Source organism: Helianthus annuus, chromosome 8 (genome assembly GCF_002127325.2).
Source record: "Helianthus annuus cultivar XRQ/B chromosome 8, HanXRQr2.0-SUNRISE, whole genome shotgun sequence".
NCBI lineage: Eukaryota > Viridiplantae > Streptophyta > Magnoliopsida > Asterales > Asteraceae > Helianthus > Helianthus annuus.
The window spans coordinates 66,945,266-67,017,354 of NC_035440.2; the positions used below are offsets into that span (position 1 = coordinate 66,945,266).

The 72,089-nt window shown below is 36.3% G+C and overlaps 2 protein-coding genes and 1 long non-coding RNA gene across 5 annotated transcripts; 2 read left to right on the forward strand and 1 right to left on the reverse strand.

Moving 5' to 3' along the window:
• Positions 1–16,095: 16,095 nt before the first annotated feature.
• LOC110941879 lies at positions 16,096–18,062 on the forward strand. Of its 3 annotated transcripts, none has more exons than XR_002594480.2 (3): positions 16,096–16,746; positions 17,396–17,524; positions 17,787–18,062. It is a non-coding gene; the product is annotated as an uncharacterized LOC110941879 (long non-coding RNA). The 3 variants fall into 3 exon arrangements; XR_002594479.2 differs by having other exon boundaries at positions 16,103–16,746; positions 17,321–17,524; XR_002594482.2 differs by having other exon boundaries at positions 16,103–16,746; positions 17,428–17,524.
• Positions 18,063–36,656: 18,594 nt separating this feature from the next.
• Positions 36,657–44,480, forward strand: LOC110941880 (monoacylglycerol lipase). The gene is made up of 7 exons (XM_022183571.2): positions 36,657–37,483; positions 38,872–38,910; positions 38,981–39,051; positions 43,206–43,270; positions 43,482–43,571; positions 43,675–43,767; positions 43,883–44,480. The coding sequence occupies exons 1-7, from the start codon at positions 36,867–36,869 to the stop codon at positions 44,282–44,284; spliced, it is 1,377 nt and encodes a 458-aa protein (XP_022039263.1). The 5' UTR covers positions 36,657–36,866; the 3' UTR covers positions 44,285–44,480.
• Positions 44,481–52,178: 7,698 nt separating this feature from the next.
• LOC110939391 (glycine-rich domain-containing protein 2) lies at positions 52,179–55,561 on the reverse strand. Its single transcript, XM_022181034.2, has 7 exons — positions 55,350–55,561; positions 54,510–54,630; positions 54,075–54,329; positions 53,604–54,005; positions 52,848–53,139; positions 52,521–52,751; positions 52,179–52,216 (listed from the first exon to the last, which is right to left on the reverse strand). The coding sequence occupies exons 1-7, from the start codon at positions 55,505–55,507 to the stop codon at positions 52,194–52,196; spliced, it is 1,482 nt and encodes a 493-aa protein (XP_022036726.2). The 5' UTR covers positions 55,508–55,561; the 3' UTR covers positions 52,179–52,193.
• Positions 55,562–72,089: the final 16,528 nt, after the last annotated feature.

The following is a 72,089-nucleotide window of genomic DNA, read 5'->3' on the forward strand; positions in this document are numbered from 1 at the left end:
CTATTTGATCATTAAAATAACTTGGTAATTAATGTAAGAACATGTTTCAACATGTTCAACTCGACAATTTTCAGTTTAGGCTCGGTTTGGAACCGAAAGTCGCAAAGTTTGACTTTCAGTTCTGACCCGTTTAAGCCAAGATTAGGATTGCCTTAGAGCTTCTTTTGAACCTATTTGCATGTTAGTATAACTCTCTGAGATTATACTACTTGGTTCATTAGATATCCTATTCAAATGCATGTTTCCGTTAATCGCTTATATGTTGACCATTATGCCCACTTGACCTTAAAATGTGATTTTTGAAAATGTAAAAGAGTAGACACCTTACCTACTGATTTATAAACTTGCACCCAAAATTTGAGGTCAGTTTGAGGTCTAGATTAGGAGTTATGCTCAATAGCGTAATTAAGAGCTTCTTTACTAAATAAATGGCGTAAATTACGTATAGCCTATCAAAACCCAAATTTTTATACCAAACTTTTTACCCACTGTTATAAAATAATATTTTGGGATTTTTGGTGATTTTTATTTATTTTTAGGCTGAGCATAACTTAGTGTTCTAAGATTAATTTGGTTTATGCCGGTTTTGCCCTTTTTTTAGTCATAAAATGAGGAGTTAAATGCTTGGTTGGTCTCTGTGGTTTACAAAAATTGCAGACTTGGTCCCAGTGGTTTACTAATTACACGCGTGGTCCCAGTGGTTTTCAAAAATGTACTCGGTTGGTCCCCAGCCCTAACATCAGTTAAATTTCTCAGTTAACTATGTATGAAATGACTACATTACCCTTGAACAATTAAAAACCTAAAAATAAGAATTAGAAAAATTAAAAAAAACAGTATATAAACCCATCATCATCTTCATCACCAGGTCATCTCCATCATCTTCATCACCAAGTCATCTTCATCACTATTATCATCTTCATCACAAACCCACACCCCATCTCTGTCTCTCGTTCTTTTCCGGCGACGGTGATCAGAAGCGAAGATAAAGGAGAGAGACGACAAGAGAGAGAAGAGATCGGAGAAGATGGTGGAACGGAGGTAGCGCCGTCGCTCACGACAGCGGCGGTGGAGGCACAGGCGGTGGAAAACAGGCGGTGGTTTAACCCAGATCTAGGGTTTGGATGCACAAATCGTTGGTGGTTTAACCCAGATCAGGTGCGTTTTATCAATCACTCCAATTCCCAAATCAGGTGTGTTTTACATCGATTATTGTGCCGCAAGCGAGTTTTTGGGGCATTTGTCGGGGATTATTGTTGGGTATTCGATCTCGTGGGGGTTGATTCATGGGATGAATGATTATTGGGCGGTTTGTATGGTGGGGTGGATTGTGGTTGTGTTTGTTGTTAGTTTGAAGCAGTTGGTTTGTATGGTGGGGTGGATTGTGGTTGTGTTTGTTTGTTGTTGTATGGTGGGTGGATTGTGGTTGTGTATGGAGGTGGTGGTGGTGGGTTGATGAAGATGATGATGGTGATGAATGATTGTTGGGTTTTGATGATGGTTGTTGATGATGGTGGTGGCAACGATAGATGCGTTGATGGCGGAGAAAGATGATGATGGTGGTGGTTTAGATGGTGACTGTGGTGGTTCAGAGATGGTAGCTGTTGGTGGCTGCAGGCTGGTTTGGTCAGAGATGGTTCAGATGGTGACTATGGTGGTTTAGAGGTTGAAGAAGATGATTGGGCTTTCAGGGGTAATATCGTCATTTCACACATAGTTAACTGAGAAATTTAACTGATGTTAGGGCTGGGGACCAACCGAGTGCATTTTTGAAAACCACTGGGACCACGCGTGTAATTAGTAAACCACTGGGACCAAGTCTGCAATTTTTGTAAACCACAGGGACCAACCAAGCATTTAACTCTAAAATGAGTTTTACAAATCCTTTTGACCTCAAACCAATTCCTACTTATTTGTTATGATAAATAAATTATTTTGAGCCTTCTGGAATATTAAAAATATTAGCTTTTTACAGAAAACCCGGAAATGGCTCCAAATCGCCTTTTTAGGCATTTTTAACGCATAAGTGTGCTCTAGAACCTTATTAAGATTAAGGGATTGAACCTACTGATGTAATCAGTGAATTTTTATATTTTAAACAGTAGGAAAATGTTTTGAACTCAGAATTCCAGAATTGACCTTTTAGGCACATGTGAAATTACCAAAATGCCCCTACGGTGCATAGTAAGGTTAAAGATAATAAATTTCACATAGACTTGCTACCCTACTGTTATAACTTAGTAAATTAAGTATATTTACTAATTTAATTAGACCTGTAACTCAGGTTATTGTTTTAACCCTTTTACACCTTATAAAATGACCAAAACGCCCTTAAGAGGCATAGTTTTGGTTTAAAATCATTTGGGGCATAATGAAAGGTATCATTCTGATATCACAACATATTTTAAGCATGTTGACTTCAGAAACTTGTATTTGACTCTTATGGTTACTCGTTACGCACTATACGCGTTCGGATCGGCTTATGTGACTAGTTTGGCCATTTTAGCCGAAACGGGTTAAACCATATCTTTTTGGTCTCAAAATCCAGAATGTGATTATATTACCCATATTAAACAAGTATGCAAGCTTGTTGGGTCAAAACCACATTCTAAAACGGTCTTCGCCTTATTGTGCGTTTAAAACCGTAATCTTCCTTTTTAACTAACCGGTCTAAGCTTAAGACCCGTTAGAATTCTAATAGGTTATTAAAACCTTAATTTCCAGATCTAGGAGCCCAGTAAAAGCTACGTGCACTCGCTGTTTTTTTTATTTATACTTTGCTCAGGTAAATACGTTTAACTTATTTTCCCTATACGGGCTTGGGGTACGGTATATAAAATACCGCTTGGTCGGGGAATTGACCTTAACCAGTTGATGGCTAAGTGTTGTCAAATTAACCCGTTTAAAAATGTTGTTTTGTTTGTTTAACGCCTTTGGGGGTTTAATGACCATGTCCCGGATATCCTTGGCATCATTCAAAGAATGGCCACGACCTTAGCACACGGGTGTAGGCGTACACCCGTTGTGTATTTTATTAAATATATAATCACCGGCCGAGAGAAGTCTTGCGGTGGAATTATATTAAGTGGTGTGTCTATGGAACTTTAACCCGGCATGACCCGGGCCACTGAACGCATAACGAACATGTAATTCTTTTACAAGATTATTAAGCAAATAATTATCCCAAGTTATAAAAAGTTTTATGCCTTGGGCATTTAAATCAATTTTTAAACATTTTCAAAATGAGTCAGTTAAATTGTATTTACCAGTGTAAACTGACGTATTTCCCAAAAAGGCTAAGTGCAGGTATTACGCGTAATAGGCTGGTCACTCCTTAAGCATCCATAGAAGTCTCGCAAGCTTAGGATGCATGAAGTCTGTTGAAATGAAGTTTCTTTTTTTGTTTAGATCTGCCTGTGGATCTATTTCGACATTTTGTGATACTCGAATATTACAATAATTTAAGTTGAAATAAATATATCTTTTGCTTCCGCTGTGCATTATAATTTGTGTTGTTTGACTATGATGATATCAACTACGTCACGATAATCCCCCACCGGGCCCACCGGTGACACGTGGAAATTAGGGGTGTGACAAGGACCAAAAAGGTTTGTTCAATGGTGACCTCTTCTTCGACAAAGTGGTCGATTTCGTTTTCCGTATCGGGTGGTTCATCTTCATATTCAATTAGGGGGTCATCATTGCCGATTGGATATTTCATTGATTATTCAAGATCGACATACCTTCTAAAGGCCCCTAATCGAACGGGTAGATTGTTTTGCTTCCGTTTAATCAAAGCTTCGTGGGTTTTCACAAAAGGTCGTCCCAACATAAGTGGAGCGTCATCAAGGATGACGAAGTCGGTTGGGACTACCGTTTGATTTTTTTGGACTAACACATCTTCAACTACTCCCATTGATTTTATTATTTTCCGATTAGAAAGAAAAATGAGTATTTGAAGTGGAGAAAAATCACCAATACTTAATTTTTCGAAAATGTAGTTTGACATTATATTAACACAAAGATCTTTATCAATTGTAATATTACTAATAAAGGAATTTTGAAAGAAACATGGAACCGGTGTAATGTTAATTTCAAGTGGATCATCTTTTATTAGTGTAGTTTGATCATTTTTTAACTTAATGCTTACCATTTCGTCAATTTTAGTGTTAGTGTTTAACTCTTTTAAAAACTTAGCATGAGTAGGTACTAAACAATGGTTTTCGAAAGAAGGTGTTAAAAGATTAATTTCTTGAAATATAGACTCTTTTTGAAAATTAGCGTTGTCGGTCTTACCTTTTTCGTGGTTTAGTTCATGCGTCGGTTTTTCACTTTCTTGTTCTTCCATTTTTACCTCTTCTATTATTACATCTTTAGTACAAATTACCTCTTCCTTCGCGCGGGATTCCTCTTCTCTTGCGCGGGATTCTTTGATACAACGTTCGATAGTTTTGAGGTGTTCTATTATTCTTTCGGCTACGGGGAGGATAGTTGGTGGTTCGTCAAAGTGAGCGGAATAAGTATCCCAACAGCTTGAGTTCGGAAGTTCGATCCTTGGTTCCTCATAATACTCATATGAGGTAGATGGTTCATACCATTGTTCCTCATTGTAAGTATATGATGGAGAAGGGTCATACCTTGGTTCTTCATAATACTCATATGAGGTGGGTTGTTCATGCCATTGTTCCTCGTAGTAAGTATGTGAAGGAGATGACTCATACCTTGGTTCTTCAAGATATGAGTATGAAGGCTCATACCTTGGTTCTTCAAGATATGAATATGAGGGAGAAGGTTCATACCTTGGCTCTTCATAGTATGTGTATGAAGTGGTTGGCTCGTACCTAGGTTCCTCATAGTATGTGTACGAAGGGGATGGTTCGAAGAGGTCACAATATTGTACCGAGTGAGGATTACCGCAAATGGTACAATACTCTTCTTCATAATCATCCTCTTCATAGTGGTAGTAGTAACCTCCAGAGTATTGATCCATAAGAATCACTCAGCAGACCACAAAAGAGTCTCGTGACCAGAAAAAAAAACCAGAAACAGAGGCCCCGTGTTCAGTGAGCACGGCCCGTGGTCAGAATCTGTATCTGGGCGTTTTAAAAAAATGCAACTGGTTTTGTGCAGCACGGGGGCGAGTTCAGTGAGCACGACCCCGTGTTCAGACTCTGTATCTGGGTATTTTTGTTATTTTTATGCAGCACGGGGGCGTGTTCAGTGAACACGGCCCTGTGTTCAGACTACTGTAATGCAAAAAGTAAGAAAAATGTAAAAATGTGCACGCAGTTTTAAAAAGGTTTTTGAAAAAATTATTAGGCCGTCGATTTTAAGCTTTCTTAAAATCCTTGTGTCCCCGGCAACGGCGCCAAAAACTTGGTGTGTGCAAGGTGTAATATGTTTTTATTGATATTTTAAGCTCATTTTACACATTAGTCAAGTGATGTGCTAAAAGTGGTCAATTAAATATTAACTAAATTAACCCTAAATTAGACACCTAAATTTTAAATTTATAAAACTAAGACTCTCTAATCTTGACCACACAACCGGCAAGTGTACCGGTCAATGCAGTATAGCCTAAGTAAGTCCGAGTATCGAACCCACGAGACTCTCTGATTACGCTAATTAGACTCTGTCTAGACCTGACACGGACTCTAACTGTTTATTTGATTGGGGGGTTTCTAAAAATCCTAAATTTGCAATTAAAATTAAACTAAATTAACTAGACTAACTAGACGCGACTTTGGATGAAGACTTAATTCAGTGATGATGAAGGTTACCTAGGCTAGACTCATGTTTAACTAGGAATGGATTTCTATTCGAAATTAAAGTGGTATGGAACCGGGATCTTTTAATGCTAAACCCTAAGAGATCCCTACTAAGACCTCCCGACCCTTCTCAGGAAGAAACTTGTGAGACTCTACAAGGCTGTTACGACTACCGGTTGTTAGATTTTCTTACAGTCCTCTAACTTCTTGAAAAGTGCCCTAATATGACAATCTACCTTACAGCGTGAAAATCTAAGGCAACTATGGATTTTAACTTGGTTTAATAGACACGAGTATGATTAGGGAACTAAGACCGATTTCTTACAAAACCTAATCCTAGCTATATACCAAACCGAGACCTATTAATAACCTCGAGCCTTACAGCGACAAGATTAGTAGAACACTTGATTTTATAAGATTACCGAATATTACTTCTAAGGTTAGTTAAGTAATTTCACCTTAAAGAGTTAAAGATTTATTATGTGATATAGACCCTCACCTAAATCTAGAACCCTAGCATGACTCTTTTTTAGGTGTTTTCAGTCCATTACGTTTTACATAGAACACTTTCTTTTGTTTTTTAGGCAATTGTGTTTTAGAATGAGTCATTTTTAAGTGTTTTCTGGCCATTGCGTTTTAGAAAAACACATTCTTGAAGTGTTTTTGGTGCATTGCGTTTTAGGTAAAACACTTTTTATGTCTTTTCAGTCCATTGCGTTTTAGAAAACATACATTTGAAGTGTTTTCTGGCCATTGCGTTTTAGAAATAAGGCATTTGTTTGTGTTTTTGGTGCATTGCGTTTTAGGTAAAACACATTTTTATGTGTTTTTAGTCCATTGCGTTTTAGAAAGTACATTTTCTTTTGATTTTTAGGTGTAACACCCTTAAATTTATACTAGAATAAATTACTAATTTATACCAAAAGATGATAAATTAACATAAGTTTCAGAAGTATTATACGCCTTAGTCAACTAATGACTAAGGTAGAACATACAAAGTCGTTTGAGAATTAGTTTACAACCCAAGAACAACTATTTAATAAGTTCAAAACATAGCGGAAGCTTCAACAAATCGTGTTCGGTTCTTGTACATCGCTTGACCACCATCCGTACTATCCATCTAATCACCTAGAATCAAAAACCGTTAAAAATATTAGTTTTGACATTATTGAACAACACGTAACCATGAGATCCAACATTAGATAAAAAAATAAAAGATTTGTTTTCTGGTTCCACCGTAACTTACGGTGTCACCGTAAGTTACGGTGAGTTCTGGAAATTTTTGGGGCCACCGTAAATCAGTAGTGAACCACCGTAAATCTCTGACCTCTACCGTAATTTACGGTACCACCGTAAATTACGGTAGCACCTGGAAATTTATGTTTTCGCTTGGTTTGGTTATTACACCAAAAACCCAAACTCTCGGATTTTAGTTTTCCAGGATACCAATACGCTAAATCTCGAAATTCTAATATGTTATATAATATCCAATATCAACAAATCAATCTATCACAATCCGGAGCATTAACCATGCCTTACTTGTTTATCCGACCCGTTTGGCTCATCTACGGAATTTCTTCCTTTTGACGACTACCAACGAGTTCTAACCAAGTTTTGACCAATTATTCAATATAGCGATATCATCGCCTAAATTCATAGCAACCTTTATTCCAAAATTCAACTATGCATATTATGATGATTCAAATTACTTAATGTAACGAGTCGAGTTACATACCTTACCGCACGCCCTTCAACCGCGAATCACCACCAGCTTGTCCACTCGACGTTCCGGTATCTTGTCCTATAGAGTTCAATTCAAGACATGTTTAGAACTCTCTTTAGACCTCACTTCGCATATTATACCGAAACATCATAATTATGCGTTAAAGCTTTACATTTCTATTTTTAAGCCTTCTTTGAGGCATTTCTACAAACACTATGAGGGCAGAATTTCTACATCATTTGCAATTAAGTTCATAGTTTGCTAGCTAATTAACTTAACCACAATAAAGCCCTCATATAGCATTATAATCATCATCCCTTCCTGAAATCACTTTTCTATAATCAATTTACACTGGATAGTCATCTAAACCCTAGTGTTCGCCATCATCATGGAAAACCCACAACCCACCTTCAAGGTGTTCATGGAATTTTCCTGAATTTGGTCATGAATTCGCATGAAATTAGCTAGGTTTCACTTCTAAACACCTTATCAATTTTAATCAAACCAGATAACACACATGCAACATCAATCTTCAAATTTTCCAAAATCATGAGAAATTCAGGTTAAGAGATTTCATTAGATTTTACATACCTTACAATCCTCTTGTGATGAGGATCATGATTCTAAGCTCAATTTTTGATTTTGGCTTGGATAAATCCTTTAATTTGCAAGATTAGTGAAGTTTTAGGGTTTGGAAATTTCCCCTGGTCGCCCTCTCCCTCTGTTCGATCGATCCCCCCCTCAAATGGGTGAACTTTGTGTTTTAATCACTAATTTAGTACTAAACTTTCAGTTTTGGCTAGTTTAGTCCCTCAATTTACCATTTAGTTTTAAGTTTAAGTATAATGACTTTAGAGTAAGTTATTTCAAGACTATCAACTAACTGGGTTATAATTTCCTAGTTAGTCAATTCTTGTTAAATTAACATCACATATTAAACACGAGGTTTTATGTTTTTGGGGTGTTACAAGTCCACCCCCCTTAAATAGGGTTTCGTCCCCGAAACCGTAGTACGTACCGAATAACGTAGGGTGAAGACGTCGCATTTCCTCTTCGGACTCCCAAGTAGTGTCCGAACCTTTCCTATGCTCCCATTTGACTTTGTCAATTTGTTTATTTCGTAAAAGTTTGACCTTCCGGTCTAAAATTTCCACCGGTCTTACTGCATAATTCAAACTATTATCCACTTCGATGTCATCGTAATGGATATAGGTCGTTTCGTTTGCTAGGCACTTTCTTAATTGTGACACGTGGAACGTGCCATGGATCCCAGTTAGTTCCTCCGGTAGCTCAAGGCGATAAGCTACCTTGCCAACTCTTTCAATAATTTTAAACGGCCCGATAAACCTCGGACTTAGCTTCCCCCTTTTTCTGAATCTAATAACACCTTTCCATGGGGAGACTTTTAGCATGACCATGTCACCAACTTGGAATTCAATCGGCCTTTTCCTTTTATCGGCATACGCCTTTTGCCTGTCTTGAGCCGCTTTCAAGTGTGCCCGAACTTTATCGATCTTTTCATTCGTGGCTCGTACTATATCTTGGTGGGCTAGTTCACGTGGACCCACTTCACCCCAACATACCGGGGTTCGACACTTCCTACCGTAAAGCATTTCGTATGGTGCCATCTTGATGCTAGATTGGTAACTATTGTTATACGAAAACTCGACTAACGGTAAGTGAACATCCCAACTACCTCCAAAGTCGATTATACACGCCCGTAGCATGTCCCCCAATGTTTGTATCGTTCTTTCACTTTTTCCATCCGTTTGAGGATGGTACGCAGTGCTAATGAACAATTTGGTCCCCATTTGCTCTTGGAAATCTCTCCAGAAATTCGAAGTAAACCGGGTATCCCTGTCAGACACGATAGACACCGGCACCCCATGACGTGCTATTATTTCATTCGTGTAAACCTCCGACATCTTTTCTGACGTATAAGTCTCACGTATAGGAATGAAGTGAGCACTTTTCGTCAATCTATCTACCACTACCCATATGGCATCGAAACCACGACTCGTTCTAGGCAACTTGGTTAGTAGGTCCATTGTGATATGTTCCCATTTCCAAACCGGAATTTCTAACGGTTGGAGTTTGTCGTATGGTTTCTGATGCTCCGCCTTGACTTGTAAACATGTCAAGCATTTTTCCACGTACTTCGCCACATCTCTCTTCATTCCGGGCCACCAATAGTTTTGTTTCAAATCATTGTACATCTTGGTCGCACCCGGATGAATTGAATAACGGGATTTATGAGCTTCATTAAGTAAAAGTGTCTTCACTCCACAGGTATGTGGGACCCATATCCTTCCGGATCGAGTCTTTAATCCGTGATTCCCATCCGTCAAATCTTTCAACTGACCAATTATTCTTTCTTTCTTCCAATTCTCTTCTTTTACTGCTTCTAATTGCGCCCCTCGAATACGTTCAAGTATACCCGAGGTTACTACGAGTTGCATCGATCTTACTCGTATCGGGACATAATCCGTTTTTCTGCTCAAAGCATCTGCCACCGCATTAGCCTTCCCTGGGTGATAACGTATTTCGCAATCGTAGTCTTTCACCGTTTCCAGCCATCTCCTTTGTCGCATATTTAACTCCTTCTGATCGAAGAAGTATTTCAAACTCTTGTGGTCGGTGAATATGGTGCACTTTACTCCATACAAGTAGTGCCTCCATATTTTTAATGAAAACACTACCGCCGCCAACTCGAGATCGTGTGTAGGATATTTCTTCTCGTGTATCTTCAATTGCCTCGAGGCATAGGCTATTACCTTGCCCCGTTGCATCAACACGCAACCGAGTCCCGATAGTGAAGCATCCGAATAGACCTCCATGTCTTCGACTCCGTCCGGCAATGTCAGTACCGGAGCTTGAGTTAGCTTTTCTTTTAGCGTTTGAAACGCTTTTTCTTGATCAATTCCCCAAATAAACTTTACTTTCTTCTGGGTTAGCTTGGTTAGCGGTGACGCAATTTTGGAGAAATCTTGAATGAATCTCCTATAGTACCCCGCAAGCCCCAAAAAGCTTCTAATTTCTGAAGGGTTCTTCGGGGGATTCCATTTTGACACTGCCTCTATCTTTGACGGATCCACCAATACTCCGTCGGCATTTATGACATGGCCTAAAAATTGAACCTCTCGTAACCAAAAGGCACATTTAGAGAATTTTGCATATAACTTCTCTCGCCTAAGTGTCTCTAACACTTCTTGTAAGTGTTGTGCGTGTTCAGCTTCACTTTTCGAATATACCAATATATCATCGATAAACACGATGACCGACTTATCCAGCATTGGCTTGCAAACCCGGTTCATGAGGTCCATGAAAGCCGCGGGTGCGTTTGTTAGCCCGAATGACATCACGAGGAATTCGTAATGTCCATATCTCGTGCGGAAAGCCGTTTTCGGCACATCTTCTTCTTTGACCTTTAGTTGGTGATACCCCGATCTAAGGTCAATTTTGGAAAACCAATTCACACCTTGTAGTTGGTCGAATAAATCATCTATCCTCGGGAGCGGGTATCGGTTCTTTACCGTGAGTTTGTTTAACTCCCGGTAATCGATACACATGCGCATGCTCCCGTCTTTCTTTCTCACGAACAATACCGGTGCGCCCCAAGGAGACACACTCGGCCTTATGAATCCCTTGTCAAGCAGGTCTTGGATTTGGGACATCAACTCTTGTAATTCCGACGGTGCAAGTCGGTACGGGGCTTTTGCTACGGGTTTCGCGCCCGGAATCAATTCGATCCCGAACTCTATTTCCCGTCCAGGCGGTATCCCCGGTAAATCTTCCGGAAAAACATCTTCATAATCTCGTACTACCGGTACATCTCCAATCTTTCGTGATTCTTTTTCGGGCTCATTAGCGTATATCATGAATGCCTTGCATCCTTGCTTCATTAGCTTGTAAGCTTTCAACATTGAGCATACTATGGGATTGCCTCCTTTTTCGCCATAAATGGTGATGTGTTTCCCGCTCGGAGATGTCAGTTTTATCTCTTTACGGAAGCACACGACCTTTGCATGGTGCCGAGATAGCCAATCCATCCCAACGACTACTTGAAATTCTCCCATCGACATCGGGATTAGATTTATCAAATATTCTTCATCGTCAATGCTCAGTTTGCAATTTTCACATACATCACAAATAATAAAGCTTTTATTATTACCTATCTCTACTTCTAAGGGCACGGGTAATTTAGTTAAAACAAATGAAGGATGTTGAATAAATCCATATGAAACAAAGGATTTATTCGCACCCGTATCAAATAACACACGTGCAGGAATCGAGTTTACAGTAAATATACCTGAGACCACGTCAGGTTCAATCTTTGCTTCTGCGGCGGTTAGTTGAAAAGATCTTGCCTTTGCTTTAGGGGCTTCACCTTTCGGTTCCTGCCCATCCTTCTTTCCAACGATTTCCGAGCATTCAGACTTCTTATGACCCGTTCGATAACAATTGTAACAAACCGTCACTTTCTCCGGGCATGATATAGCTATATGTCCCGTTTTCTTGCATATGGGACACGGCTTATCCTTGTAACGACATTCGCCTTTATGACCCTTCCCGCAGATCCTGCAACTTGGCGACCCGCCTTTTGTATCGGATTTCTTCGCGCTTTCGTTTGTTCTTGCCTTCTTAGTAGGGCTTGGATTCACATCTTGCGCTCTCCGTTCACCCCTTTCAATACTCTTTTTCAACTCGATCTCCCTTTCCCGTGCAGCATTTATAATCTCAGTAAGGGTCTCGTATTTGGAAGGGGTGATAAATTCCCTATATTCGGCGCTTAACATGTTATGATAGTAGTATATCTTTTGTTCTTCGTTCGTCACTAGATCGTCACAGAACTTCATCTTATCCATGAACGTTGCCGTAATCTTGTCTATGGTCTCGTTTTTGTGCCTAAGTTGCATGAATTCTTCCTTGATTTTATTCACAACCGCTTTGGGGCTATGATGTTTAAGAAATGGCGTCTTGAATTCTTCCCAAGTCATGACCTTAGCAGCTTCAATACCAACCTCTCTCTTTTTGTTATCCCACCAATCTTTTGCTTGATTTCTTAGTTGACCCGTACCATAGGCTACATAGTCTTCTACATCACAATGGGTCCTCTCGAATACCCCCTCAATAACGCTTAGCCACCTTTGGCACACTATTGGGTTAACCTCTCCATTATATATTGGTGGTTTACAAGCCATGAATTCCTTGTATGAACAAGGCTTTCGTCCTCCATGCTTTTCCTTTGTTATATTTGAGCATCTTCTAGTTTCTTGATTCTATCTTCTACCATTGATAAAACTGTGTTTTGAATTCTATCAATGAAGCATGTCAAACTGTTTTCGATCGCCTTTCCAACCTCTTCGGCAATCACTTCTCTCATTTGTTCGGTGACTCTTGGCACCGCATCATCGTTACCTTTATCAGCCATCTCTATTTCTGAAATGTTTACACAAGTTGTTAAAACATTCCATTTATAACATATGCTTTACTTGTTTGATTCAATCAAGTTCATAACTTGATTTAATCGCTCTTGCTTTGATTCAATCAAGTTCACAACTTGATTTGATCGTTCTTGCTTTTGATTCAATCAAGTTCACAACTTGATTTGATCGTTCTTGCTTTTGATTCAATCAAGTTCACAACTTGATTTGATCGTTCTTGCTGTTGATTCAATCAAGTTCACGACTTGATTTGATCGTTCTTGCTTTTGATTCAGTCAAGTTCACAACTTGATTTGATCGTTCTTGCTGTTGATTCAATCAAGTTCACGACTTGATTTGATCGTTCTTGCTTTTGATTCAATCAAGTTCACAACTTGATTTGATCGTTCTTGCTTTTGACATTTCTTGTATTTAAATGAGCTTACTTGCTCTTTTCATGCATATTTGTTTATTTCTCATTCTTTACATAATATAAAATTTATTAACAGAAGTTAGTTCTTACCGGACGGTCGATCAAGCTTGAACCGAACACTTTGTAGACAACCTTAGGCTCTAATTACCAACTTGTAACACCCTTAAATTTATACTAGAATAAATTACTAATTTATACCAAAAGATGATAAATTAACATAAGTTTCAGAAGTATTATACGCCTTAGTCAACTAATGACTAAGGTAGAACATACAAAGTCGTTTGAGAATTAGTTTACAACCCAAGAACAACTATTTAATAAGTTCAAAACATAGCGGAAGCTTCAACAAATCGTGTTCGGTTCTTGTACATCGCTTGACCACCATCCGTACTATCCATCTAATCACCTAGAATCAAAAACCGTTAAAAATATTAGTTTTGACATTATTGAACAACACGTAACCATGAGATCCAACATTAGATAAAAAAAAATAAAAGATTTGTTTTCTGGTTCCACCGTAACTTACGGTGTCACCGTAAGTTACGGTGAGTTCTGGAAATTTTTGGGGCCATCGTAAATCAGTAGTGAACCACCGTAAATCTCTGACCTCTACCGTAATTTACGGTACCACCGTAAATTACGGTAGCACCTGGAAATTTATGTTTTCGCTTGGTTTGGTTATTACACCAAAAACCCAAACTCTCGGATTTTAGTTTTCCAGGATACCAATACGCTAAATCTCGAAATTCTAATATGTTATATAATATCCAATATCAACAAATCAATCTATCACAATCCGGAGCATTAACCATGCCTTACTTGTTTATCCGACCCGTTTGGCTCATCTACGGAATTTCTTCCTTTTGACGACTACCAACGAGTTCTAACCAAGTTTTGACCAATTATTCAATATAGCGATATCATCGCCTAAATTCATAGCAACCTTTATTCCAAAATTCAACTATGCATATTATGATGATTCAAATTACTTAATGTAACGAGTCGAGTTACATACCTTACCGCACGCCCTTCAACCGCGAATCACCACCAGCTTGTCCACTCGACGTTCCGGTATCTTGTCCTATAGAGTTCAATTCAAGACATGTTTAGAACTCTCTTTAGACCTCACTTCGCATATTATACCGAAACATCATAATTATGCGTTAAAGCTTTACATTTCTATTTTTAAGCCTTCTTTGAGGCATTTCTACAAACACTATGAGGGCAGAATTTCTACATCATTTGCAATTAAGTTCATAGTTTGCTAGCTAATTAACTTAACCACAATAAAGCCCTCATATAGCATTATAATCATCATCCCTTCCTGAAATCACTTTTCTATAATCAATTTACACTGGATAGTCATCTAAACCCTAGTGTTCGCCATCATCATGGAAAACCCACAACCCACCTTCAAGGTGTTCATGGAATTTTCCTGAATTTGGTCATGAATTCGCATGAAATTAGCTAGGTTTCACTTCTAAACACCTTATCAATTTTAATCAAACCAGATAACACACATGCAACATCAATCTTCAAATTTTCCAAAATCATGAGAAATTCAGGTTAAGAGATTTCATTAGATTTTACATACCTTACAATCCTCTTGTGATGAGGATCATGATTCTAAGCTCAATTTTTGATTTTGGCTTGGATAAATCCTTCAATTTGCAAGATTAGTGAAGTTTTAGGGTTTGGAAATTTCCCCTGGTCGCCCTCTCCCTCTGTTCGATCGATCCCCCCCTCAAATGGGTGAACTTTGTATTTTAATCACTAATTTAGTACTAAACTTTCAGTTTTGGCTAGTTTAGTCCCTCAATTTACCATTTAGTTTTAAGTTTAAGTATAATGACTTTAGAGTAAGTTATTTCAAGACTATTAACTAACTGGGTTATAATTTCCTAGTTAGTCAATTCTTATTAAATTAACATCACATATTAAACACGAGGTTTTATGTTTTTGGGGTGTTACATTAGGCTATTGCGTTTTAGAAATAAGACATTTCTTTGTGTTTTCTGGCCATTGCGTTTTACAAATAAGACATTTCTTTGTGTTTTTGGTGCATTGCGTTTTAGAAAAATGTCATTTTTTAGGTTTTTTTTTTTCATTGCGTTTTACGTAACTGGGGGTTTTTCTATTGCGTTTTACGCAACTGGGTTTTTAAATTTTTTTTTGAAAATGTAGCAATAGTATACTCGTTTTAAAGATAAAAAACGCTCGTTTTTTTGGTGCAATTTTTTATAAAAAAAATAATGTCGTATGAAAGAGTTATTAACGTTTAAAAAATGGGGGGAATTGGAGTAGAGAGAAACCATTGGCTTGGATTGACTAGAATGCCCCTAAACAAACTCACGCGCCTCTTTTCTTCCCTTCAATTTCCATCATTTAATTTTAGCCCTTGATTAATTAAATGGATGGTCAAGATCACTTCCTAGCCTTCCTAGCCAAATAAACTTCCTATTGTATCTCCACCCTTATTTTTATATCAATAACTTAAAACATTGACTTCTTGACTGGAATGTCATTAACTCTTAAAAATACCTCTTAACTTTTGAGTTTCTTTGGATTAAATAGGTTGGTTTTTAGACAAATTTACCCTTAAAAAATAGTTAATAGACGCATTGTGTGTTATACATTAAGCATTTCTATATGTACCTTTTAAATTTCAATAAGTCGTTAAGGAAATGCTTTATAATATAGTATAGATATTTATATAATCTTAAAATTGAAGGTTGGTGCAGAATCCTCTGCCCTAGACTGGCCCTTAAACTTTCTACATTTACAATTCCCACCCTCAAAGCTTATGAAGTAAAGCTTTCCACGTGTTCCTATTGCTTTTGTTTTCTTTGAAAGGGAAAAGAGAGACGGGAACTCCGGTGTCCCCTCCGACAACCCGCGACGGCCTAATCCAGCGCGTACACAACCCGCAACTACATAAGGGAGATTGGTGAACCTAACGGTGGTGTTCGTACGGTCAGACGAGTGACGTCGGTGGTTTTAATGGAGTAATTAGTAGCGGAGGCTAGGGTTTCTTATTCTGTATATTGACATGAGGGTTGATTAACTACTGTTACGCCATAATATTGCAGAAATGGTGGTGGTTTGCTCACACCTGGTGTATGAAGATGATCTATGGCAGGAAATTCGATCCATTTTATAAACAATTATGTGCCTAAAACCCAAGATTGAAGATCCCTGCTCTGTGGTTTTTTGTGTGTGGCCGGAAAGTTGAAGGTGGCCGGATTTCTTCTTACAAGCTGGCATGAAGACGGGGTGGTACCACCAGCCTCATCAGTTGTACCGCAGCAGTTTAGGAAGAGAGAGGAACACGTTGCAGAAAATTGAACGTGGCAAAAAACTAAATTATGAAGACCCCATACTTATCCTTTCCTTGCCAAGGTACGTTTCACTCTATGTGGTGTTTTGTTTAAATATGTCAATCTAATGGTGAAAATTAAATAGAACATATGTAGCTCTGTGAATATAAATTGTGATAATCTGTTCTGATTGACTGATTTATCAAACTTGAGTCATATGTATGTTGGTGATGACTGTGATGATAAAAGTATTTTTTTATATTGTACAGAAATATGTTTTAAATATTAACTATTTGAATTATATTGGACAAGTTGATGCAAAAGTATTTTTATGTCTTTTGAGATGGTGAGTTTTGTTGAAATGTATATTAAATTGACTTCGGTTTGGTGTCACATAACAAACTCAAATTATTGCAGGAAATAATATATATTCTTTTTGTACTATATGCAACATTCATTTAATCTGTATAAACGAAGACTTTGATTTTAATAGGGAATAGTTAATTAGTGAATTAATTATAGGTGGGAAATCCAAATCCATACTATGATTCTATAAAGACTGAAAGTTTTATATGATTAGATCAAACATTGCTATGATGTAAGCGTAATAAAATTAGTTATATAATCTCATTATCTATATATAACATTTGACGTAGCACCTTAGCTACAGTAAGTAACGCTGTCACCGTTAAGAGACGTCGATGTCATTTACAACAAACCGATTGCAACAGTTGATAATGATGGTTGTCGTGGCGTTCATCAGTTCATCACATCTCGAGGAAAAAAGGAGTTCTAGCTAGAGAAAATGAAAGGTGTTTGGGGTGCCTAAAGTATGATCCTTACAAGCAAAAAAATTTCAGGTAAAGCCAACTATTTTTATTTCAAGCATTTGTGTATATGCTTAGCTTTTATTATAATTTATATGATTTATATACCAAAAATGTGTTCTTTTTCACTACGTGTTTGGTTATAAGTAATATGCATTCCAATAACTAAGCTACATGTTACCCGTTCTTCATATCATAGCAGGAGCAAATTGCTATTTTGGCATCACTATATAATGTTTTTGGGTTGTTTGGTTGATTAGTTATGATCTGAAGTCTTTGCATTTGTGATTTGCAGTTGAACGGGTTGCTTGATGTTGGTATTAGGTTCCATTTATTTATCATTATTTTTCGGTTCGTTTTTTGGATTTTCCTTCTTTGTGCGCATTTAATATGATCGATTTACTACTTTCTGTATGTGTATGTACATACGGTTTTGCCGCCGTAACGCGCGGCAAGGTAAATTCCTAGTAGATATATGAATTAGAAAACCTAGTGGGCCTGCCACTCATAGTCTTGAGGGCGTCTCAAGGTGAATTAGATTCTTCCCCTCTAAGATATAATTTTCGTCTGATGTAATGTGTATGTCCAGCCACCTATGTTTGACTACAATTTGACTACAATCCAATTGTTCCTCCCACTGAACTTTTTGGCAAATCATTAAAAATCATAAGGTGGGCTGGCCATGTGTTGCAAAGATTGTAATTGGGCCTGGGTTTCATACGTTTAAAGATGGCCCAACAGTAAAGAATAAGCAGTCAATCTTGATTACTTTCGGTCAACAGTCAACACCAACATGTCTACGAATCTCAAAACCAAAATAATCAGATGCTTTCTTTTTATCTTATCATGAAATGAATTAATTCCAACTTCCAACCACTTGGCATTAATAGTCCTCCATCTTTGGTAAACTATTTTTAAATAGCTTTCAACCTTTTACACTTTAGTCCCTTAAGTTTATAAAACAGAGATAAGTGGCCTCGGTCCACTCACAGAAAATAGCAGCGAATTTCCTTCGGACTCTGGCACCCCACTCTGCCCAACTAGCTGGTTATTTCCATATTACTCGTTTTTGCTCCATTTGCACCAGGACCTGACCCAACACAAAATAATGTAATATAATACTAAAACAAAACAAAAACAAATAAAAACTGTACAATAATTATACACTTTACACGGGACAAATATGTATATTTTACCCTACATCATCAAGTTTTAAATTTATAAAACACGATATTCTACTAACACTAAACACACACTTGGGCAAGGGCACCCATCGTGAGCGTAGTATAGCGTTGGTAAGATACCGAGGTCGTCCAAGGATACAAGAGCTTTTGGTACCGGTTTATCCTCAACGTCTAATCAATCTAAAATCTTTGAGAAAAGGTTTTAAACATGAAAAAAAAAACTAAAATTGCAGAAATAAAAATAAAAAAAACTGATAGACAAGATGAATCACTTGGATCCGACTCGCCTTTTAAGTATCCTTTGATGATTTTCGCACTTTTGGACTTTTTAAGATATTATCTTAGTTGTAATAGTAGGCCTCTCTTTTGAATGTGACGTTACCCTCAACCCAGTGGTTTGAGTCAGCAAGGATACAACCCCAAAGGGTCGGAATATTGAAAGATAATTAATTAAGTTATTAATGCGAAAAGTGGTAGGCCCCGCTTTTGAAGGTGACATTACCCTCGGCTAAGTGGTTTGAGTCAGCAGGGATACAATCCCAAGTAGCCGGTTTAATGTATTAATAGTAGTTTACATATGAGGGGGTCAAGCTGGTTCGCACCCCTGCCATCCAATACCAATGGGTATTGAAGAAGGTCCTAGTAAGCTTGACCCAGGTCCTTGCAGGATCTATACACTGAACAAGGCAAGAACCTTACTAAACCATTCTCTTAACCCCCGACCAGGTAGCCAACATATCTCTATATAGACCGTAGAGATATGAATGGTGTAAATCTTTTACTTTATATAGACAGTAAAGTAATGCTAAGACACCATGGACAAATGATAAAGAAAATTCACCTTCAACATAAGAAACTAGTTATTAAAGTCATTAATACAAAACCAAATAAAAAGTGCTGAAAGATTAAAAATCAAAAGTAATACATGAAAGACTTATCTTCACCAAGTGATGTAAGAGACTTGGCCAAACATGGTCTTTGATTGGTAAGAACTCTTACGATCAATCTTGGATCCCGAGACTACTACACACACTCTAGGTGGAACGGATGATGTGGTGGATGTGGGTGTTGTAGTAGAGGTGGTGTCACGACATGCGCAACAAATAGTGCATGTGGGTGTTGTAGTAGAGTTGACTTGATATCAAGGAGTCAACGTTTTGCAATAAACGTGGTTTATAATGCAAAGATCAAGTATAGTGATATGATATTTGAACTTTTGATAAAAATAACAAATTGGAATGAAGCCCTCCAGTGGTCTTCATAAATCAAACGAACCACATGCGCAACAAATAGTGCATGTGTAAAGTGTGGATTTACCAAGAAATGGAATAGATCAATATTTGCTACTATGAAAGAAATCCTCATGGTATGATGACTATTAGAGGAAGTAGAAACACGAAAGTCAACTCTTTATAGGCAGAAGTCAGAATTGCAACGAAAGAAATATAAGAACTTCTTATCTGGAATTTCGTGTGATAATTATTTGTTAAATGACATTATCAGAGAATGTCGAATGAGGTAAAATGAAATAGGGGATTTGCAAAAATATATGACTTCTTTTGTAGTGCTAATATTTATGACTCAGGTTAGACTATGCACCGATGTCTGTGAAATATTGTTCCAACGTACTTCAGCGAGATTTTGATCGTTTGTAAGATCATATGGTAAAGTGCCGCTTCTTTGATTAGGAGTTCTTTTACTGACGGAATTTAGTATTAGTATCATCGTGCCCAAATTTATATTTTTCACAGGTCTTGCCTTGGAAATTGTATGTGATACACTTTGATGTCTTGTGGACGTGAAATTTTAGGTTTTCATGTGTTTTCTTGTGCATTAGCACAACTTTATATGCTTCTTATTTGCGTTCATAATTTATGGCGTTAAGAATTTATGGTAACGCATTGGTAATTCTTATAGTTTTGATGGTGTCCCAACCTAATGGGTTTTCCATTTATCATTATTGTCGCTCGAGTTACGAGGTAGATGATCAAACGAAATAATGTTTGATATCGGAAAAGAGATTCTTGATAAAAATCTAGACACATATGCTTGTGCTTTATTCTAAATTGTCAATCCTTATAGTTTTTGGATTTCCTTATAGATATACATATCTATATAATCACATATTTCAAATGCGGTAATATACATATCCTTTATAAAGTCAATGTATTTATCAGATTCATATTTCCAAGGACCAGTCAGAAATCCGGTCAAGATATTATTTAGGGAAATCTTGTCACTCGTTTGACATATCATATACCCCGTCTTACCCGGTACTCGCCGGAGAGGTAATCTCAGTATATCCGGACAAGCTGGAGAGTCTACTACTCTATACCCAGTTTTGCCGGAGAAAATTTTTCTATTTCCCATAAATAGTATCTTTTCAAGATTTTTAAAAGTGCCTCTTTTATTAGGGCTTTTATCCAGAATCAAGGAAATTTATATTTCCATAACATATCTTTATTCTAAACCAAGTAATATCAATAAGCAAGAATTAATAGCAATTAAGTGCTATTACCTGCTAACCGTCATTCTTATAGCATATCACTATCCATTACATTATACTTATACAAGTAATTTTATCTTGAAGCTTATATTAAGGCAAAATTCTTAAGTTCAAGTCTAAATATCATTCAGAGTGCTATCAGATAATATTAAGTTTCTAATTCTTCGTTTAAACTTAGGTATTATTATAACACCTAATTGCGTAAACAAGTGGCTTAGCTTATACTAAGGCATCTTTTCTTATGTTCAAGTCTAACTGCTATCGGCTGTGCTACCATTTAACAGTAATTTCCTAACTATTTTTATTTAAGCTTAAGTATTATTATCACAACACTTATAGGCTTAAAGCAGTGGCTTAGCTCTGATACCACCTTTACTGTTACGACCCCCGACCCCATCCTGGCCGGAATCGGTGCCGTGAGCAGTCCAGTGGTACCGGTGATTATTTTGAAAAACATTGCAGCGGAAATTTCATCAGGACCGTGAGTTAGGAAAAATATCAGAGTTTAGAAACACCAGATTTTATTTAAATAGATGGAATAAATTCCATGTTTTACAAAGGTAGCTTTTAATAAAAACAATATTTCTTAATTTGATTTAATTAATAAAATAAGCCACTTCTTGATGCCTTCGGTGCCGGATCCAATTCTTACTCCAATATACTGTAATTTCCTGAAACGCGTTTTAAAAAGGTTTTGTCAGCGGGAAATACTGAGTGAGTTCATTCATTTTACTGAAAACGACACATTTGTTATAATCTACAGTATTAAGGGGAATTACAATGTTTCTGATATCAAACCAACTACCCACAGTATTTGTCACTCGACCATCCATTGGCTAGCCCATTTGTCCAATGGTGTCTGTGACTGTGGTCAGATCACCCCTTGGCCACTCGTTTGTCCAAGTGTGACGGGAAATAAGTAATGTATACAAAACCCCACATACCGGCTGTAATTTGGTGATTACATAGACTTAATCCCTGTAATTATAACTTTGGAAAATAACTTGGAGTTTTGTATAACAGTTGACTCACAAACTGTGAGAAAAGAGTTTATAAAAGAGGAATGACTCACTTTATAAGCATGCAAGATTGAGTTAACAAGCTTCTTGATTCTACTTCTTCCGATAATTAAGCATGCACTTTATTATTCTGGATCTTCTGATGATTTAATAGTTTGTTTGATTGTGAGTGTGTAGTTGGGAGTATTTTTGGTAGTTAAACATATAGTTTAACAGAATGGAATACGTATTTGTGTAAAACCCAAATCAAACCTTAACGGTAGTCACGAGATTCGAACCTTAACAAAATTCACAAAATGTAACACTTTGGATTCCGTTTATCGAAATCACAAGGTATAGTACTTTGGATTCCGTTTACCGAAATCACAAAGTATAGTACTTTGGATTCCGTTTACCGAAATTCACAAAGTACAACACTTTGGCATTCGTTCGTTGGTTCCTGAATCAATCGGACAGAACTTTGCTTTGGTGATTATTGGTTATAACACCAACGTATAGAGTAAAGAAGAAGAGAAATGAGCAAAGGAAAATGAATTCCTAAGCTTCCTATTTATAGGTAGGAAATAGGAAATTTCTAGGAAGTTTCCCTTGTATTTCTAGGAAGTTTCCTATAGCTTTTCTAGGAAGTTACTTATGCATTTTCTAGGAAGCTTCCTATTCACTTATATCTATCCTCTTGCACCTTCTTAGCACGTTCCTTTGATATTATCTATTTACATATATATATATATATATATATATATTTCTATTTAGTAGATTTTACTTAGCTTAATTAATCTTGCTTAACGTAATTAATCGTACTTAGCTTAATTAATCTGGATTAACTTAATTAATCTTGATTAACTAATTAATTAATCATACTTAATTTAATTAACAGATTAATTAATCTACTCAGCTAACTTAACTGCTAAGTTTATTTAACTATTAAGTATTCTAGCAGTTTCCTGATTACGAGTTCTAATTTCTAGACACAATGGAACTCGTATTAGTGTATTAACTCAATTCAACTTTAACGATAATCACGAGATAGAACCCTCACAACGATTTACAAGTGCAATACTTAACAATTCAGCGGATTCACAACAAATGACAGAGTATAGCCCGAGTTCGGACAGTACTCAAACATTCAAGTCGAAATCACGATGAATAACAAAGTATAACTCAATTTGAGCAGCACTCAGACAATCGTTGGATAGTTATAATCGATCGGATAAAGTATCGTACCAGTGATTAGAGTTATTACCCTAATAACGGGCAGAGTTTAGGGATTTAGAGGGTAAAATCCCGAGCTATTATTTACAAAATAAAAGCTGACGGAAAGAAAAGAATTGAACAGTGATCGAGTTAATACCCTGATTGCGGCAGCACTTCGTGGTGTGTGTGTTTTGGACTGTGTTTAGTATAACTCGACGTACAAGAGGAATTTGGCCGTCGTTTTAACAACAGAAAGCATGAGCCAAGGTCGGCTATTTATACACGAAATTAGACACGCTTACGGACCGTAAGCCTAACCCTTTACAGTCCGTAAAGGGTTGGAACCGACTATAGGGTTGCCACGCATGGGACTAGCTATGCTGAATCAACAGATTCGACCAATCAGATTTAGGCAACGCGTTTTTAGGATAATCGTCCACTAGGTTTGTAACATACCAATTTTTATCATATAAATTATAAGGTTTGGTTCAATTTATTAACCACTAGTAACTAGTAACTAGTTTATTTTTAATATAAATATTCACCCCAAATAGTTTTAAACATTATTTTATATAGTTGGTTGAAATATTATTAATTAGGCTATATATGGGTAACCTGTTTAATAAAATAAAAGTATATGAAAACTTATGTTAGTAAACTGGTAGTCTACGGGTAAGTTGACTGTTAAAAATATGAAGTTCCTAGACAGGCCTAGAAACCATAAATAATTAAATTATAAAAGTACATTGTATTTTGAACCTACTATATTTTTAATAAAACTTAGACCCAAATGTAGACAAAAATATTCTGGTTCTAATGATATATTTACTATTTTACAAAACGTTATATTTTTAGAAATTATAAGCGCCAAATAAGTGAAACAGTTAAATTAATATATATAATAATAAAATAATAATATTTAAATTTGTAAAATCATGTATGTATACATGATAAATAGAAATAATCATAATAAATCGAAATTTATATGGATATATTATCTATTATGAAGAAAATAATAAAATATTAAAATTAAGACAACCTTTTAAAGAATGCCTACGTACATTTTTGATAAGAATGAAAATTTCCACCAATCATATGTATAGGATAAATGGCTATGTGTAACCTCAAAATGGACTTCAAGAATACGTGTCCTCCGCTTAAGATTCAAGCTAAATTTTACTATAAATATATGAGGACTTCACAACATATCAATTGCTATTTCTTTCTACCCTCTGATTTCGCCAGACATCCCATTACTTTCTTTAAATTAAAAATTTTCTTTTATATTATACTAAATAAAAGTCTTGTTCCGTTTTAAGTGTTTTAACTTCCGATCACCGCTACCCTTTCCGATTGATCTGAGTCCCATAACGCATGTCAAGGCTCTGCCCGACTAAGTTCGTTTGGATTCTATCTCGGAACATCGGGACAAGGTTAATTTAGGGGTACTATATATTTAACACAAGTGCAATATATATTTTTAATAACTCCAAAAGTTATACCCAAAAAATTATACTAGGAGTCCTTCTAGTCGAACCCTAAAGTTACACAGTGGGTCCATTCCTTTTTCTCACCATTTTATTCTCTTTTTGTAAGTTACCCAAAACTATTATTTATTATTTATTATTTCTATTTTGTAACCAAACTTTTATCAAAAGTCATGCCTATTATTTTATTTACCCAATAGGAAACCCTAATTGAGACCTCCCAAATAATTCTACACAATTCCTAAAATTTTCGTAGCAATCAGAATCAGGATCAGGGCCCCTAAAACTCAAGGGGGGTATTCCCTACTTGACGGTTATCCATATAACTCGCTGTAGAAATTAAAATTATTGTTTCCATCGACTCAGCAAGCCTACCCCTAAACGTGTCCACCCTAGGCTAGAAAATAGACCCGTCGCGCCACGCGACGGGTGCACATGTTCCTGTCGCGACACGCGAGGGGGACGATTTTCCAGCTATAAATAGTAGGCTGTGGGACTTGATTTCTGGAGTTGGAACGACAGAAAATTTCGTCTTACACTCCGAGTTATAGCCACCCACAATCACGAATTCTGCTACGAAACAGGGTAATTACTCGATCGCTATTACGATTCATCTTCCGAGATCAATATATCCAAGGAATGTCTAAGTGCCACCCACATTGGGTTATGCTTTATCGTTGTCGATAATTCGATAATGAGCCGAAGCATTGTACTTTGTCGTTGTCGATAATTCGATATACGAGTTGAAGTACTATACTTTGTCGTTTGTCATTTTGATAAATGAGCTGAAGTATTGCACTTGGACATTCATTGTAAAAATTGATCTCGGGGAATTATCGTAACTGTTGTATTGAGCATTAACCCGGTTTTTTGTGAAATTCGTTAAGATTGATTTAGGTTTTTCACCAATACTTATTCCATTATGTTAAAACCACCAGAAATACTCCCAACTACACCCTTACAATCAAATAAACTATTAAATCATCAGAAGATCCAGAATAATAAAGTGCATGCTTAATTATCGGAAGAAATAGAATCAAGAAGTTGTTAATTCAATCCTGCATGCTGATTTGTGAGTCATTCTCTTTTTATCAACTGTTTTACAATACTCCAAATCATTTTTCAAGAGTTATAATTACAGTGATTAAGTTTATGTAATCACCAAATTACAGCCGGTATGTGGGGTATTGTGCACAGTATTGTTATTATTGTTTCCTTCACATTAGGTGGGCGAGCCTAATTGTGACATACGTCACTCATTGGGCCAGCCAATGGTGATATGACCACAGTCACAGAGCTGGTCTGTGACAAATACCTATTCTTGAAATGTTGGTTGATAATAAACATATGTAAAAACTCTTAATACTGTAAATTATAACAAATGTGTCGTTTTCAGTAAAATGAATGAACTCACTCAGTATTTCCCGCTGACAAAACCTTTTTAAAACGCGTTTCAGGTAATTACAGTAGATTGAAGTAAGGATTGGATCCGACACTGAAGGACTTCAAGAAGTGGCTTATTTTATTAATTAAATCAACTTAAGAAATATTGTTTTCATTAAAAGCTACCTTTGTAAAACATGGAATTTATTCCATCTATTTCAATAAAAATCCGGTGTTTCTAAACTCTGATATTTTCCTAACTCACGGTCCTGATGAAATTTCCGCTGCAATGTTTTTAAAATAATCACCGGTACCACTGGACTGCTCACGGCACCGATTCCGGTTAGATGGGGTCGGGGGTCGTGACAAGGTTTATCCCCCCCCCCTTGAGTTTTAGGGGCCCTGATCCTGATTCCGATCATTCCGGAAATTTTAGGGTTTGTGCAGAATCACTTGGGTGTCTTAATTAGGGTTTTCTTAATAGATAATTACTATTCTAATTATGGAGTTTAGTGAGGGTTGTTACAGGTGGAGTGGTGGCAAAGTGGGAGAATAGTGGTTTGCCAAGGGATGTCTTTGAAGTGAGTAAAGCACCCCTATTTATAGCCTGAACAGAAGCCCGGCCACGGTCCCGTGTCCAGCGGACACGCCCCCGTGGCCATCCTTTTCTCTTCCTTCATTAAATGCATTTGTCAACATAGGGCTCCACACGGCCCGTGTTCAGCGGACACGGCCCCGTGGGCAGAAGCGTATCTGTACTACCAAGATTTTGCAAGATTCTGCGTATCCTAGCGTTGACCACGCCCGTGTTGAGCTGGGCACGCCCCCGTGGTGGGCATAGAAGCTTCCACAGCTTTGTTTTTTCTGCAGGTAGCTGACCAACCCCCCCCCCCCCCCCCCCGTGGTCAGTCTTCTGTTTCTTGTTATTGCCTTTGGGGATGCTGCCGAATGGTCGGGCATGTCACGTTTATCCCATTTCTTTGTATTTATGTTGGTTTTGACTGTATATTTGTTCTTTTTGCTCGTTTAAGCTCATTTGGTACTGTAAATTCAAAAGGAAGACAAAAACAAACTTTTTCCAACATTAGTACTAAAAAGTGGTTAGTTTTATGCCTCATTTGATGTAATGTATATGTTACATTTTGCACACATCCTGGCCGACGGCGGCGGAAGCCGCCGGAGCTCCGGTGAGCCTCCCGATATTCTATTTACTCTTTTTTTTACTTTTTTCTTCCTTTCTCCAAGAAATGATGTCTAATTTTGATTTGGGTCTTGTTGCGGCTGATGCGTGGAGCTCTAGTTTTTCAAGTGATTTCGGGTATTATTTTGGTTTGTTTCAAGTTACACAGGGTTCGGGTATGGAGGAACGGTTCAGTTCAGGTTTCGGTTCTGGGTCAACCGCGTCAACACAGCAGGTTGACCGGTCAACGCTGGTCAACGAAAGTCAACTAGTCAGCCGTGGTTCGGGTTCGGTTCGACAAGTCAGATCTTGGTTTGGTTCAACAGGTTCAGTTCGATGATCGGGTTCGCGACTCGGTCAACGAGTCAAAGCAGTCAACAGAATGGTTCGGGTTCGCGACTCGGTCAAACCGAGTCAACTCGGGTCAACGGATGATCAACGGAAGTCGAAGTCAGCGGTCAACACGCGACCGGTAACCTTTAACAACGCAAAATTTCATTGACTAGTTATAGATTTTATAGTTTAGATTACGTGAAACCGAGCTCGACCCGATTAATTTACGTTTATACATTAGCGACTTGTTATAGCGTTTTTAATGAAAATTTTATATAAATTGCTAGAATTATTGTTGAATCTTGAAAAATATATCGACACTCGATTGTCGGGATCGTCTAAAAACAGAGGAAACTCTGCCCGATTTTCGTTAAAAATCCAAATACGACACGTATTTATAGTTTAAAAACGACACTTGACGGGATCCGAGTTTTATTATAAAACAAATATAAAGATATCTTTATTTTGACGACGTTATATGCTAACGAAACCCGATACTCATTTAAAATAAATATAATGTATATATTTATTCCTAATATCAATACTCCCGAACGCTTTTGCAAATAAATATAAGGTATATATTTATTTCGAATATCAATACTCCCAAACGCTTTTGCAAATAAACATAAGGTGTATATTTATTTCGAACATCAATACTTCCGAAAACTTTTACAAATAAATATAATGGATATATGTATTCTGAACATTAACATTTCCGATCGATTTTATAAAATAAATATAAGTGTTATATTTATTTCAACATCGTTACTTCGTGTTACTTTATAAAATAAATATAATCATCTATATTTATTTCGAACGTCAGAATTCGGGATTCACTTTTCAAACATTTAATAGTTGGAAATTATATAATATAAATATGATTATTTATATTTCTTTCCATCGCCTATAATCCGAATTCTTACAAAGTGAATATATTTGTTTATATTCGTTTCAAACATCAAGTTTCATATATATATATATATATAGGATAATGCTTGGTAAAAAACCCCATTTTTTTAGGAAACTTAGCAAACTATATATGTGGCTAGCATGTTGCCACGTTGCACTGATCTCTTTATTTTAACTTTTACATCAAGGTTATATTAGTAAATTTCTTTAACCCCCAAGAATTATGAGGTGACTTTTTCATTAATTGCCCATCAAACCCATCAAATCGTACATTCACTCTCCCCCATATTTCTTTTTCATATTTTCCTTTTATCTCTTCTTCCTCACTCATCAGAGAAACACCAAACTTCATATTTACATCAAAGTAGCAAGCATCTCCATTAATATCAATGGAGACAAATCCACCAACCTCTGAATTAATGTCGCCGGTCCGTAGTTTCCCAAACCGGTTCTTTTGCAGCGACTTCCAAAACGATGAGGTTTTGGTGTTTTTATTTTCATGAAAGAAATCAAAGAATCAAGATGCTGTCAAAATGCTTGAATTAATGTTACCAGAGTTTGGCATCAAGTTTGACAACGACAATGAAGAAAATGTTTCAGGTTTGTACAACGATTATGTCGTTGATGTTGTTATTTTCATGAAAGAAATCAAAGAATCAAGATGCTGTCAAAATATTTTCATTTTGGTTTTAGTTTCCTTTCAATAATAAGTTGGTTTTGATGATTAACTGCCATTTACTTTGATTTTCGTTCTTCACAATTGGTTTTATTTTTTCCAGAATTAAGAATGTTGCCAAAAGATTTTTAATTTTCAATACCATTGATTTTTGTTTCAAAAGAAAGAAGGACGTTTATATGTAATAATATTTCAGTGCTATTGAAAAAGAAGTGTTCTAGGCAACCCAGGTTTAAATCTCTGAAATATTTAATCTTTTTTCCTTGCTTTTCACAATTTTCAAAAAAAAAAGACGAAAAAATATCAAAAATTATTCATAAAACCTGGATGTTAATAGGTTTTTGTGTAATGGTTGTTTTAGAGATGAAACATGTTTTTTTTTTGTGTTAAAATGGTTCTTAAAAGGGGTAAATGTTTATGTAATTTACAGGTTTTTATTTTTGTGTTAAAAAGTTATGCTTGGTTTGCATATGAACTGATTTTTGGTTGTGTTGTGATTTTATTTGAGAAAAAGATTGCAATTTAGCTAAAAAGTTGTGATGTTGTTTGAGAAAAAAGATTTTATGGCTATGAATGTGTTAATAGTTATGTGTGGTTAACGACTTAACGGTTATCTTATCTTTTTGTTATTAGGATGGTGATGGATACAAGGGAAACAAGATCCAATTCTCGGGACCGTTGGTTTTGTCAAACGTGGATCAGATGCTTAAGGATCATGACCATGTTTATGTTACAGCACAACACAACTAACACGTGTTATAGTTTGAACTTCATTACATGCATGTGTTACATGTGACATGAAACCCATGTACAACGTAACACATATTAGTGCTATGTATTTTTGTTTACTAGTAATATGTAATGTGAGACTCTTCTTGTTTTCTCTAGTACACGATGTTAAAACGGTCTAGACTTAACACATTTTCTGTTGGAGGCGCCCGTATTTGTACCTTTACTGTTACAGTTACTATTGAAGTTTATGCATCCATTCTAGAAGTCTCAACACATGTTATAATAGAGGCTTAACCCACGTTATATCATGTTTACTCTGTTGTTATTAAGTTACTATTGGAGTTTATTCATCCACTGTGGAAGTCTTTACACACGTTATAATAGATGCTTAACACACGTTATACATTTCAGTCGCTTAACACATGTTACAGTATGTATATACACATCATGGTGTTTTGGAAACTAATAGCTTATACATGACACCATGTTAGGTTAAACCAAGATTATAACAGAGGGTTAACACATTTTATCCCAGGTATACGGTGTTACGATATTAACTTATATGTTCCATATTAACTTGTACACGTTTTTACTATCAGTATATGCACATCATAGTGTTTTGCAAACCACTTTCATATACATGAATACAAGTCGGGTTACAACAAGATTATAATGGTGGAGGCGCCCGTATTTGTACCTCTACTGTTACAGTTACTATTGAAGTTTATGCATCCATTCTGGAACATGTTATAATAGAGGCTTAACACACGTTATATCATGTTTACTCTGTTGTTGTTAAGTTACTATTGTAGTTTATTCATCTATTATGGAAGTCTTAACACACGTTATAATAGATGCTTAACACACGTTATACATTTTCAGTCACTTTAACACATGTTACAGTATGTATATACATATGGTGTTTTGGAAACCACTAGCTTATACTCATGTATTCAGGTATAACAGAGGCTTAACACATTTTATTCAGGTATACGGTGTTACGATATTAACACATTTTATTCAGGTATACAAGTGGGGTTACAACAAGATTACGATATTAACTAAGCTCCCCATTAAACTCATCACCCCCGTCGACTGTTTTCACCCTTGTCACATGTTAAGCAATTATATGTTCCGAACAGACAAATTGTAACACATGTTAGATCAGTATATACACATCATGGTGTTTTGTAAACCACTAGCTTATACATGAATACAATATTATATATTCCAAAATTACCGGTACATGTGTTACCATAAATGGCTCGTTTCATATTACACGTTACATCATGGTGTTCTATTACAGCATGAACCACCAACACATATTATAAATGAACGAAGACTTCTTTTCCAAATGATGTGACTTATTCAATGTCCTCGCATTAACGTCGCCTTCATCCATCCAGCTTGTCAATTGAATATCTTTTATGGATCTGTTTCTGTAAATCAACACACGTTATATATCATTCTAACAGGTGCTTAACACATGTTATGTGTCTGTCTCTGTAATTCAAGCAACCCAACAAAAAAAAACAATTATTGTTAAGATCAAAAGCCCCAAACAAGCAACCAAACCAACAAGAAAACCCGTTCAAAATCTCATCCTAAAGTTTTAGATTTATTTAAAATACATGAACATTAACCATTACTAGAACACGTATTAACTTCGCCTACATCCATCCAGCTTGTCAATTGAATATATTTATGGGTTTGTTTCTGTAAATCAACACACGTTATATAACATTCTAACAGGGGGCTTAACACATGTTATGGGCCTGGGTCTGTGAATCAAACAACCAAACAAAAAAACACTTACTATTCAGCTCAAAAACCCAAACAAGCAACCCAAACCAACAAAAAAACAGCTACTGTTAAGATTAAAAGCCCCTAACAAGCAACCAAACCAACAAAAAAACCAGTTCAAAATCTCATCCTAAAGTTTTTGATTTGTTTAAAATACAAAATCATATTAACAACCATTACTAAAACACTTTCAGCACACAAAAACATATTAATAATCATTTCAACAAAAAATCAAGTGTGAAATGATATTTCAAGAACACTTACCGGATCTATAACCGTCCGATGAACATGAAGAAGATCTTTAAACCTTCTTCTCACACACACACTTGTGCGTGTGTCATCGTTCTCTCTCTAAAACAACATACTTCAAACTTCTTCTCTCTCACACACTTGTATGTGTGTTCTTGGTGTTATAGATGAACATGATGAAGATTGTTGTTTCTCTCTCTAAAACAAAAAATTCATCTCTCTAAAAACATTCATCCCGTCCTCGTTCTCTCTCTAAAACAACAATCTTCAAACATTTTCTCTTTCACACGATGTAGATCTGAACTTGAAGATCGAAAGTTTTGTTTGGTGTTCATCATGATCTTGATTGAAGAGAGAGGAGAGAGGAAAGAGGAGAGAGATAAGATGTGTGTGTAAGAGAAATAAAGTTGATGTGAGTGAGAGAAAAGTCAGATTTTTAATCCCTTAAATGCCCTTCTCCTTTACCTTTTTTCTAATTTATGGTTTTATTTAAATGTAAAGGACACCAAAAAAAGCTCAACCATTGATCTACTTGGATGAAACAAAATCAATGGGTGAGGTTGGGTTTCCAAGGTTTTTTAAAAAAGATGGGGTTTTTCATATAACCCACCCCTATATATATATATATATATATATATATATATATATATATATATATATATATATATATATATGTAGATCTATTTACTTATTTCCATCCTACGAAAACTACAATGGTGTGTTACCGTATCATATACGACACTTCGAATACGTACCATTATCGATCTACGTATTCCTAACTCACGACGACCAACACAACATCGAAAGTATATATATTTATATTTGAATATATATAAATATATATCTTAATAACTCGAAAACTAAGTCGATCTCGAGACTTAGTTTTATCTCGATTATAAACGGGATCAACTAACAATAGTTTGGTTATTTCAAACCAAAATAATAACACCTTTATAGAATCGTTTAGTTAACGATTCGGTAGAGCTCGGACACGTAGTTTAGCTATGTTTAATTAGAAATTTATAATTATTCCTTGATTAGGAATGCTTTAGTTGCACGCTAGCGAGTTCACATTCTTTGAATGACATAACGCAATCACGTTAAGCTAGCTTTGCACGGGAATGTCAAGGTGAGTTCATAACCCCAACTTTTTACTGTTTTACAATTTTATAAAATGTTTTCAGGGGTGGAAAGACATGCAAGTTTTGCAAAAATAAACAATTTTCGATAAACGAAAACTCATATTTCTAAACCATGTTACGAATGGATTTCAAGGAACTCAAATGGTTTACGAACGATTTATACTAAATATACCAGTTTTACAAAACAAATGCGTATTCTCGAAACGTGCATGATTTTCATGACTAGGGACGGGGTCGTCCTAGTTATAACAACGGGACTGGGTTGGTCTGCGTTTGGAGAACGGGACACCCAGTGATTTCATGTCCCCCTTTTCTCTTAACTGTTTTCGGAATTATAACTCTTGGGGGAAATACAAGCTCGCAGTGGTATGGTTTAGCTAGGGAATGAACTGTTAGATCATGTGGACGAATAGTATCTCTTTTAAGTGCCATTAATCTTGTTTAAGACCGAGGGGCAAAGGTGGTAGATCTATCGGGTGTAGCGAGCTCCACTCTTGGGTCCTTGTGTGGCCCATGTAGTGCTTTTGTTGTTCCAGCCGGATGGACTAGAGGAAATCCGCTAGGTTTGAGTGCTTCCTATGTCACTGCATATATTAATGTCCTCGCGAAACATTAATGATCTGTTCATAGACGCTACATACTAGTTTTTTATACTCGAATTTTCAAATGCTTTTAAGATTCAATTGATGATAACTCACAAATACATGGATTTACGAACTTTGGTAACGTTTTTCAGCTTATGTATAAGTAAGAGAACGGGATGGTCCTACTTACAAAGACTCTCGTGGGCTAGACTCACAGTTTTCATATAACACGCCGAGAAAATGATTATTACTATAATTTCTCAAGAACTTTTAAACCGGTGAACAAAAAGATTTGTTTAAAAATCTTTTCAGAAACAAACTATGAACTCGCTCAACTTTATGTTGATTTCTCGCATGTTTCTTTCTCAGGTTACTTTCTCAAATTATGGCACGGTTGGAATAGGAGAACCATTGGAGATTCGAGTACTTAGTGGGCGTTCGGTTTCTAGACGTCTTAGCTTATTTGCTTCCGTTGTGCAATGAAGATACCAGTCCAGTCACGTCAGCTCTGATATTTCAGGGTGTGACACGTTATACTTGATTCGTGTTTCTGGGCGATTCTTATGAGATAAACTTGTCATTAACTTCGTACGAGTCTCCCCATGTATAGCGCTATAGGAGTAACGCACCGCCCGTGAACGTGAGGTCATGTTAAGTTATTCATTCATTTATACTTGCGGTAATCAGATGGTTGGCTTGTTATTCGCATGCCAGTTTTACGTTAATCTTGATAACTAGGTATGCCATGTGGATTTGTTTCAATCATTTTTTATACTTATGCTATGTATCAAACTTGTATACTCGTCAATACTTTGTATTGAACTAAGCTTTTAAACATGTTGCAGGTTGTTGATATTGATGCTTATGGAATCTAGTAGGATATGCTTAGATACACACTTAGACTATTAATGATGTCATTGTATTTTGATCCTTTAAATTTGTTGTATTTCGTTTATCGAATGTTGTACTTTGAATTTTCTATGTATTGTATTAGACAACTATTATCAATGAAATGAAACTTGTTTATTAAATACTTGTCACAGTTAGTGTTATGAAGTCTCGAGCAATCTCATTCGTCTCCCTCTGATGTTTCTGCCATCGGATGAGGTGTGACAGATTGGTATCAGAGCCATAACTATAGAGAATTAGGAAAATTGCCATGCTTTTGACCTAGTCTATAGTTAAGCACCATACTTGACCATACTTGATTTACGTGCTAAATTCTTGAAACATCTTTTATGTGCTCATATCTATTTTACTATTTCAAAACATACGCTTTTCCTAAGGCAATTTCACATAATTATATTAAACATGAAAACACTCGTATTATGCAAATGAGACGACTTCACCAAAATAGCCGTGAAACCCACAATTTGGTGAATGCCTTTCAATCCGCTTATTTGTTTTTGCACGAAACTTCGCCATCAAGTTAGAAGTGAAATCCTCACCTTGATGGAAAACTTCCCATTTCTAACTCTGGTGGACCCTCATCAACGTATCGGAAATTTCAAGCTTCGACACTGAATATGATTATGTTTCTAAACTACATCATGATCTTTTACTGTTAAAGAATATTTTAATTTTTTTTCTCAAAATATAATGTATTTTAATCGTATGTTCGGATCTGATTTTAGTCAGTTTGAAAATTTTGAAACTTAGTGACCGAAAATTCGTAAAAAAAATGAACCATGAAATCAAACTGATTATGTAGACGATTTTACGGTTATAAACCAAACCGTAAACACCACCCGCTCATCCGTTCGAAAGCTTTGTGTGGATTCTTATTTCAATCACATTCGTAGATTGAAAACTGGAAAAAGAAAATTCAGAAAACATAAAATGAATTTATCAAAGCAAGAATATAGAGAATATGATGAAAAACAAACTCAAATACGGCACTTGTAGTATGAATTATAAATATACATATATCAGGAAAAATCAAAGTAAATAGAATAGAGGAAAAATCAAAAGTAAATAGAATTTGCAGGAAAAATCAAAGTAAATAGAATAGAGGAAAAATCAAAAGTAAATAGAATTTGCGATCTTTAGATTAAGTGATCGAAGACTTGCATTTCTCTTAAGAGATGCATGTTCAACTCTTATCTGGTATAGAGTAAGACACTGGTGGGTAATGATAAGAAAACTAGAGAAACCTAGGTTGGATCCTTGAGCGTATTATACGCGACCCGACTAACTCGAATTTATATCGTCAAGCCAAAAATTCTCGAGGGGGTCAAAGTGGCATTTATAAAGTTAATAAAAAGTTAAGTGGTTAAAAATTGCATTTCCTAAACTTAAGGGTTAAGAAAGGGTAAAAATAACATTTGATAAAGTTTTGAGGTAAGAAGAAAATTATAACAAAGTTGGGGCTGAAAAGAAAACTACGACAAAGTTGGGGTGTCACAAGCAAACTATTTGTAGAATGAAGTAGTAATTTAAGGACCAAATTTGTCATTTTATGAAACTTTAAAGGTAACAAAATAAAGAGACTAAAATTGTAATATTGTAAAAGTATGAGGGGAGGGGAGGTAAAGGTGTGGTTTTCTCCGAAAATATCAGGAAAAATCAAAAGTAAATAGAATAGAAATTAAGAGGTCCGGAGACGGCACAGATGTCAAGGGGAGGTTGATGATCCTATCACATAAAAATTCGTCATGTTGCCGCATAATCACACGTGTCATTATACCCTCCTTCCCACGTGGAGGCTCCCTTCACCATCCATCAATAATGGTAGAACAATCTAGCACATCCAAGGCCCCAATCCTGTGCGGTAATCCCTAGGGGAAGCCCAAATCTCCACTATATACCAACCACCTCCCCTCCGCCATTGAATTCCCATTCATCATATTTTTCAAGGAAGGGGAAGAAAGAAACACAAGAAATACGGCATCTGATTTTCAGTTATTATTATAACAAATCAATCAAAACTAATTTGTATTATTTTGGTCTCCTTATTTTCCCTTGTTTTGTTTTCCAATCTTCCTTCCTTGTTATATGATCTGTCTGGGAATCAAAGAATTCTTCATCGTTAATAATAATAATAATTTTAATAATAATAATAATAATCGGAGGGTGAAATCGTCAAACCCTATATTTCAATCCAAGAAAACCCCATCATCATCGTCATCATCGCGTGTATATTGTTGTTCAAATAAAAGTTTTTTTGCAATTTGGATGGCGAAAAGTGAGGCCGCCGGAGAAATAATGCTAACATCCGGAGCAAGTGGGCGCGTAACAGCGCTCCTCTCCGTGCACGTGTTGAAGAGCTTCTTGATGCTCGTTAACGCATTCTTTCTGTTGCTATTTTTCCCATTTCGGGGACGGAGGCGATGCCATTCTCCGCCGCCGGAGAAGGGTGTGAAGGAGGAGACTGGTGGTGGTGTTAATAATCGACCGATGATGAGAGTGCCGGCGACGATTGTTCCGTGGAAGAGTAGCGTGTCGGCTGCTGCGGTGGTGGTGGACCATGATGTGGCGGCGCGTAGGGCGCTTGCGATTCGGAAAGTGACGGACGGTGGGGAGTATTCCCGGCGGGATTATTCGCTTTTTGTGACGCCTAGAGGGGAGACCATGTTTACCCAATCGTGGACCCCAGTTTCGGTTAAAACTAGGTGAGTTTTGTTATCTAGTACTTGTTTCACTGTTTTGTTGATCATGATGAGTTTGTTTAGTTTAAGGTTGAAATCATATTTATTGTCGTTAAGTTAATTGGTGATATCGGTTAGGCTCAACAACCTATCTAAGGTCTAAAATCATGGCCTATTTTCCTAAATGATTTAGGTGCAATTTGTTTTTTTTAAGGTTGTTTGTTTTTTTAACTGTAAACTTCTAAAATAAACTGGTGGTGGTGTACGGACGCTAGTGGTGGGTGGCGGGTGGCGGACATGGACAGTGGGTGGTTGTGAGACCTTAGAAGATCTTAAAAATGGTTGGGCCAAGAGCTTGTGCATATTAATGAAACGTTTACGGAAAAACAAACGGTCTGCGGATGGCAATGTTTGCGCGACACAGATAGAAGAGCCTGCGTAGAACTTTTGGGATCATTTTGATTATAAAACAGTTGGTAAATGATTGGTTGATGTGATCATTTTCTGTTCTAAAGGTCATTGTTTGTGTGCTGTTCATATGTTTCTATGATATGGATAAGAATGTGCAGCCTCTACTGATTGTTGTGAAATCAATAGATTTAATAACGGTTGCTTTAGTGGGTGATCACTGATCATGATATACTGAGGATTGGGAAAGGTAGTTGAACTGAATTTGATTTCAAAGTGGTTAGCAAATGGTTGATTGTCGTGTTCATTTTCTTTTCTAATGGTCAGTTCTTGTGTGCTCTTGGTAAGTTTCTGATATTTGGATAAGAATGTGCAGTCTTTATTGGACTTTTTTAAAATTTAATAGTTGTTGACTTAAGCACAAAGTAATCACAAAATTAGGAGAGGACAGATTATAATATCTGAATTACGGTATATTCGATGGATTGACTAGAATACAACGAGTAGTGGAATAAAGGATTTTATTCAAATCATTAAGTCGTTAAAGTCGATGTTATTGTGCGCTCAATATTGTTTTTTTAACCATCAACGTCAAGTAATGGAATAAAGAGCATTTTAATTAATTCAATTCTTTAATTTAATGTTATTATGTTTTAAAATTGTTTTTCCGGTCATCACTTTTAATGTTATTTTGGAGTTTACTTATTGTAATTAAGTGACCAACAAATCGAATTTTGTACTCAAGTTGGTGAGCTAACTAGTTAAGTAACAAGTCAAAACAATTTACTTTTGTTATGGGTCAAAATGGGCTGAATAGAGTTTGGCTGACTGGAAATACTCTTTGTTTAAAGGGTTTGTTACGCGTGTAAATAATCGGTGTGTCAAACGTGATTATAAAGGTTTTTGCCTTTGTTTTAGACAGTTGGTTAGTATAGTTTGATTCAAGTCCATTAAACTTTGGTATTAGATCAATAATTTATTTTCTTTTCATTTATAATTTGCAGGGCGCTGGTGGTATTATTGCACGGACTCAATGAACACAGGTAACATTTTGAACATTCTTTTAAAGAATATATTAACATGGTGATTTTATTAAACAATCTGTGGTAACAGTGGCAGGTATGATGAATTTGCAAAGCAGCTGAACACACATGGATATAAAGTTTACGGAATGGATTGGGTTGGTAAGTTTGAAACTTTTGCATCTTTTTAACGGATTATTGCTTTGGATGCATATCATTTCGAATTGTGTTCCCTTTATTCTCTTGTGCTTCAAGTGTTGTATGGTAATTGGATCAATGGTCTCAGGTGGCAAGATGAACGGGTTTGATTGGTAGGGTAACAGATTAAAATGGGATGGTTAATATTTTGCTCGGCTAAAGATGGACATTAGCTGATATATGTTCCATTTGACCCATTTGATGTGTTGCTAGGTGTGCAATCATGACCCATTATCTAAAGAATGGTTGTTTTGGGTGACTTTTTTTTTTTTTTTTTTGTGTGTGTGTGTGTATACCAGTCCAATTGGGCCAAGTCAATTTATACAATGGGTCACTTTTGGTCTACCAAGGGGCTGTTTGGCAACTTCTGAATGGGTAAGTGCTGAACCAGTAAGAGGTCTGAACCATTAAGAGCCAGTATAATACTTAACCTTTTAGAGGCAAATAGGCTCAGTATAAATCTTAACCATTCAGAGGCAAATGTCTGAATCATTCAGACATCTGCTCGCAAAACAAACAGTCTGAACCATTAAGTGTTGAACCAGGAAAAGGTTTGAACCATTAAGAGCTAAACAAACAGCCCCTAAATGATACAACAGTTCACAACAAGCAAATCTTTTAAAACATGGTAACTCAAAACGAGTCTAAATGAGTCAGCTCTGCCCGGCGCCACCAAGAACCTGCTTTGATCCGTTACCTGACCTGACCATTTTGCCAGGCTTATCCATTGGTAAAATTGTTCATACTTATATAACATTTGTACTAAATTAATAAGAGACTTCTACCACAATGCTTGTCTACAAACATTTTGCACTTACGTTTTCTTTAATGATTCAAGCCTGTAATCTTTTTATTTTTAATCTTGATTTTTTTTAATAGTGTGTTTTTATTGATTGTTTTAGTTATTTGATATTAGCTTTTAGCATATGTATTTGTGGTCTGTTGCATTCTGCGCCCTAGTTAATGTTGAAGAATGTGGGTATAGTAGTTTCTTCATGCTTAATACATGTGGTCAAGTATAGACGTATAATTTTTAAATTATAAACCAGAGTATTTGATATGAAACCAACCAAAACTTATTTGACGCTTTCTTTTGGGGCAGAAGTAGTAAAGTTTTATAGAGTTAAGTTCTTGTGAAAATAAAATTATCGTACGAAACGTACGAAGTGAAAGAAAGTCAAAAAAGTGGCGGTGGCATTTTGGTAATTATCAGCAACTTCAAAATTACTCTAGTAGAGTAATTTTGAACTTCTGTAGGGTAATTTTGTAAAAGCTCAAGTAGAGTAATTTTGGTCGTGTAGGGTAATTATCAAAATTGTAGGGTAATTATCAAAATTACACTAACCCCCCCCCACCCCCCCAAAAACCTAAAAAAACCTACCCCCCCCCCCAAAAAAAACCTAAAAAAAACCTAACACCCCCCCCCCCCCCCCCAACCCAAACTAAAAGCTACAAACTAAACCATAAAGCTAAACCCCATAACTAAATGCTAACAAAATTACTCTACAAGACATTTCCCAAAAGAGAAAAATGCCCGGATAGTCCCTGTGGTTTCGCCTTTTTTCACCTATAGTCCCTAACTTTCTAAAACTACCTGAATAGTCCCCAAGTTTTTATTTTTTGTTCCCGGATAGTCCCTGGGTCTAACTTTAGTTACTTTTCTCTGTTAAAATGATGTGAAATGACAAAAATACCCTTTCCTTAAAAGGCCAAACCATAAGGACTATCCGGGCATCTTCTTCATTTTTATTTATAAAACCCCACCACCACACTTCATCTTCAACCTCCACCCTCTTCATCTTCAACCTCCACCCACCATCACCCTCCTCCACACTTCATCCCTCTGCTCAAACTGAACCGCTCCTACATCCCCACCTGCGACCACCTACAACCACCACCACCACCCACCCTTACAACTAGCAATCACCAACCGACCACCGCCACCAACGGTTAACAAACACCAGTCAACATACACACAGATTATCCTTCTCTCTCTCTCTCTCTGCTCTCTATCTGGTACGGTCGTCGCCATCACCACCCCCGCCACAACCACCACCACCGCTGTCATCACCACCCCTCCCCCAAACCCTGCAACCTTCCCCTTCATCCAGCCCTGCCTCTCCCCACAACCCCTGATTTTCCAATAAAAATGTTACCTTCATCCAGCCCTGCCTCTCACCACTATCGTCCTCTACAATTACCCTTCATTTTCCGGAGCTCAACTGCAATAACAAAAAACTCCACGTCATGAGTTCATATTTAAAAACAAAAGGCAAACTCAAATTCATTACTAATCAATAGCGTTTGTATTCATATTACATACAGAAAGACAAATTATGTTATTTCCTTGTGAAAAACATAACAAACAATTATCAATCACATAGCCTGCAAACCTAAAAAAAAGGACAGACAAAGGCTTACAAATTATAGATAATCAACATGTACCAAACATGTTCATGCTTCAGTTTCACTTTTGCAATTATTTTTAACAAAATCATCTTTACACCAACAATAAGTCAAAATTAAGTAATATAACTTCATCAATCTGTAAGTACGAAAACACAAACATTGAAAATTAAAGGCCAAAACATAAACAAAATTTCAATTGAAAACCCAATGAATCAACAGAATTTAAACCCACAACCAGGATCAATGAACCCATTTAACCTAAACCCAACAACAATTGATCAAATTAACAACCAAAACAGAAGAAATTACCTTCTAGGCCGAGAGCCGAGCGTTTCTTGGGGTCGTTTAAAATTGTTAAACCATGCTTCAAGACCTTATCGGAACGACGAAGCTTGAGCTTGCAAATAAGAGAGAGATACTCCCAAGCACCACCACCACCGTTCTCAACTTGATTTTCGAGTTGCTGCAACTGCGATTGCTCTGTTTTCGTCACCATCTTGATCTTGATCTGCATATTCAATTAATCGAAATCGGAATAAGTAGTGCCGGCTTGGAGTCAAATAGGAAAGGGGCAAATGGGTTTGGGTGTTATAATAATATTCGTATTCTGCTTAAACCCGATCCGACTACGACGGTGGGGAGAGGCAGGGCCCGGATAGTCCCTATGGTTTGGCCTTTTAAGGGAAGGGTATTTTTGTCATTTCACATCATTTTAACAGAGAAAAGTAACTGAAGTTAGACCCAGGGACTATCCGGGAACAAAAAATGAAAACTTGGGGACTATTCAGGTAGTTTTAGAAAGTTGGGGACTATAGGTGAAAAAAGGCGAAACCACAGGGGCTATCCGGGCATTTTTCTCTTCCCAAAATTACCCTACAGAAGTCAAAATTACTCTACTAGAGTAATTTGATAATTACCCTACATTTCTCAAAATTACTCTACAGATGCTCAAAATTACCCTATTGATGCTCAAAATTACCCTACAGATGCTCAAAATTACACTACTAGAGTAATTTTGAAGTTTTTGATAATTACCAGATTGCCACCGCCACTTTTTGCTTTTCCCCAGTACAGTACTTTTGAAATTGCTGATAATTACCATATTGCCACCGCCACTTTTTGACTTTTCTTTCAATTCGTACAGTTCGTACGTTTATTTTATTTTTATTTGATCTTTTACCAAGTTTTATAAATGGTCAACTAGCTGTAGAAGTTGTCCAACTATCCATCTATATTTGGATATTGCAGGGGGTCGAAATATATTGGATGCGCATTGGTGCAAAAGCTCATCCTGTTAAGTAAGCACATTCCATTTGGTCTTGTATGCGAAAATCGTAGAGCATTTTTCTTGAAATTTTTTATTACCATTATGCCCTTGGAGTACCGGTGCATCAAGTCCACCACTATGATGACAGAGGTGTCAAATATTTCTTTCTTGAAAATCAAAGACTTAAGACACCCTTTTAACCTTTATATTGATGTTTTACAAAGAAACGGGACTGGTGCCGAATGGAAATTCATTTTTAAGGGCAGATGGATTGGTGTTTGTTATCTTTTTCAGTTTTGCGGCTCTGTTCTCGTCTCTCTGTTTAAATATGTTAATATGATTGGCTGATTGAATATTATTTAGGGTTTACTTAAGTTGATTGAAATAGAGGAACCCATCGGATTTTTGTGTATTAATTGTGTACATCTACGGTTTTGTGTAGGACATGGTGGTAGTGATGGGCTTCATGCGTATGTGCACTCTCTTGATGATGCTATCATTGATACGGTAACTTTCTCTTTTATGTATTAGTCGGTTTTACATTTAACTAAGAGATCGGTTACTTGACATAAAAGTTTAAATTGAACTCAAGATGACTTTTTTATCAAGTTGGTCACGGTTACTCGAAGTTTTAATATGTTTACATGACTTGTTGTCCCATATTGAACGCTCATGTTAGACGTGATTGATATATGTTTTTGACTCGAATGTTATGCAGAAAGCATTTATACTGCACGTGTTGGCTGAAAATCCAGGGCTTCCCTGTTTTTGCTTTGGGCACTCTACCGGTGGAGCCATCATTCTTAAGGTATGCTGATAGAACATGCGTATTGTCATACCAAACAGGCAGCAAGGTCATGAAATAATCTACTTGAAATCTAAATATTTGACTTAAAATCTTGAACCTGTAGGCTGCACTTGACCCGAAAGTCGAAAAGTCAATAGCTGGTGTTGTGTTGACATCCCCTGCAGTTGGAGTCCAGCCATCTCATCCAATCTTTTTGGTAAGATGACCTCTGTATCATCATCAATATTATAACTTTTTTTTTTTTTTTTTTTTTTTTTTTTTTTTTTTGTGAAAAACTGTGTTTTGAAAATCTACTATTGACCCATCTATAGGTACTTGCACCAGTTTTCTCCTTCTTGTTGCCAAAGTTCCAATTCAGTGCTGCAAACAAGAAGGGTGCCATAGTTTCTCGCGATCCAGCAGCGCTAGTCGCTAAATACTCCGATCCATTGGTTTACACAGGATCAATCAGGGTCAGAACTGGTCACGAGATTCTAAAGATCACATCTTATTTGCAGCAAAACACCCGCAAACTAAAAGTACCGTTTTTTGTTCTTCATGGGGCAGCCGACACCGTGACCGACCCAGATGCATCTTTGAAGCTATACAAAGAAGCGTCATCAGAAGACAAAAGCATTAAGCTAATCCCGGGGTGTCTGCATGATTTGCTGTTTGAACCTGAGCGGGAAGAGATTAAGCGGGATATTATAGAGTGGTTAGATAACAGAGTGTGAGTATGTTGATGCTCTGTTTGTGTGTTGTGCAACTGTAATAAGAAATGTGTGTAGTGATTAGAAATATTTGGGCTACAATTGATGTGCAATGAGTTGATGATTTCTGGGAAAAATGGTTCCATGTGATTGTCATTTGACTGTCTTGTAGATGTATTTTGTACAGATTTAACTATGAATCATTTAACATTTCTGTTAATCAGGCCACTTGTTTTAGTGGCTGAACGAAAGCAGTTGTTTGGATTCAAAAGCGAGACTGCTTCTAGGTCGTCAGTCTATAATAAGTAATGATAAATTAAATTCTCTTTCATTAGTTAGCTTATCACACTGGGTATTTTGGGTCCTTTTAAAATAAGACGCAAGTCACATTGGGATGAAATAAGTTGTGATGGGTTAGGATGGTAAAAAATTATCCATCTAACTAAGTTTTAACACAGGTCATGATGAGTTTTCTAACTTTCTAACCTTAAATCACAGAGTGTCGCTTGACTTCTGAATCTATCAGCATTCTCGCCCTAAATCACCGTCATCGTGATTCAATCCCCTTCGTGGATTCAAGTTTCTAGCCCTAAATCACCGTCATCGTGAATTCCAAACCCCATAAGTTCATGAATCCGCTTGTGTCGCTTGCGATCACTAAATTTGATTTTGGGATAAGGGTTTGTATCCGATTAAGGTGCGATTTCTGAATTCGATTTTTATTATTTAATACAGGGAGAGTAGTTTGCTGTGTTATTTTTTGAATTTTGAGTTCAATTTGTGAGAAATTTAGGATTGATTGTAAAGATGCGTAGAACCTGTTTGATTTATGACGTATGTTGTTTTTTCTTGGTGCGACTTTTTGGCCATGTTTTTGTTTAGAATTTGAAATTGAACGAACTAGGATTGTAGCTTTATGTTAGATGTTATTGGGAGTTCGTTTGAATCTGAAACTAGTGGACTTGTTTTGATTTAGTCGTTTTTTTGGTCACCACAAAAAAAAAAAAAAAAAAAAAAAAAAAAAAAAAAAAAAAACTGGGTTTGTTTGTTTGTTTGTACATAATTAGAACTAGCTGTTTTCTTTCCAGGTTAGCAAGCATACAAAACGTTTCTATGTGTGTTTTCTAGTTATAACAAAAATCAGAACCCATATGTGCAATGAATCTACTGAGTACCGATTGAACCATTAATTGCAGCTTTTTTGGGTCTAAATCTAAAATTATAAAGAGTCATTTTTCTGTTTGTATGTAGCTTTTGTATGTAGCTTTTAATTTACCTTGTTTTAGTCTACCTCATTCTGCTGTAACTGATAGTAAGAGTAGTTATAGGTAAGTTATGTTAATCACAAAATGTCACATCATATTTGGCTTGCAACTTGCATTACTATAGTGGAAGCCTTAAATGTATGCATACATATGGATTTTGAAGCATCTCAAATCCCAGTAACTTCGTATACACATGAAGCAGAAATTAAACAAGAACAAATCCCAATGATCAGCTAATAGTAAGAAGAGTAAAATGAAATTTTCGTTCTTGAGGGTTTGGCTACTGTTGTGAATTTTTTTAATTTTTTATTCTTTTTTTTATGTTTTTAATTTTTTTTTTATTTTTTTAACTTTTTTTAATTTTTCTATTTTTTTTTTTTACTTTTTTATTTTTTAATTTTTTTTATTTTTTTATTTATTTATATTTTTAGCCTATCATGCCCAAATCCATCTTAACACAAAACACATTTTAACTTAAACTCATCCTAACCCATTTCTTAATAAACTCGTCCTAACCCATACTCATTCTAACCCATTACCCAAACCTGCCCAACCCACCCATTTTGCCACCCCTAGCCATGACAAACATCACACCCATCAGTGTCGTTATCGTAATCAGGCTGATACTATACAACTTAGAAAATGATACTCAAATCTCAACTCTTTAAGAAAAAAAAAAAGATGGACGAGAACCTTCTGAGGATAGGCATAGGCAAACACGGTGAGATGTTTTGTTAGTAAGCCTCAACATCATAACTGTTGTATATTTTAGTATAATCATGATTGACTTGGTGACCAAAGTGAATGCAAGTTAGGAGGTGTGAGAGTGCACGCCTGTTTGAGTTGATAAAGTCCTAAGTGTTCGGGCGAAGCCCCTAATCCACAGGGGTTCCAAGGAGGCAACACCCCTTTGTGGGTGTCCGGGGGCAACGCCCATGGAAGTAGGGTCCAAGGGCAAGACTGGCCGGTATCAGGTTACTAATGATGATGTGTTATGTTTCATTAATTTTTTTATTCTATAATATGATGTGGAAAATCTAAACAATGAAATGGATTTTTAATTAAAATGCCAATTTTTTATTTTATATTTAGAAAAATAATTTTTTTTGTTTCTTTAGTCCTAAAATATGTAATATTTTTTATTAAACCTATTTTTAATTCAATGACGCCCAACACATTAGTAACTTTCAACTGTTATTGTTAAAAACCTATTTTCTATTAATCAAATTCACAAACCCATTTCTTAATTTGATTTATTAGATCTCTAATCCATTTTGACTTCATCTGTTCTTATTAAGATCCTAACTTATATTCATCAAATCCCCAAACCCCTTTCTTGATTTTATTTATCAAACCCTCAAACCCCTTTTTTTAATCATCAGCAAGTCATTCCAAACAATTATGGTGTAGGAAGATTTGGAACAGGTGATTAATCCAAAAGAAAGATGAATGGATTTTTTTTTTTGGGAAATAGAAGATTTGAAATAGGTGGTTGATAAAAAATAATTGATTTCTAGATGATTTTGAAATTGAAAATATTGTTTTCCTAATATGAATGGTATGTCTAGGTTTTTTAGGGTTTGAAATATTCTTTTCCTAATACGGATAGTATATAAATAAACATTAAGAAAAATAACAAAATTAAAAAGAAAAATAGTAACCTGGTGACCTGGTAATTACACATTATTAGAATATTAAACTAAAGTTTAGTTACTTTAATGAGACAAATAAAGTTTGGATGACTTAATTGGAACACTAGGCAAACTTGGTTACATTTATGTAGCATTTCCCCTTTTAATAATGGGTGTACCTATCTAGACACCATTTTGCCTATTTACACACCCAAAAAGGTGTTTTTTGTCCTTATATGCACACCCTGCAGTGTCGAACTGTGACCAAAACGCGTCGTTTTGGTCTGGTTAACCAGACAAAGGCTGACGGGTGTCTGACGGGTCTGTTGACCGGACCAAAATGCCAAGTTTCGGCCGCGTTTTGGTCCTATCAGCTAGACAAAAGACTGACACCCGGTCTGGTTGACAGAACCAAAACGCGACCAAAGCTCGACGTTTTGGTCCGGTCAACAGACCCGTCAGACACCCGTTAGTATTTGTCTGGTTAACTTGACCAAAACGCCACGTTTTGGCCACAGTTCGACACTGCAAGGTGTACATATAAGGACAAAAAACACCTTTTAAGGGTGACTATCTACACACTTGGTGTGTAGATAGTTTGGCCCTTAATTAAAATTTATCGTAAAAATGCATTAGAAAAATAATTTTCTTGAAATTCTATTTACTCTCGAGATGAAAAATTAAGGCATTTTGGAGGCAATTTTATTTAAAATAATAATTGCCTAAAGACGGCCCCGCTTTCGAAATCAGTTTTGGTCACTCTGATTCTGGTTCACGAATTTCACCCAAAATCATATACTAGTTTTATTCTCAATCTGAGTTGTATCTGGTTGGATTTTACAAGAGAACCACCAAAATAATTCGATATGAAAATGACTATACGTCTATCTGTTGCAATCTCTAAGTTCCCCCACAACGAGAAGATTTTTTCTTGCTTCTTCTCTGTGAATGATGAATAATAGGGAAATATACAATCAAATACTCTCTACAAAGTACAAAGTATAAACCAAGGGCAGATGTCAAATACCGCTCTACTTCTACCCAATCAAAATGTTAGTACTAACTCGTCTTCTGATTCATAAAGTTCTAAACAAGTTTAGAAGTCATGTTCCTACTTCTGAAATTTTCTTGTATCTTGTTCTTTTAATACTTAGGGGGTGTTTGGCTAAGCTTTTCAACACCTCGTTATAATTTATTGACTTTTACAAAAAGCTAATAAGGAGAAAAGGTGTTTCGCAAACTCATAAGCACTTTTCAAAATGACTTTTTGTATAGAGAGGAAAAGTTAGTTTTGAAAATTTAGTAAGGAGTGACTTTTTGAATATACTTATGACTTATTGGCTTGTCACACCCCCCAAAATCTATCATGCGGAGTATCACCGCTTGGAGGCGTTACGTGACCAGGATCGAGCCACCAATCATATTGAACAACGTAATTAAGTAAATAAAACCAACCACAATACAATTGGTGACCAAAAGAAAGTAACCCACTTTAAGTTAACAGCGGAAGCATAAAACGTGAAACCAAAACATAAGTCTTATAAGTTCATAAGGTTCAAATGTTAAGCATGGAACATAACAGTCCATATCCCACAACGACCTCCTCCTCGTGCAAGCTCCGTAAGCATCTAACGACCTGTAAGGCATGTAACAACGAGTCAACAACAAAGTTGAGTGAGTTCACAGTTGGTTGTTTAGTTTTAAGTTCTTTCCGAAAACATGGTTTGTCTTTTGATGGCTTACTTGCCGTGGGGGTTACCCCATAGTTGAAAATATGATTAACCAGTTCCTTCTTTATTACCCAAACCATATCCATAATCAATGGGGGCTTCCCCATGTGAACCACTAGACCGTTACCATATCGACTACTAACGAAAGTAAGTTGTGCCCTACGTCAATGTCTATCATCATTGACAGTTTGCCATAGTCCATTAGTACACGCCCGTCCGACTAGCACGGTTTGAGGTTTGTTAAACCTAATAGCGCTATTAACTAATGACCCGCTCGCTATTGGCCTCGGCGATTAAGTCGATATAAAATGAGGGACTTAATTATAGAGTTTTGTCTAGTAAGTTTTAAGGTTGTTGTCCTACCCAAGGAGGACGAACGTACGTATTCTACCCTAGGAGAATACGCATGATTAATATTGGAATCCTATCCATGGAGGATGGCGGTACATATCCTACCCAATGAGGATATGTAGGTTCCGTTTTAATTCTTTAACCCATTCCCAACCACCGGGAATCCCATGCCTTAGAAAGTGTGTGAACTCACCTTGGTTTGCTCGGTTAGATTAGTTACTCTAATAATCAGAAATCAAGCACGTCCTAATAAGGTACAGATAACAATCAGTTTTTTCGTGCATGCATAACATGTATCCTACGTACGGTTTATCTACTCACTACTTCTATCACATACCACACAATACAAATGTCACACTCTGACTTTTGTGGAAAGATCATAGTTAAAAATGCACTTGTAACACTTGTTAGAAAATATTTTCTATGTGTTGGAATTTTTAGAAAATTTCGCTAGAGTTTCCTTTGAAAATGGAAGCGTCCATGCTAATAAGTATATCATTTTCTTTTCCAAAAATCTTTCAACAAACAACAATAATTCACCAAGAGCGAACTATTCCATTTACAAACCAACATGAACTTGATGTTTCATAAAAACGCATAGTAACTTGGTAAGGCGTTTAGTGGGTTTAGTTACCCTCCAAAGTGTGTTTACATTATTTAAAATCTCATTCTCGGGATTTTTAGATGTTCACAACTTGTGAACATATTTCACAAAAATATTTATTTACAACATTTTCATGTGTCACTAATATCCATATACTTTACTTTATTTCCAAAATAGTGTAAGGATCATGATCTTTCGAAAACCGTCTTTTAAACTTGGTTTATTTAGGAAAATCACTCACAAGTTTTAGATCTACAAGATCATTAGTTCACTTGGTTTATTATTTTTACAAGAAATCATTTTATCACCAAGTTTATGTCTAAATATGGAGGTGATTCTTTTATGTAAACCCCTAATCACCTCCTAACTTGTTAACTCATGCTTTTAATCATGATTTAACAAGTTCCATATGATGATCAATCATCATATTACTAGTAACCAACAAGCAAGCATCAACATACACCACACAACATCATATTAACAATATTACATCATATTTCATCTTATTTAAGCTTATGTTTCATGATTCAAGATTCAAGTCTTTAGTGTTCTTGCCAATTTTCAACATACTTAATCTATTAACCACCAAAAATATCATGTAATAAGGGTTAACAAGAAGCTTACAACTAGCTTAAAGCTAGGGAAGATCAAGAAGCAAAAGTGGAGGATAATAGCAAACGAATGAGGTCCTTCAAGTTCCACACTCCGTAATTCACCTTCGTGCACCTTAGGATGGCCTTGGATTGTATGAGTGAAAAATCGAAAATGGTGAGTGGTGCAGGGGGTGCTCGGCCGAAGCTATGGAGGAAAGGGAGAAGAAAATGTGGTGGTAATTAAGTGAAGGAGGTGATGTGTTTATTTAAACATAATCTCTATTACTCAATGGTCAATGTGTCTACAAAAGTACATGACAAATCTTCACCATATCCAAGAGAAGATTAGGAAGATATTAGGAAGATTGCAATCCTTGAGTGGGGCCATGCTTGGGGACGGTTCTAGCAGGGGGGGGGGGGTAAGATGTAAAATGTTGTGGTAAGTGGTGATTAATTAGGGGTTAAGTGGTAAAAGTTTAGTGTTTAGTATGTACCATGTGTTATATAGTGTGTTTAAGTGTTCGGGAGTCATAACTAGCTCAAAAAAATAAAAATAATATTTCTTGCAATATTTTAGCGTTCCGGGTAATGTCCGGTTGTTCGGTTAGATATCGTTCCGTTAAAGTGCTAAGTTATTCCATATAGTGTCCTATATATATCTTTTTTTTGCACAAGACTAGTATGTTAACAAACACATGTAAGTATGATGCAGTAATCAGAAAGCAGTTAAGTAATTCAGCACAGACATCAAGCACTTTAATTAGCATTAATGAATCGTACGGATACATGTAATTTTGAGGGTTGTCACATGGCTTTTCCCACCATTTTTAGTCATTTTACATGCATAAGCTAAGTCAAACACTTTTTAAAAAACAACTTATTGGCTTTTCACACCCCATAAGCTAATCCAAACACTTTTTTAAAAACTTCTTTTCAAAAAGTTATAAGTCAATAAGTTATTTTAAGAAAAAGTTCTTTTTGAGTTAAATAAGCTTAGCGAAACAAGCCCTTAGTATCTTGGTATTTTAATACTTAGGGTATGTTTGGTATGGGGTAATGGAATGGACGAAGGAATGGAATGGATGAGGTAATGGAATGGCCGAGTGAATGCAATGGATCATTACCATTCCATGTCGTGTTTGGTTACCATGTGAATGAAATGAATTATTATTGTGTATTGTTCGGTAGGCAAGAAAAACGGAGTAATAAAATTAGTGGTGAGTGGTGGTGGTGGTCGGTGGTAGTGATTGTGGGTGGTTATAGGTGGCGGTGGTGGGTGTCGGCGGCGGCGATGGGTGGTGGTGGCGGCGAGTGGCGGTGGGTGCGGTGGTGACGACGAGTGGTGGTGGCGACAAGGTGGCCGTTGGTGGTGGGTGGCAGCAAAGGTGGTGGTTGGTGGCGGCGGCGGCGGTTGGTGGTGGCGTCGACGATGGTGGTGGGCGGCAGCGACGAGTGGCGTTGGCGGTTGGTCGTAGCTGTGGGTGATAACGGTGGCGAGTGGGTGGCGGCGGCAGCGGTTGTTGAGGTGAGGTGGTGGCGGGTGGCAGCGATGGCGTCGGTGGTGGGTGGTGGTGGTGGTGGGTTGTGGCGAAGGTCGTTGGTTGTGGTGTTGTTGATGAATGGTGCAAGAGGGGATGGAATGGAAAAAAAAACATGGGGGTGGAAGGAATGATTTTGAGGGAATGGAATGCTTTTTGGAATGGGTGATTCCATTCCATTGACCAACCAAACACTCGTTTCTTCATTCCCTCGTAATCACTCATTCCATTCCCCCTCTCATTCCTGCAAACCAAACACTATGTTAGTATTAAAGAAAAAGATGTTTGTCAGGTTATCAATACCACTAGAATTAGGCAAATTTAAATATTTATTTGTTTAATGTATGATGTACTTGATACATTCAATGATCCCGTATCTTTAATCCTATTTGTATCAGTTATGTTGTAATGCAAGTTGAGGAAGCAATAAGTTCTACTTCACGATATATATTTTTAATCTGTTACATATATAATAATAATGATTAGAAATACGTCCCAAATCCAGCATAATAATAATAATAATAAATCTTATTTTCCGTTACAATTACCACCACAGCTAGAACGACATCCTCCGCAACTCGCACGACATCCGCCACCACCACCACCACCACCTCCACATCCGCCGCCACAACCTCCACTACCACTACACGCCCCACCCGTCGTCATCCATACACTTCCAATGATACCCGGGCCATTATCCTTGTGTTCAGACCTCATAACCACATGGTGCATTGGACTCCTTGAGATAATAATACCCAAAGTAATAGGCAAAGACATATCTACGAAAGAGAAAACGTGACCATGAAATGTAACTTCGATGACTCAATACTTTCTGATAAATTTTTATTGAAAAAACTTTATAACGCAACCCATACCTGTTTCAAACTCTAACCAAATTGGAGTGACGAGTTTTGAGTCCAATGCGGATAATGATATCGAGCAAGTTCCTAATGATTTCGAAGAACAATCGAGATCGAGATCAAAGAGCAAAACACCCTTTGGTTCACACTGGAACAGAATAGCTTGTGTTTCTTTGCTATCGGCGCAAATGCTTAAACGTTGCTTATCCTTAAATAGCATGTCATGTTGTTTCTTAGCAATTGAAAGAACAAAGTTGCCTTTGTGTTTGGTTGATAAGCTCCTTATCTCTATCACCTCCACCATAATCTGAAATTGATTATGGCAACCAAATTGGTAAAAAAAATTGTTGTGTGATTACTATGGAAGCGTTAAATAAAAATTAAGTGTTTTAAGTCTTAATGTGATTTCTTTTTCTGAAGAAAAAAACAAGAACAAGGGAACCGAGTTCCAACATGGATAAAATAATTGATTCTGCATTTGGGTATAAGACCAAACGTAATGGACTCGTGGTTGGCCAAACCACGAGGGCCACACCACCGCAACCTCTTGGGAAGTGCTGATTTTGGCCAGCGTTTGTGGTTGGGGTCACGCAAAGTTTGATTTTCAAAAAACCAGCATGGGCACTACTATAGTATATTTTATCCATTCGGTTTGTCACACATTACCGGTTTTCTAAGCTTCCTGGTTTCTTATATAAAACCGAACTTCATATCGTTGTAAATCCAACCTAAATGGTCATGTGACATGTATGAGGATTCTAAAAATATTACCTCTGTGGACATGATCTCGAATAATTGGCTTGGTTTAATGCAACGTTTTTGACTTTGGACCGGAGGCATGTACATGGCTCCGGCCCTCCAATACCTCGACAAAAACATCTCATTCCACTGCTTTGTAGTCTTACTGAACCCGCTGTCAAGTTTGTGACCCTTGGTTCGATCAGAGTCTGTGTCATCATGGTCGAGAACATTTCCTAGTAGGCACATTGTATCGTTGCAATAAGAAAGTGGATGCAGTTGATGAGTGTGCCACATTAGGTCGATATCATAAGTTGGAACACAAAAGTTGTTTGATTTCGTCTCTATGTTCCTCCTAATCATATGTAGAAATCCCTTATATCTCTCAACTGCCCCCTCAAGAAAGATATCGTCTTTCATAAACGATCTCGATACCTAACATGGATCATTTATGTCACACTCTTAAGATACAAACGAACGATTAAGAAACCTAGAGTATCTCACCTGGTAATAGAATGAACTTTGTCTTTCGACTGCAGAAACTAGATCGTATTTGGTGCTTAGTGAGCTCGCCAACCTGTTTTGAGTATCGTTGGGAAAGCAGTCATCGAAGTCAAGTACATAGGGTTCTTCTGGATACATAGCGTTCCATAACGCTTCGGTTTCTTTCTTGCAAGACCCCTCAACTGATGATATAACCACACCACAAGGATCTAGGATTATGCCAAAGAGTTCCTTACAATCAGACATGTACCGAACCTTGACAACCAAGAAACTGAGTTAGAATCTAGAAAATGTATATGTATTTGACAATAAAACAAAAATATATCAATCTCTCAACCTAGTATAAACAAATATATTAATACATAAACATGATCACATATGAATGTCGTAGCGTATATCTGATACTTTGTTTTCATTTGTCGTTAGACAGCTTACCGGATTAAGCCTATGGCAATGCCAAATCCATTCACAGTCGAGTGGCACCACCAACCGCCATTCACTAATCTTAGACCGGCTAGTATATTTTGCTAGTAAAGGAAGCCAACAGTATTTGTACCTGTAACCGATAAATATCTAGTTACTGATGGGGTGTAAGCTATAGATAATTTATTAGCTAATGAACAAAGAAGTTAAAAGAAGAAAAATTAACCAAATTGTATAGAAAGGGTTCATTCATGTCATAGTTTATCTATAACATATTTTGAGTACTAATTAAAGCGAAAAAAAGTATGTGTTGTGTTCGAATTTCATCTAAGCCATTTTAACAATACTACTGAACACAAGTTCAAGAACTGAAATTCGAATAAATAGTATTTAAATGTTTACAACCACCAGAATCATTAATATAACTTATAGCGTTAGTTATTATCAAATTAATTAAAAAAAATGCACGAAAAAACGTCAGCAGGTCGTACATAATCTTTACCCTTTTTAATGAGTCGCCCAACACACTTAACTCGGGAGATTTGCACCCCTCGCTACATGCAGAGCCGGCCCGTTAGGCTTTCCATATTAGGCACAAGCCTATGGCCAACAAAAAACAAGGGCCTTCAATTTTTGTATATGTATTAGGCCCAGATAAAAGAAAAACTAAATGGTTTTTTTGTTTTTATTAGGAAAAAAAATTATTTAGGAAAAAATCTCATATTCAAACACAAGTAAAGGAGGAGGGTTTGTTACTAAATATATTGAAAATAATAATTTTGCAAAAGGGTCTCCACTTCGTAGTTCGCTTAGCGTCTCTAAAAACGTTGGAACGGCCCTGACTACATGTACCTGAAAACAGCTCGTTCTAGTACACATCCGTTGTATAATTTCCCATTGTCATGAACGGCTTTGAGAAACTTTAAAAGTCTCTTCGTTGCAGTAACGAGGTCCGTTGATATGACAATCTTTTGAGCCTCAACCCATTCTAGATCTTCGTAGTTCTCCATGGCACTGAATCCGGAAATGTGAACTGAAAGAAGACGATTGAATTACAAAGGTGAAGCATAGCCTCTTATAATTAAACAAATCTGGCATTTTGTTTTACGGTGTATCATTTCTTATGTGTTTTACCATTAAATAAGCACATCTCAAGGTAACATGTACTAGTCACGAATGTGGGGTTTGAGTTGTTTATTTCAGCAATTTGTGGTCATGCCTATTTCTTGGGTAGTTTAAGAATTCTTGAAAATGATTTAAAAATGAAAAAGTGTACATATATTACAAGTTGAAAGACTTAACATTTCTTCAAGAATATATCTTGTGATTCTTGTCTATATATATATATATATATATATATATATATATATATATATTTGAAAAGTATCTATAACTAAAAATTTGATGTGTCCATAACCTCGTGATTTCATTCTCAAATTAAAGAAGATTGATAGTTAAATATGAAGGTCAAGTAGGGTTGTTCATGGGCCGAGCCGAGTCGAGCTAGGGCAAGCTCGGGCTCGGCTTGATTATAAACTAAGCTGGCTCGACTCGGTTTGGATTTGAAACCAAGCTGAAAATCTAAGCTTAGGCTTGGCTTGGTTTTTAACCGAGCAGGCTCGGCTCGGCTTGGTTTGTCTCGATTTTAAAAATAGAAATTAATACATAGCTCTCAAAATTCAATATTCTAAAAGATTATTCAATACTTCAAAAGAACATATTCAAAATAAGTTCAACCTAATACATTACATACCAAAATCACGTCCAACAACGCAAAAAAAAGTTTTATATTTCAAGTAAATACAATATTTGTTCATTAGCACGGTAATCAACCTTTAAATATGTCGTAGCTCATAGATATCAAATTACAAGCCTAAATACATGTAAATAATAATCATTTTTTTGTAATATATTATACGTATATAAAAATAAAATATATTATAAGTAAAATAATTCGAGTCAAGCTACCAAGCTAGCCAAACCGAGCCAAGTTGGCTCGTCACGATCCGAGCCGAGCTAGGCTCACTTTCTAACCAAGCCGAGCCGGCTCGGCTCACTTTCAAACCGAGCCATATCGAGCGAGCTTTTTCCGAACTAAATCCAAGCGAGCTCCGAGCCACGAGCTTTTTGGACAGTCTAAGTTCAACCCATATATGCTAAAAACAAGCAAAAATATAACACAAAAACCGAGTTAAGTTTATCTAACATTTCCAAATCGTTGAATTTAAAAATATAGTATTTTGTATTAAGTTAAACTAGGATTGCGACCCGCCGCATTGCGGCGGGAATTCTTTAGTTATAACCATTGTTGCAGAAATCGGCCTAGGCGGCCGATTAATCGGCGCCTAGGCGCTAGGCGGTCATCTACTGCCTAATTTTGAGCTAGGCGGTCAATTAATCGGTCATGGTCAAAAATCGGTCGAAATCGGTCCTAGGCGGTCAAAATCGGTCCTAGGCGGTCAAAAATCGGCCCTAGTCGGTCAAAAATCGGATTAATCGGACAATATTAGTCGGTCAAAATCGGTCAAAATCGGCCCTAGGCGGTCAAAATTGGTCAAAATCGGTCAAAATCGAACCATACCATCTGAAACTTGAAGTATTTATGTGAATTTTGAAGTATTATTTTTATACTATTGGGTATATATATATAATTTTGAAAAAATACATACAAAAATCCCATTCCGATTAATCCCGATTAATCCAGATTAATCCCAATTAATCCCTAGGCTGTACCTCACCGCCCGACTAGCGCCTAGCGCCTTCTACAACATTGGTTATAACTAATTCAGTCTAGGTCCCGCATATTATGTTAAACCTGTCAAACGTGGAAAAAATAGACGATGTAAAAACATTCACCCACACACGCACGTTGCGTCGTGTTAATTCGCAAAATTTAGAACGAAACGTAAAAATGTTAAACCAAAGACGCACATTGCGATGTGTTAAGTCACAAAATTTAGAACCAAGCATAAAGCAAAAAATTTGCGGAAAATGAAAACTATAAAGGACCAAAGTTGAAAGTAAAAAAAAGTTATGAGGATAGATTGCAAAAGATAAAATTTTTTGGGTTAAAAGTAAAAAACAAATAGTTTTGAGTTAAAAGTAATTTATGAAATACTTTTGGTTGAAAAGTAAAAAAAAAAAAACCATTTTTTTTGGAAAACCCCCAAAGCCAACGTTACGACAACCATATGCATAACCATTTTTTCTTTTAAAACTTACGGTGTCAAATAGTACTAATGTCACACAACCGTCATCGACCACCAACACTGACTCGACCTAGGATATGCGTTTTGCGACGAACCTATCAAACATGGAAAAATAAAGGTAAAAAAGTTGAATCACACATGCATGTTGTGTCGTATTAACTCGAAAAATTTAGAACTATACGTAAAACGAAAATTTACGAAAGATGAAAAGTATAAGCGACAAAAGTTGTGAAGTTAAATTGCAACTAATGAAAAGTTTTGGGTTAAAGTTAAAAAAACAAATTATGTAGGGTTAAAATTATAAAAGGTAAAAACCATAGGGTTAAAAGTAAAAAATAAACTTTTTTTTTGAAAGACACCCAGAGCATAATGTGCAAGTGATAATGCACAAAAAAGTTGTAAAGTTATATATGGAATAATATAAATACTTCGAAGTTGATAGACATGTATTTAAAATATCTCAATAATCTTTAAATATAGATAAATTACTATTTTGGCCTTCGTGGTTTAGTCATTTTAACCATTTCAGTCCTAAAAAAGAATCTTTTGACATATTAGACCCTAAGATTGCATTTTATAATGGTTTTAACTCTTAACGCTAACTTTATTACTTTTTTTGCAGTTAAATAAAGGTAATTGGGTCAATCTATATCTTGTGGTTTTTTCTTTTTTAATAAACTTCCGTTTTGTTCCCTGTGGTTTGGTTACTTTAATGGTTTTGCCTCAATACTTTAAAAATAGTCAGTTTACTCCTTGATGTTTCGCTTTTGTCACCAGTTTACTCCATAACTCTAACTCAGTAAAAATTTTAAATTCAAAGTAAGGGTATTTCAGTCATTATATATATATATATATATATATATATATATATATATATATATAGAAAGTATAATGTACTCTTCAAGGCTTAACCTACATTAACATACATGACAAAAAATATAACGTGCGTTATTATCATAGAACGTGCGTGATTATAGTCCCATGTGTGATTATGTGGTCCCATGCGTGATTATGTGGTCCCATGCGTGATTATACTCCTGATCCAACGGTTACCATTGTCTCCTACGTGATGTATGATAAGGCTTTTTGTATGTTAACCTTACTCTATATATATATATATATATATATATATATTCAATTGTATAAATCTTTAAATATGTTTTTTTCTTTTATTGATATTAGAAATAAAAATATATAACTTTAATTATAACTAGATTGTAGCTAATGGCTGCGCGTTGCGGCGGAGGCGCATTAGTTGTTTATAGTTGGTGGCACCTTATGTGATACGTTAACCATATGAAAACGCGTGTTTCAACGATCTGATCTAAAGCATTGCGGTTGCAAAAGAAACATTATCAAATCCGAGTTGGTTAATTTAGTGAACGTTCCATCTAACCACTACACCACTATTACCTTTAGAATTAAAAAAAAATGTGTATTTATTTTGAGATATTAACATTTGACGTAAATGTCAAATTATAATATTTAAATGATTCCCAGATAAAAAAAAGATACGAGGATTTCGTATTTCCTAAAATCAGTAGAAGAATAAAAAGGAAGTTGAATGATGAAGCAAAGGTGGTGGATGGACAAATATTCAGATAGTATAAAACCAAAAACCGTGATCCTTGTGATGCTTAATAAACAGGGTGTTTATGTCAATGTTTCTGATTCAAATGAGAAAATTAAAACTTTAGGGAAGTGAAGGGGATTAGCCGATTAGTTGTACATGTTTGAAAGCTTAGTCTTTTACTCTTTTGCCAATGTTCTTTTACTTTACTTGTCAACCACTAAAGCATATTGCCATTTTAATCCAAAACTCAAAAACTCTAATTTTTTACTGTTCCAACATCTCTTTTTTGTCTTTATCTGCAGGAGTAGTTTTGTCCATTTATATTTCATTAAACCAATTTCTTTATTAAACCCCCCCCCCCCCAAATATAAATACCCCCTATAAGAGACCAATTACATCATCATCTTCAACCTCCCAAGCGAAACCCTAACCAGAGATCAAACCCAAAAAAAAACCGTAACCCACAAGAGATCGAAGCAACGACAATGGTGGTTTGCACTTGTGGAGCCTCAACCTCACTGAGAACCTCATGGACAACACAAAACCCAGGTCGTCGTTTTCACCGGTGCAACAAACCATCAAGCTGTGGAGTCGTTGCTTGGGCTGAGCCACCGAAGATTGAGAACCCGACTGTGATGATTCCTGCACTGTTGGACACCATCAAGCGGCATGAAGAGAATGCAAGACAGATGTTTGCTCGAAACATGAAGCTTGAATAAGAAGCTAAAAAATTGGCACAGGAGAAGAAGATGCTTAAAGTTATCTTAGGTTTCAGTTTTTTGTTGTTCATGTTTTACTATGTTAAGTCTGGTTAGGGTTTGACTTTTGTTTGGATTTTGTAAGTTTGGTCTGTACTATCGACCTGCTAATATGGTTGTTTTGTAAGTTGGTAATGGAAAGTTTGGGGCTTTTTGTAATGAATCATCTAATGTGTTGTGCATCTAATGTCTTATGACAATGTGTTGATATGTGCCGACATGTGCATCTAATGTGTTGTGCATCTAATGTCTTATGACAATGTGCCGAAATGAGCCGACATGTGCATCTAATGTCTAATGACACTATGCAGTTTACCAAAGGTGCACCAAATACCAAATGTGCACCAAATGTACAGCCAAACAGTTTACCAAATCTGTACTAAACAGTTTAACATATGTGAGCCAAATGTGTACAAAATATGCAGCCAAATACCAAATAACAGTTTAACATAACAAATGTGCAGCCAAATACCAAATATGCAGCATTTAACATACCAAAACAGATCTGCAAAGTGCAGTATTTAACATTACAACTGACCATCAATACCAAACATACATAAACACTTTCATGAACTAATGTACCAAAACATAAGTACCAAACAACCATTAACACTAAAAGTTAAGCAGTTTGACATGAACTAATGTACCAAAACAGTTTGAAACAAACTGTAAACATCACAGTTTGAAACAAACTGCAAAAATGTCAACTGTAGTCAACCTAAGTCTGTGCTTGAACATTCAACCTAAGCCTGTGGCCCCCCTAACCTTGTGCCCCTTCCTGACCTTGTGCCCCTGCCTGTGCTTGTGCCCCTTTCCTTCTAGACTTGCCACAAGTTCTTTTGTTATGCTCCACACCCTTGCAGATTTTACATGTCACTAAGCCTCCCTTCCTTGACTTACCAGTTGCAGGGATCATGTTGCTAGCATTCTCAACAGATTCTGCAACTTTAGCCTTCTTTTTTTCCTTTGACATTCTCAACAGATCTTCATCATTCTCATCCTGACCCACCTTATCAGTTCTATCTTTCCTATTCTTAGCCTTTACACTTTTCCTATGAAATGACTTTACACGTTTGCTAGGGGTGGTCTCTACACCTTCTGCCTTTTCACCCTCACATGCACTACCTTCACAGGATCCTTCATAACTACCATCAACACTCTCACTTTCACTATCTTCAGCCTGCTGATGTAACACCACGTAAAAACGTGTCCAATTAGGTATAGACACGTGTCCTAAACTCTAAATATGCGAAAAATTGAGTTTGAAGGACTAAAATTGACAAACAGTGAAACTATGCTTACAGAAGGACTAAAAGTGTCAACATGCCAAACTTGAGCCTCTGAATGACCATACATGAAGAAAATATTCTTAAACGGGTGATCAATTGGATGTAAGAAGCTGTTTGTGAAAATAATCAGAAGATTATATAATTACAAGGGTTAAAAGTGACAATATGTCAATTCTGACCTCTGAGTGACCTTTTAACGAAACCGATGCTTCGAAATATTCAAATATACTCCCAAGAATAAATGGTAAAAATTTCATGTGATTCTGAGATCGTTAAGCATATTTTCCAAACTTTGGGCTATAAGTGTCAACTTGACGAAACTTGCTTTCGTAATAATATTTAACGAACCGGAGCCTAACAAAGTTTGTTTACACATCATTGGACCTCAACAAATTAACTACAAGGGCCTTGATTGCAAAAAATGGAGTTGAAAAGGGTTTAAATCGACCAGGGACCAAAGCTACCAGCATTCAAACTTGTTTTGCCAGTTAAGCCGGTCCACGCGGCCCGCGTAAGCCTTCTCTATGGCTTACGCGGCCCGCCAGAGAGTTCCAGTAACAGAAAAACATTGTCAGGTGCGGGTTTGGCCTGTTCCACCGCCTTAACCTCAAAGTTATCGACCTAGGGAGCTACAAGTCGGTTTAATTTATTAGATAGGACACCTGGGGTGATCCTCGGATGTCCCATTACACCTGGAAGTGATCTAGATCCAAGGACTTCACTATATAAGAAAGCTAGTTATTGAGTTCATTTGCTCACTTGCAACATTTTCTAATCAACAACATCTGGAGCTTGCTAAGGACAAGGAGAGGACTGTCAAGTGTAGAAAAGATTGATTGGACCTTTAGTAAGCCTCTAATTACTTGTTTAGTCGTTATAATTAGCTTAATTACTCTAAAGTCAAACTTAGCGTAAATTTAGTTTGACTTTCGTTTTAATTGCATATGGTTTAACCACTGATCAAATTGAAACTGGTTATAGGACCACATTAGTGTAGGTGATTAACCCTTAAAAGGGCATCTCCTAATTATCTCGTTTGACTGGTCAATTGTCGGGTCAAAGCAATTTGACAAAAAGTCAAACTGGACAGAAATTGCAAAAATGATTAAAATTAATAAACCAGAGTTCTAAATTATATTTTAACATTCTAATGACTTGGTAATTAGTAATTAAACATGTTTTATCAGTTATAACCCGACAATTAATAGTCTAAGGTCAGTTTATAACTGAAAGTCGCAAAAGCTTGACTTTTTCTTTGACTTTCAGTTCTGACCCGTTTAAGCTTGATTCTCCCATGTTTTAAGCTTCCATTAGGACCACATTGGCGAAGGTCAGTCAGAGCGGCAACCAGGGCCCGATAGAACATCGCGTCTGCGAATGCTGGGCTGACGGGTAACCGTCCTTGACGGGAACCCGGTGACCAATGGTCCATGTACATATTGAAAGTCACTCTTCAAAAAAAAACTTAGTAGTATAACCCTCTGGAGTTATATTGCTTGGTGCCTAGTGGTTTGAATTATATGCACTTGATCGTAATTATGCTTAATAATGCCATAAACGCCCTTTTAACATACAACTGAGATTTTTAACAATGTAAATGAATTAACACCTTTGCTACTGATATTTAGGCATGTCCTGAAAAGTTGACATCAGTTTGAGATCTAGAATAGGAGTTATGCTCAATAACGTAATTAAGAAGCTTTTTATTGTTTAAATGGTGTAATTAACATAAAGCCTATCTAAACCCGATTTTCGACACCAAACTTTTTACCTACTGATGTAAAATAATATTTTGGGATTTTGAAGATTTTTATTTATTTTTAGACTGAGCATAACATAGGATTATAGCTTGATTTCGGCAATTGTCGGTTTTAACCTTTTCATGCATAAAATGAGTTTTACATAAATTTTTAATGCCAAACCTTTTGCTACTGATTCTAAATGATAAATATAGTATTTTAACTTTATAAACTGATCAAAAACTCAGAATTCCTATTTTAACCCGAATATCCCTTTAAACCGACTTTTAAGCGTTTTTAGCACCTAGTATGGGTCAAAACTATTTTTGGCATATAAAACTTATTACCCACTGATGTTTTAAGCTAATTTATATAATTATACAGTAAGCCAAAGTTTTTAAACTCAGAAGTCTATTTTGACCTTTAAAAGCTTATGTGAAATTACCAAAATGCACCTTCGGTGCATAGTTTGGTTATATAAGATATATTTCACATATATATATAAAATACCCTACTGATATAACTTATAAAAATGCATATTTTTACTGATTAAATCAGACCTGGAACTCAGTTTAATATTTAAACTCTTTTATGGACATTAAAATTACCAAAATGCCCTTATGGGACTTATTTTGGTTTAAATTACTTTTTGGGCATATATGTTAATAGGGTAGGGATATGGTAAAAAGTGTCTAAAATGTAAGAAGGGTAAGAAGTGTTTTAAACCATTGGATATTTGATCTAATGGTTGAGATCAATAGGGTATAAAATGTAAATTGTGTTTTACTTAGAAGGACCTTATGTAAAAATTGAAGGGCAATAGTGACTTTTCCAACGTTTCAAATATGGTAACCGTTTCAAAACCCCCATCAACTTCCTAAAGATCAGCGAATTATATGGTAACCGTCATCAATCTCCAAAAAATCAACGAATTTCTTCATACTTTATCATAAATAGATCTATAATCAGATTCATGGCGTGGTGTTTTAAAACAACTGGATAAATTGACTATGATTCAGGTCATGGTGTTTTATTTGGAGACATTGTTGATGTCGTGGTGTTTTAAACGCTTATGATTCAAGTCATGGTGTTTTATCTGGAGACATTGTTTATGGCGTAGTGTTTTATCAATAGAAAACAGTCCCAGATTTTAAAACACCATGACTATGATTCAAGTCATGGTGTTTTATCTGGAGACATTGTTCATGGCGTGGTGTTTTAAAACATCTATGATTCAAGTCATGGTGTTTTATCAGGAGACATTGTTCATGGCGTGGTGTTTTATCAAGACAAAAACATTCCCAGATTTTAAAACACCATGACTATGATTCAAGTCATGGTGTTTTATCTGTAGACATTGTTCATGGTGTGGTGTTTTAAACATCTATGATTCAAGTCATGGTGTTTTATATGGAGACATTGTATAATCAGATTCATGGCGTGGTGTTTTAAAATAACTGGATAAATTGACTATGATTCAAGTCATGGTGTTTTATCTAGAATCCAGAAAACATTGTATTGTGATTACATCCATGGTGTTTTAACATCTGGACAATCAATACAAAACATTCCCAGATTTTAAAACACCATGACTATGATTCAAGTCACGATCAGAAATGAGGATGACAAAGATGAAAGACGATGACGGTGAATGATTTGTGGAGACGAAAGAAATTGGTGATGGTGGTCGGAGATGCAGGTGTTCAAATTAGAGAAGATGACGTGAACTGTGATGATGATGACGGAAGCTTAATAAGATGGTCGGAGAAGATGATCTGAATCGGAGATGGATATGAAACGATCAATCCCTAAAAATTCTCATCGCCAGTTTTTTTTTTCAGTTATATTGTAAATCAATTAAATGACAAAAATGTACAATTACTAATCTACCCTTTTGAATTAATTAAGAGGAGGGACACTTGTCATTCCAAGATTATTTCTTACACTTCTTACAAAAGATGGACTTTTTACAGGATCCTTTACCTATGTTAATATATTACTGATATATTAACATATTTTGAGCATAAAAATGATTAAGACCTGTATATAATCTAGTTGGTTACCCGTTACGCGTTTATGCGTTCGGATCGGCTTACGTGACTAGTTTACGTAAAATAGCCAAAATGGGCTTAACCTTATCATCAAATTCTCATTTTCCAGAATGTGTTTAGTTTACCCATATTTTACAAGTCTCCAAGCTTGTCGGGTCTAAACCACATTCTATTCCGGTCTCCGCTTAATCTAGCGTTTAGAACCGTAAGGTTTCCTTCTAGCTAGCCGGTCTAAGTCCTTGACTAAATTAAAGACCCGTTAGCATCCTAATAGGTTAATAAACCTTCTATACAGATTAAATAGCTTCCGGTAGAAGGTGCCTTCAAAAAGCTTTAGGATTTTTACTGCTAGCATCAGGTAAATACTTTTAACTTATTTTCCCTTATACGGGCTTGGGATATGGTATTATAATAATACCACTTGGTCGGGTATGAAATCATTTAATCGGATTGTGATTAATAAATTGCATCACCCGTTTTAATCTGTTTTGTTTGATAACATAAACATTGGGGGTTAATTCGACCATGTCCTGGATATCCTCGGCTCATTTCATTTGAAAATGGCCATGACCTATGCACGGGGTGTAGGCATACACCTGACAGATGCGAATGCTAAATATAAACCCACATGTTGGGGATAACTCCTTTGTGGGTTCTATAAGTGGTGAGTCGGTTAATCACGACCGGCTTCCAACCGGCCCCAATTGTATGACAAACATATAAATCGGTATACAAGATTATCTTTAAATAATTGTCCCAAGTTATAAATGATTTGTGACATGAGCACTTAAATCAATTTTCATAAATATTTTCAAAAGAGTCAGTTAATTGTATTTACCAGTGTAAACTAACGTATTTTCTTAAAGACTGATTGACAGGTACCTCTCGTAATAGGCTGGAGCTATATGGTGTCAATAGAGGATCTTGCAAATCCATAAGATACCTGAAGTCTGTTGTTTTTGTTTCTTTGTACATTTATGATCCGCCTGTGGATCTTATTACATTCCAGTCTGTATATTCATAAACTCGAACACTCAGACATTATGGTTTGTAATAGTTTATTCACCAAGCCTTCCGCTGTGCTTTATTATTGTGTGTATTGACAATGATGATATCAACTACGTCACGATACTCCCCGCCGGGCCCACCGGTAATATGTGGAAATATTGGGGTGTGACAGCTGATCACTATCCTCATTGTCTTCATCCCGCTGATCACTGCCCTCATAACTTCCCTCATCACTAATGTCTATGTATTCAGGTTCCTTTTCAACATCCTTTTTTGAAAACCTGCTAACATGTTGAATATACACATCTAGCACCTTGTTTTTTTCAACATAGCTAATCATTCTCAATACATCACTATCAGTGCCTAGAGGCCTTAAACCTAACATTAAATCTTCCCCTGGAACCCTAAAATGGTAAACCACAACATCCTCTTCTGAATAACCAAATGCTAACAACATATCATTCATCACTATCAATGAAAACATATCAGAATTCACATTATCAACGTATTCTACCTTACCCCCGCCGTATTCAAAATCATCCTCGTCAGTGAAATTATCACCATGGTGCACTTTCAGGGTGAATAACTCGGGATGATTAGCTGTGGAATAAGAAAAAAACTTTCAATCAGAAACAGGGGTTTTCAAATCCAGCTTATCAACGACAAATACGTACCGTATTTTACTTCTGGATCAAAATTGACGCCTTCTTTTCGAACACGGCAGCTAAAATCATCCCCATCGTCGTCCATCGGAATCGTCTTGGCAAGATTGTAGATCGTCGGCTATGATTTTGGGAGAGGGGAAGGTGATCTGAGAAAAGGGTTGAAGATGATGTAATTAGGAACGAGAATGATAAAGGGTATTTATTATGGGGGTTTTTTAATTAAGAAATTGGTTTAATGAAAATTAAATGGACAAAACTACCCCTGTAGATAAAGACAAAAAAGGGATGTTGGAACAGTCAAAAATTAGAGTTTTTGAGTTTTGGACTAAAATGGCAACAAAATGCAAACCACAGGGATCCAGATTTAAAAAGTTTGAGATTTGGACTAAAATGGCAAAACTGCCCAAAACACAGGGACCAAAATGGCAGTTTACTCTATATAAAAAGAAGGTGGTGTTTTGTCTGTTTGTATCACCGACCTTTATATTTAAGAATATATAAATATATATTACTTTTATTAATATACACAAGATCATTAGCATATTCCAGCCACTCTTCAATTGACTAAAGGTCAACCATGACTCTGTTATCTTGATTATGATCTTCTAACATGATTTTGGAAGATAAAGATCAAATCGATTTCTATATTAGTACAAAAACCAACCATCACCGTCCTTGACTTTCTCCATCTTCTAACCGAACACCACCACCATCCTGCCGCCGCTACCTGCCATCATCACCAGTCAACCACCATCCTCCATCACTGAACTTCCCAACCCATCTCCATCACTAAACTTCCCAACCCATCTCTCTCTCTCCCTTTTCACCACCACCACCACCCATCAACCACCTCCGTCACCATCACCACCCCACCACTAAACTTAATGTTAAACCCTTATCATCTACCAAAACTAACTCTAGAATCGAAACCCAACTTTTGTAATCAAAATCCCCAAATTTAAAAAAAAAACATAAGAACAGGGAGAGAGAGACGAATTAGATGGCGTTAGGGTTCCGAAGGCCGACCACCATCCATGGCAGAGCTTTGGTGGTCAGCGATGGTGGTCTTGACTGGTGCTTGATTAGTTGACGGCGGAATTAGGGTTCTGGTTTTTATGGTTCTGCCGTGACGATTCAGATCAATGTTGTAGTGGTGGGGTTGGGTGGATTCGGTGGTCGTAGCAGGTGGTTGTGGTGGTAAGGGAAATGGGAGGGGTGGTAGTTGTAGGATTGTGGGTTGCCGGGGACACAACTTGGGCTTCTGATTTCAGATTGTGGGTTGCAGAGGACGGGGACCATGGTGGTTGGCTGGCGGTAGTGTCGAATTGGTGGTGACGGCGGTGGTTGTTGGGGATGAAGAGAGGGTATATAGAGAGAGAAGATAGGTGGTTGTTCTGATTTCAAGGTGGTGTCTGATGGTGGTGGGCGGTCGCCGACGGTGATGATGGGGCTGATGGTGGTTGAGTAGGGTTGAGAGAGAAGAGAGTGCAGAGAGTGTAGAAAGAGAGAGAAGAGAAGATGGTTTTGTTATATTTTATTATTATATATAATATAATAATCTTTTATTTATAGTTTTTCTAAAATACCCTTAGTTTTATATTTTAAGTTACTAAAATACCCTTTCAGTTAACAAACAATTTGGATGGAGTTAGAGGCGGGGAGTGAAATCATGAAAGGCTTCATAGATTAGGGAGTAAACTGGCTATTTTTAAAGTATTGGGGCAAAACCATTAAAATGACCAAAGCACAGGGAGCAAAACGAAAGTTTACTCTTTTTTTATAATTACAAAGTTCTTATAATATTTAAGAGAATATTAATGCAATTACTCAAGTTTTTTTTATTATTTCGTTATTTCCATGATCATTATTTACCAAAATACGTTTTAGATATACAAATAAATACGTATTTTATTCACCCTTTTGTTTTTTATAAACGTCAATTTTTAAAATAAAATAGTTGTTTTTTAATCTTTACTAAAAGCCGTCTTTCATTTTTTTTAAATTGTTCCTTTTTCGGTTGTTTTTTTTAATCGTTCTTTTTAAAGTCGTTTTTCTTTTAAAGTTTTTTTAAACAATTTCTTTTATACCGTTCTTTTTGTAATCGTTTTTGTTTTAAACTTTTTTAAACAATTCGTTTTTTTAAGTCGTTCGTTTTTAAAATCATTTCTTTTTAAACCATTCCTTTTAAAACCATTTTTGAAGTCATTCATTTTTTTAAACTTTGTATTCAGTTTACTTATAGCCGGGTATCCCCTTTCCTTTCTTCCTACTTTCTTTTAGGAACAGGGAATTTGGATTGTCGTAGAATCATTTCAGCAACCATGATGGCACCAACTTTTTCTTAGGGGATTTGGATTTGATAAACACCCTCATTTCGGAGGGTAGACCTTAGATAAACTTATTGATCGTTTGTTCCCCAGTTAGGGCTAAATAAGAAACCAATCGAGATATATCATTGAAATGAGTAACATACTCTCAGTATGTTTTATTTGCCATTTTTAACCGGAAGAACTCTTCAAATTGTACAGCTTCGTTGGGAGGACAAAACTTAGCAAGAAACTTATGAACAAACTCTTCCCATTTCATCTCTTTAACTTTTTCTTTGTGAAGGCCTTCAGTTTCAAACATATGTATGACAACCCGTACTTTGTTGTGATCGTTACACTCACATATGTCTAATACTGACTCCATCCTGTTGAGCCAGTCCTGGGCCTCTATTGCTCCATTTCTCCTGTCGAAGGACTAGGTTTATAGGACATGAAGTGCTTATAAGTGTATTCATTTGATTTAGTTTTCCTTTCTATTGGTATAGTTACACTAGTCTTTTTCTTTTTGCCCATTCTTTCCCTTTGTACTGGCATGGCGGCGGCCGAGCTTTCTTAAGGTCGTTCTCCTGACTGGTTAACATTACCGGTTTGTGCATTTGTCATTATCTTAGCCACTTTCACAACTATAATTGTTGTGTAATGTGTATTGTGTAGCTTGCAGAAGTTAAAAAAAAAACAGTCTTCTTCTTATAAACTAGAGAGATTTAATCCACCTATTCTTATTACCCTACATATACAAAAAGGATTTGAGGGAATAGTGCCAGGTAGCTTGTCTGGCACTTCCCTATTTGTCACGACCCCCGACCCCATCTGGCCGGAATCGGTGCCGTGAACAGTCCAGTGGTACCGGTGATTATTTTGAAAAACATTGCAGCGGAAATTTCATCAGGACCGTGAGTTAGGAAAAATATCAGAGTTTAGAAACACCGGATTTTATTTCAAAAGATGGAATAAACTCCATGTTTTACAAAGGTAGCTTTTAATAAAACAATATTTCTTAATTTGAAAATAAGCCACTTCTTGAAGTCCTTCAGTGTCGGATCCAATCCTTACTCCAATCTATTGTAATTACCTGAAACGCGTTTTAAAAAGATTTTGTCAGCAGGGAAATACTGAGTGAATTATTCATTTTACTGAAAATGACACGTTTTATGATTATTCACAGTGTTAAGATCTTTTACGCATGTTTCTGATATCAACCAACTACCCACAGTATTTGTCACTCGACCGAATCTGTGACAGTGGTCATATCACCATTGGCTGCCCCAATGAATGACGTAAATCAATTAAATTAGGTTCGCCCACCTAAAATGATTTAAACTGTAATATTGTGCACAATACCCCACATACTGGCTGTAATTTGGTGATTACATCAACTTAATCACTGGTATTATAATCTCGGAAAATGAATTTGGAGTATTGTAAATAGTCACAAACTGTGATAAAAGAATTTATAAAAAGAGAATAACTCACAAATCATCATGCAGGATTGAGTTAACAAACTTCTTGATTCTACTTCTTTCGATTTTGATTATGCACTGATGTTTGTGAAATATTGTACCTCAGCGAGATTTTGATTGTTTGTAAGATCATGTGGCAAAATACCGCTTTTTGATTAGTAGTACTTTTACCGATGGAATTAATATTGGTGTCATTGTGCCTAATTTATATTTTTCAAAGGTCTTGCCTTGGAAGTTGTGTGTATGATAAACTTTGACGTCTGTGGACGTATAATTTAAGTTTTATGTGTTTTCTTGTGCATTAGCACAACTTGACATGCTTCTTACTTGCGTTCATAATTTATGGCGTTAATAATTTATGGTAACGTATTGGTAATTCTTATATTTTTGATGGTGTCCCAACTAAAAGGGGTTTCCATTTATTATTGTTGCTCGAGTTACGAGGTAGATGATCAAACGAAAGAATGTTTGACATCAAAATTAAAGATATATGCGAAAGATTCCTGATAAAGAAATCTATATACATATGCTTGTGTTTTATTCTTAATTAACTTTTGGAATTCCTTATAGATATACATATCTATATTATATATTTCACATGTTGTGATATACATACCTTTCATAGGGTTTAAAGGTATATAATAGATTCATATTTCCAAAAACCAGTCAGATATTTGGTCATGATACTATTTAGGGAAATCTTGTTACTGGTTTGACATACCATTTATCCCGTCTTATCCGGTTCGCGCCGGAGCGGTAATTTCAGTATATCCGGACAAGCTGGAGAGTCTGCTACTCTATACCCAGTTTTGCCGGAGAAAATTTTCTATTTCCCATAAATAGTATCTTTTCAAGATTTTTTAAAAGTGTCTCTTTTATTAGGACTTTTATCCAGAATCAAGGAAATTTGTATTTCCATAATATATCTTTATTCGTGACCAAGTAATACTAATAAACAAGAATAAGTAGCAATTAAATGCTATTGCCTGCTAGTTGTTATTCTTATTGAATAACAATTATACTTCTTTATACTCATATAAGTAATTTTATCTTTGAAGCTTATATTAAGACAAAATTCTTAAGTTCGAGTCTAAATATCATTCAGAGTGCTATCAAATAATATTAAGTTTCTAATTTTCCGTTTAAGCTTAGGTATTATTATAACACCTATTTGCATAAACAAGTGGCTTAGCTTATACTAGGGCATCTTTTCTTATGTTCAAGTCTAAATGCTATCAGATGTGCTACCAGTTAAGTTAATAGTAATCTCCTAACTCTTTTATTTAAGCTTAACACTTATAGGCTTAAAGTAGTGGCTTAGCTCTGATACCACCTTCTGTCACGACCCCCGACCCCATCTGGCCGGAATCGGTGCCGTGAACAGTCCAGTGGTACCGGTGATTATTTTGAAAAACATTGCAGCGGAAATTTCATCAGGACCGTGAGTTAGGAAAAATATCAGAGTTTAGAAACACCAGATTTTATTTCAAAAGATGGAATAAACTCCATGTTT

Coding starts and splice junctions, on each gene's coding strand:
- LOC110941880 (XM_022183571.2), top strand. CDS start 36,867: ATGATCTGTCTGGGAATCAAAGAATTCTTCATCGTTAATAATAATAAT. Junction 43,271..43,481: donor ATGATGCTATCATTGATACG/GTAACTTTCTCT, acceptor AATGTTATGCAG/AAAGCATTTATACTGCACGT. Junction 43,768..43,882: donor CATCTCATCCAATCTTTTTG/GTAAGATGACCT, acceptor ACCCATCTATAG/GTACTTGCACCAGTTTTCTC.
- LOC110939391 (XM_022181034.2), bottom strand. CDS start 55,507: ATGGAGAACTACGAAGATCTAGAATGGGTTGAGGCTCAAAAGATTGTC. Junction 54,631..55,349: donor CTAGAACGAGCTGTTTTCAG/GTACATGTAGTC, acceptor TATCGGTTACAG/GTACAAATACTGTTGGCTTC. Junction 54,006..54,074: donor AAAGTTCATTCTATTACCAG/GTGAGATACTCT, acceptor GATCCATGTTAG/GTATCGAGATCGTTTATGAA.